The sequence below is a fragment of the Oryzias latipes genome, chromosome 22 (genome assembly GCF_053564925.1).
Source record: "Oryzias latipes strain Hd-rR chromosome 22, Olatipes_Hd-rR_3.1".
NCBI lineage: Eukaryota > Metazoa > Chordata > Actinopteri > Beloniformes > Adrianichthyidae > Oryzias > Oryzias latipes.
In genome coordinates, this window is record NC_136258.1 from 4876453 (window position 1) to 4942263 (window position 65811).

A 65811-nucleotide genomic window follows, 5' to 3' on the forward strand; every position below is an offset into this window, starting at 1 on the left:
AGAACTAGTATTAGTATTACTAAACTAAACAGACTAAAACAAACTGGACATTCCTGCCCTTACACCCTCTTTCACAGTAAGGAAAAACTACTAAAACAAACAGATTCTAGAAACAAACAAGAAGAGACCTCAGGGGTGTCCACAAAAAGGAGAGATCCTCTCCCAGGACGGACAGGTGAAGTACCAGATCTCTTAGAGAATAATTATCTTATCTAACTCTACAGCTACATGTTTAAATAATCCAGCAGATGGGCTTCATCCAGATGAGTTGGGGGACGGCTGGGAGCGTGAGATGAGACAGAGGCAGGGTCTACAACCAAGTGTAAGAGCAGGGTCGGGTCGGGTCGGGTCGGGTCAGGTCGAAGATGGGTTAAGATGAAGCCAGGATCTGGAGCAGCCTACTGGCAACTCATTGTTATTAAGTTTATTATATAGCAGTAATTGAGCACAGAGAGAGATGCAGAGCTTTATATGTGATTGAGTGAGAGTTTGACGTGAAATTTATAGCAGCTGTGAATGGAAATATTCAAGATGAATTTCCTTAATTGTCATTGCTACAAGTATAAGTACAGGTACAATGAAATTACTCTTTTCCTAGATGGAGGGAAAGCAAACAAACACATGACAGAAAACAGCGGTGGTAAAAAAGAAAAGTGCATTTGCACTCTGCTCTTGTGGTTGAAGAGTTTTGGTGTAGAAAAGAAACACAACAGAAAAAAAGCACAGTACAAAACAGTTAGATGTTTGGCTCCAAACTGTAAAATGTTGCAGCCTCCCCATGCCTGCGACCTTTTCCGGGGCTGCAGCCATGGGGAGGTGCTGCCCCCTCCAGACATGCACAGGAGGAGCTGGTATACAGAAGCCAAGAGTGGCATGAGCATTCTACATTCAACATACAAACTGCATTTCACTTTCTGTGGAAACAGATAGGACTTAACCCTTGTGCTATCCTAGGCACTTTAGCATTGGGAGTTGGGTCATCTAGACCCACTAGACAGAGCTCTGAACCTTTTTTCTTCAATGATTTGTGATCTTCACTGGTGTCCATGGATTACATGAAATCTTTCCACCTTTATCCACCTTTGTCATGGTAGGGAGAACACGTCAATGGAAGGGTGGGGTCATAGGATATAGATAGATAGATAGATAGATAGATAGATAGATAGATAGATAGATAGATAGATAGATAGATAGATAGATAGATAGATAGATAGATAGATAGATAGATAGATAGATAGATAGATAGATAGATAGATAGATAGATAGATAGATAGATAGATAGATAGATAGATAGATAGATGACTTTATTAATCCCACAATGGGGAAATTTCATTTCTGTGGCAGCAACAAGACATTCAGAAATAATCTATATAATATAACATCAATAAAGGACATCACAAATGACATTTATATGAGATCATTAAAAATATGACTAAAATTATTATGAAAAATTATTATCAAAAATGAGATTCTTATTAAATAGAGAAATAAATATTAAATAAATACAGCTGCAAAAGTGTAAAAAAACATGCGGTCTGCAATACATGTAAACTGTAAAAAAACATTACAAATTTTTTCAAAATACAGAAATAACTAATGAAGTTCACACCAAAAACAAAAACAAACAACTGTTCAGGAACAAAAAACAATTTAAAATTGAAAAACAACAACTACAACAAAAGTAAATGAATCAATGACTAAACAGAAAAACACCCCTGGGACCGTGGAGTGTCACTTTGACACGGTGTTGTACAGTCTGATGGCTGTGGGGAGGAATGACCTGCGGTAGCGCTCCTTCTTACACTGAGGGTGCAACAGTCTTGTGCTGAAGGAGCTGGTCAGCGCCTCTACAGTTTGGTGCAGGGGGTGGGAGGGGTTATCCATGATGGATGTCAGCTTAGCTAACATCCTCCTGTCCGCCACCTCCTCGATGGACTCAAGTGTGCAGCCCAGGACAGAGCCGGCCCTCCTAACCAGTTTGTTAAGCCTCTTCAAGTCTCTGCCTGCACTGCCCCCCGCCCAGCACACAACTCCATAAAGGACCACTGAGGCCACCACAGTGTCGTAAAAGGTCCTCAGCAGCTGTCTGCACTCGCCAAAGGACCTCAGTCTCCTCAGCAGGTGAAGGCGACTCTGGCCCCTCCTGTACAGAGCATCCGTGTTGTTGGACCAGTCCAGTCTGTTGTTCAGGTGAACACCCAGATATTTAAATGTGTCCACGACCTCAATGTCTGAACCCTGGATGTTCACCGGTGACTGTGATGGTGAGGACCTCTTGAAGTCCAGGATCAGCTGCTTTGTCTTGCTGGTGTTAAGCAGCAGGTGGTTAACTTCACACCAGCTAACAAAGTCGGAGATGACCCCCCTGTCCTCCTGCTCATCCCCCCCCCTGATACACAGCCCACAATGGCACTGTCATCTGAGAACTTCTGCAGATGACAGTGGTGGGAGTTGTTGGTGAAGTCTGATGTGTACAGGGTAAACAGGAATGGGGAGAGCACAGTCCCTTGAGGTGCCCCCGTGCTGCAGACCACCACATCAGACACACAGTCACGCAGCCTCACAAACTGTGGCCTGTCTGTGAGGTAGTTGATGGTCCAAGCAACCAGATGTTGGTCCACACCTGCAACCTCCAGCTTCCTCCTCAGCAGTGATGGCTGAATTGTGTTGAAAGCACTGGAGAAATCAAAAAACATGACTCTCACAGTGCTCCCAGGGGCCTCCAGGTGAGACAGGGCCCGATGCTGCAGGTAGATGATGGCGTCATCCACCCCGATGCCTGGTCGATATGCAAACTGCAGCGGGTCCAGTGCTGAGCTCACCTGAGTGCGGAGATGGCTGAGGATGATCCTCTCCATAGCCTTCATCAGGTGGGAAGTCAAGGCGACAGGTCTGAAGTGGTTCGGTTCCGTAGGACGAGGTACCTTTGGAACCGGAACCAGGCAGGAAGTCCTCCAGAGGACTGGTACCTTCTCCAGTCTGAGGCTCATATTAAATATGAACAGCATCACCACACAGAGCTGGTCTGCACACTCCCTGAGGAGCCTGGAGCTGAAGTTGTCAGGGCATGTTGCCTTCCTGGCCTTTGTTCTCCTTAACTCCATCCTAACCTGATTTAGGGTGAGGCAGAGGGGGGTTGGAGGATGGGTGGGCAGTGGCTGGTCTGGTGCTGTGAGTCGTTGGGGGGGTCCCTTTGCTTCTGTTGGAAGAAGGGGAGAGTGGACTGTTTGGTGCTGAGGTGGTAACAGCTGCAGCTGGGAGGAGACGCCTGAGCTGGAAAGGTGTGAAGAGGGGGCCGAGTGGGTGGAGACTGGGGGCTGGGCAGAATCAAATCTGTTGAAGAACAGGTTCAGTTCATTTGCCCAGGTTGGTCACCTGTGACCTGGCGACCATTTCCAGCCTCAGCATGTCCTGAGATGGGTTTCAGACCCCTCCACACATCACAGATGTTTTTCTGTTCCAGGCGCTGCTCCAGCTTCTTCCTGTAGCAGTCCTTGCACTTCCTGATCTTATATTTCAGGTCCCTCTGTACTCTGCGTAGCTCCTCCTTGTCCCCAGAGAGGATAGCACAAGGGTTAAGAAAGGTCAGAGCCCTCCGCTCAGAGGAGACAGATAAGATCCAATTCATTCTGGCATCAACAGATCAGCATTTATATCTGCTGGTTGTGTTCTTGACTGGTCTAAAAGTCCTTTGAGGTGATTTCTATGATGAGGTTGTGGGCAGTTTAAATCTAGTCTCCTCTCTATTCAGACAGAGAGTTGCTCCAAGTTGGCATCCGTTTTAGCACAAATTCAAGGATCTCCAGCACTGTAAAGTGTTTTCGATCGGCTTGTGAAAGTCTGTCGGTGTGAGTCTCTCCACAAAGCTCCAGCATAGTGCATATTTCCAATAGCGATGAATCTGATTATCAAAAGTCTGACATCTCCTACGTCCTCCACCGACTGTTGGGACAGACACACCAACCTCCACTTTCCCCGTGGACTGTTGGTGTGTCCAGCTGCATAAACTCCTTATGGGCAGGAGGGGTCTGCTTTACCGTTCCTTAGCGTGCAAAAATGTTGTGAATCGTTTTTAAAGATCAGCTTCTTGAATTTGTTTTCAGTGACAAATGCAGAAAACTGCACAAGAATGAAAAATGCAGGGGAAGACCACACAAAAAGAGAGAAGAGCACAGCAAGTACAGCATCATATTTTTGATACTATGCTATGGTGGTCAATATATCGGCAGAATCTGTGCTTGAAACAGGTTGATGCACTGATAGCTCCGCCCCCAGAGGCTGAAAATGCTGCACTTTGCCCCTCTGCATTCAGCACCAATTGGACATGATTGAAATCAGAAAGTGTTCTCATCTGTTGTGTTAGAGTAGAGCAGGGGTGTCAAACTCAAATTCACAGTGGGCCAAAATTAAGCAGTGAAGAAAAGTCACGGGCCAAAAACTCAACATTTATTGAAAAATTAACTGCAATTGATATGCAATACTTAACCTTTTCATAAGGTGTCTTTTTATGTTATATCAGTGGTTCTCAAACTTTTTCTCTTGTTCTCCCCTTTGGAGGAGGAAAAATGTTCATCCCCCCTCCCACCGGGAAAAAAAACTGTCAAAATAAGCCAAATGTGTTCTACTTTAATACCACAGACGTTCATGCTGCTAGAGACTAGAAAAAAAAAGAATCATTCATGTTGTAAGAACAATAACATTGAACCACTCTAAAAAGAGAATTTGGGCTGTAGTTGGAAAGATGCACTTTTTTACATTGATCTAACTTAATTATTTAGGTTGGTGAAAATAAATCATTTTTTGGAGTTCATTCAACTTAAAAAATAACACGTAGATGTCTGACATCGTTATTTCACTTTCAATCAACTTAATTAAATTAAGTTGGTGTAACTTTGGTGTGAAGTTGTCAATGCGTCATGATGTCATAATGTAAGGAACCCAAGTCATTTTGGGATACCATTTTCTTTGCCTATCTGGGCAGATTGCGGTTTAAGTGTGAGTTTTTGTCCATGGGTTTGGTTGTCTAACTGTTTTACTCTGTTTGATGTAGTAATTAAAAATGTTATGTTAAATTCTTTCTGCACCATGAGTTAGAGTTTGGTAGAGGATAATCACCAACCCCTTTGTGCGGTAAAACATCGAATGCCCCATATCAAGGAAATAGTTCACGACACGTGAGCTCCTACCTGGTAATGCAGGACAATGCTGGGTCAGTCATGTCTTTGATTTTAAAATTCCAAGGCCCATTGGTTGAAACTTTAGCAAAATGTGTCAATATAACCCTTTTGCAATCCTAGGCACATTAACATTGGGAGTAGGGTCATCTAGACCCACTAGACCAGGGGTCACCAACCCTGTGCCCGCGGGTGCACCCCTTGTGGCGCCCCTTTTTTTTTTTTTAATTGAAGCAAATATTCAACAATCACGGCATGTCTGTCAATGACAACAATATCAATTCTGAGATAAAGGTAAACAACAAAAAACATATGAAAACAAATATAATTTAAAAAAATAATAAAAATAAGGCTCTATTACAAAAGTTTAAATAGATCAAATAAATTACATAATGTCTGGGCATTCTTATGATTCATGTAATGTAAATATTTAGAAAAATAGGTTGAGACGATTGAGTAATCCATTAATGTGAGGTTTCACCTTTAAAAATTTCCAAGTATGAATAAAATGCTTTGAAATTACAATCAGTACATTCAATCAGAAAGTTCAGATTTTTATCAATTAATTCTAATCAAATTGAATAAACTTAATTCAATTAGGTGTTACCAATTGCAGTGATTCAATTAAGATACATCAACTTTTTTCTTTTTAGAGAGTGGAAAACAACCCTGATCTCTCAGACAGTCATTTTGAGCACTGTTGTCTGGGGAATATTTTAGAAAGAATCCTCGCAGAGAAGACATTTGCTCTTTGAGACATGGAATTATTGTGGTGCTGCAAGAATTATTTCTCTCTTTCTTTCCAAACATATCACCGAGAAAGGCCAGTTTCATCAGAAACTGATCATCATTAAACTTGTTGGCAATGTCATACATCCTCCTCCAAAAACACCCAGATTTCTTCATGAGGAGCCACCTGTGGAACACCACAGCTAAGTGCTTTGCTCCCATCACCTCACAAAGTGTGGAGAACAGCCGCGCTATTCAGGGGTTACAGCCACGTTAGCTCCGCACACAAGAACAAAAAGGTCTGTCCTTTATATTCGTGAACAGATCTGCCACCCACCTGTCTTCAAAGCTCATGTTGTCCATCTTTCGTTTGGCCATTTTTGTGGAGGGTGAAATTCATTTGTCCGTTGTGACTGGATGGAGCATGGCCGTCAATGACTGTCCACAGAAAAAAGGAGCGCTTCGATAGCGCACCAACACACTAGCAAAGCATTGTGGGATTTGTAGTGGTACAATATATATCACGGGGTAGCTCTAATGCACATTTGATTTGATCTTGCGGGCCATTTATAATTACAGTGCGGGCCAAACTTGGGTTTGACACATGTGGAGTAGAGGATGCAGAAGACAGGGGTAGATGGAGGAAGCTGTTTCGCTGTCGCGACTCTTGAAGGGACAGAAGAAGTTCTAATCTTGACTTTTTCCAGCATTTTTTGAAGTAAAGGAAAAACTGAGAACCAAAAATTGTTTATTTACATCTTCAAGCAAATTGTACAAACAGCAAATAATCTAGACTCAGATTATTCCAGCATCTTGGGAACAAATCAAAAGTTTTATTTAAAGTTTAAATAGATCTTCATCTTCATCACCGCTGACGTTAGCTAGGTCATTAAGATCCTGAAAGTTTGTCCTTAAGCTTTTAACTGTCTCCTTACAATCACTGAAAGATTTTTGTCATAACTGTACAACAACACAGCAGTTTTAGCTCATATTCATAAAAACATGCAGATTTAGGGAAATTCTGTTAGATTTAACAACCACTTAGTTCCTGGTGACCATGCCACAGTCAGGCCTTTAGGCTTCAACAACGTGCTCTGAGTTGGCGCAGATGACTCCAGCGTCTTCATAGTGGGCGCAGTTGTGCGTTCCCACGCCGGCATGTGTGCAGGTCAGCAGACTGGACTCTGTCCCTACACACTGAACATCGTCCAGAAGAATCCGCAGACCCCTCCCTTCACCAAACTCTGAATTCCTGGATGCTCTTAAAGCGTACCGAAATCCTAGCTGTCGACAAACCACCTCAGCATTTTTAATAGTCCACAAGTCATCGCAGACCGTCCCCCACTCCCCATTAATGTAGATCTCTACTCGTCCACGATCCTTGCCTTCTTGATCGTCATTGACCAACCTCACCGCTCCGTTGTGAAGCTCAGGAACCGCCGCTGTTCTGTGTTTTCCCTTCTTACGCTTGCCTTTCCTCTTCGTGCTTCTGGACGATCTGGTCGTGGTTGGTATCGGTGTGGTTGTAGTCAGAGATGTTCCAAGTTGATCAATGAGCTCTTGAAGCCAGTCAGAGGGCTCAGTGGGCTGTGGCTCAACCTTGTTATTTGGCAGGTCAACACCAATCAATGCTAACAAGTCAAAACACAGAAGCATTTTTGTAAGAAACCAACTAAATGAGACACATTTAAGAGGTTTTTTGGATAATCTCGGACTTGGACTTACTTTCTTGAGGTACAAATTTGATGAGATTGCTTTTAACTCTGACAGGAAGTGGGTCATAGTGACACTGTCTTGGTGGAGCGCGCCTGAAAGACAAAGAAATGAGAATACAAACATTTTTATCTATTGGAAGTCTCTGTCCTGTGTTTTATTATACACTTAACGAACAAAAAAAACAATGTGTGTTTCCAAAGTTTTTCCATAATCAAATATTTCAAGAAAAAGTATTGGTATCATGGTTGGCGATCCTGGCCTTGTAATTACTTGGTATAGGATCAATGCCCAAATTCCCAGGATGGCCCACCCTTACAGCCCACTACTGCTAGCCCACATGAAGCTCCACATTAGCACAATTGTTTGTTGGCTTTCATTTCTAAATTCTTTTGTGGAGTTTTTGCAAATAATTTTTTTTATAAGGTCCTGCTTGGGAATCTAATAATTAGGATAATTGTTCTGAATTTGTCAAATTTTCTCCACTTTTCCCTTTATTTTATTTTCTCAACACTCTTCTCCTCATCTGCTGATGCTCTCCTCACTTAGGTTTTTGCTCTTTTTTTAATGGCTTTAACCCGCTGCAGCAAAGAAGAATTTATATTTAAAGACATTTGCTTGATTTTAATAACTTTATGGAAATTCTTCCCGTAAATCAGAAACGCAAATTCCTGTTTGACATCAATTTCCTTAAAACTGACAAACAGACTCGTTATATGTCATATCGAGCCAAGGTCACCTGATTCATGGTCTGGGTCCATGTAAAAAAAAAAGGAAATCACACACGGGTGAGCAGACCTCCAACCACAATAATGATGGGGTGCTGCTAGGGGGTGGAGGGGCATAAATACCAGTCAACCTTCAAACTGAAGCTGCTGAACTCCTGCGCTTGATTGAACATGTGCATCAATGCATTTACTCCAGAGTTTAACATGTTCAAAACAAACAGGCGGGTCGCTCACCTGGATGGATCCACCACTTTATAAACGACTCCCGATCGGGCAGTGGCTCGCGGTACTCCAGTGGACATGAAGTACAACTCACCTGCACAAAAATACATTTATAAACCGGACAAAACAGACACAATAATGAATTTATTTGATTTCCCAATTTATGTATTTATTTGATGTTACTGAAAAGGACATTTTGACTTTAGTACACAAACTGAAAAACAAGACTTCAAAGGACAGTGATGGCATTGACATGAAAATAATAATAAAATTGGGAATATTTCCTGAGAGGAAGAAAAAAGCTAAAGTTATTCCTTTTTTTGAAAATGGAGACAGACATACTTTTAATAATTACAGACCAGTATCATTTCTTTCCTAATTCTCAAAAGTGTTGGAAAAGTTGTTTGTTAACAAATTAGACGGCTTCATTGAAAAAAAGAAATTGTAAAGTGAGAATCAGTTTGGGTTTCGTTCCAATAGGTCTACAGGTTTGGCTATAATGAAAATAGTTGAAGAAATTTCACCAGCAATTGACAAAAAGAAATACACAATTGGAGTTTTTATTGATTTAAAGAAGCCTTTTTAAATTATATGCATATGGGCTCAGAGGAATTGCTCTAAACTGACTCAACAGTTTTTTACAAAACAGACAACAATATGAGCAGTTTGGAGGTAATGAGTCTGATCCCATGAATATTATTTGTGGACTTCCACAAGGCTCAATTGTAGGACCTAAACTCTTTATTATATATATATATAAATGATAATTGTGATGTTTATATGTTGTTATGTTGTTATAGTTTGTTTATTGTGACAATGACACTAACATTTTCTGTTCTGGGGATAATCTGAAAACCTTAGCTGAAAGTATTGAAAAGGAAATGATAAAACTCAAAATGAGGTTTGATTACAATAAAATATTTTTGAATCAAACAAAAACAAAGTTTATGGTGTTTGGTGATGAAGAAAAAACAGAAGTGATTTTGTCCATTGACAACAGAAATATAGAAGAGGTGTCTGAATTTAATTTTTATTAGTTATGTTTAGTTCGTTTTTTATTAGTTTTTTTGAAAGCCAGAAACAGAGAATAACCAGAAGACTTAAAAAGCTTTTTATTTTTACCACAGGAGATGAAAGTCATAGGAGATTTAATTCCAAACAACGGTTTGCTCAAACAACACTACAGCAAAAGTGTTTGTCTATAGTAGGGGTAAAAATGTGGAATTCCCAGGAGAATGAGTTGAAAGGTTGTCAAAATATTATTCTATTTAAACAGTAAAGCTAAATAAATTAGATTGTACAAACTTGACTGTTGAGTTGAATGTTTGGAATGTATTTAGTGTGTTTATTTGAACTGTACATGGTGAAATTTGAGCACAGGTGAGAAATATAAAAATTATGCAAAGTTTAAAAGGGAGCAGACAATTCTAAGAAATGTATTATTCATTTCTGCTCCTTTCCAGTTGTGAAAATGTTCAATAATATAAAAACCAACATGTAAAAATATTTGACAATCAACAATGTTCATGAAAGGAACAAATAAATAAATGAAATGAAAAACTCAGGTCAATCTTTACCAGATTCATCTTCTCCAAAAGAGATGATATACGGGTAATAGTTGTTGATGAGTCCAGGGAACGCACATGTCAGCCCCATTCCCATGCAAATCTCATTATAGTTCCATGTTCCTGTGCTTGTGTCCTCCTTCAGGCTCATCAAACGTCTGCAACGCACAAAGTCCAGCATCTGTCCACTGTTTTTATGGTGCAGCAGTGATTAGACGTTTTTCATTTTATACTTTACTTAAGGATACAGTAGATTTTAGGGGTCTAACCATTCATTTTAACAACGATAGATTAGACTTGATTCAATATTTGTTGCCGTTTCAATTAACTTTCCATTTTGGTTCAATTTGGAACAATCCGATTTGATCTGATTCACTGAACTAAAAAAGATTCAGGACATCTTTAGCCCAAAGTTCAACCAGTGTGACTCAGAGATAAACACCTGGTACTGAACAGTGCAGGTTAAGTTTTTCAGATTCCTTCTATTTCTTGCAAGATAATCAAGTGTAAATTAAATATGTGTCCAAACAAACAAGTCAGCAATAATTATTTGTAAATCCGTTCACATTTTAGTTTCCTAAAGTTCAGCCCACTGTTGTTTTTCCACATCCAAAGAATCCAAAGGGAACATTCTTAGAACATTCTAGCACACTGGATGGTCACATGACTTTGCTAGATTCAAAGTGTTTCCACACATTGGACTGCAGTGATGGACTGATCTGTTTTAATGACATCACATGTGTTGTCTGCTGTGATGCACTTGGGTCATTTTTACGTTGTAGTAAAATAAACCGACAGTGTCTCAATCCAAATGGTATTTTCCAATTTCCATTCAAATATCAATTTCTCATTTTGAAACAATTCCAATCCAATCCAAAGTGGAGGAGGAGGATTTTGATGATTAATGGGATGTAACTTGCTGCTCACCTGAGGATGCAAACAATGGCAGCACACCTGGCTACAGAGCTGCAAGAAACACTTTGTTGGTGGTTAGAATCGATAAAAATTGTTTTATTTTTGTATTGTCTGAAAGTTTTCATAAAATAATGTTTAGATAGTACCATCCCAACATACCCAAACCACATAACCTGGATGAAAAACTAAGGCGTAGAAAAGGCTGTAAGTACACTCTCGAAAAAAGTACAGGAGAATATTTTCTTAAAAATAACATATAATTAGATTTTAGTCTTATTTATTTGGAGAACAATAATGATTTCTAGCTACAAGTAAGACTACAATGTCTGAGGATAGCAGTTAGCTCTCGTTTTTGCATTTATGATGAAGACTTTTCTCCTCTTTCCTCCCCAGGCTCCATTTTTTTTTTACCTCTTTTTTATTTTTAACAGTATGGCTTTGTTTTGAAGCAACACCTGCTGTCAGGTTACACATACCCACTCATGAAGTCTCCAAAAATGTACATGCCATTCAGGTTGGGGTATTCACAGCCACGGTATACATAACCCCCCGTCACTGACTTGCCCATCTTGTGGGGGTAAGCATAAATTGGCAGGACATCATCTGTAAAAAGAACAAAGGTTATTGTGACTTTGCATTAGCGCAGTGCTTCTCAAATAGTGGGGTGATGCGATCAATCAATCAATCAATCAATCAATCAAATAATCTTTATTTATACAGCGCTTTAGCATCTGCTAGATATCCAAAGTGCTGCACAAGTACAAATACACTAAAACCATAGGTAAAATTCAAAGAAGCACAGTAAAACGATATCAATAAAGGAAAACACTAAAAAAGCTGCCTGATTATCATTCTCTCTGGTGTTAAAATCCAATGTAAAAAGATGAGTTTTTAGCAGAGATTTAAAATCATTTAAGGATCTGGCAGACCTCACTGACAGGGGGAGACGATTCCAGAGTTTAGGAGCAGCCACAGAAAACGCTCTGTCCCCTTTGGTCACAAGTCGAGTCCTTGGAACCACTAAGAGCATCTGGTCTACAGATCACAGAGCTCTACGAGGACGATGGCTCTGCAGGAGCTCAGAAAGATGAGGAGGAGCCAGACCATTTAAACATTTAACAACCAAGAGTAAGATTTTAAAATCAATTCTAAAAGGAAACATGCAGCCAGTGCAGAGAGCGCAGTATTGGTGTGACGTGATCACGCTGTCTGGTCCCCGTTAGTAGTCGGGCAGCTGAATTCTGGACCAGCTGAGGAGAGACTGGTCCATCCCGGAATAAAGGATGGGGTGGATGAGAATGGTCCCAGTTGGACAGAAAAACTCCTATCGGATAAGTAGGACTTAAACCACTGAAGCGCTGTGCCTTTCACACCAGCGGAGTGCTCTAATCATGAGAGTAAAATATCGGGATTCACCGTGTCAAATGCAGCAGTAAGGTCAAGAAGGATTAAAACAGCAGAAGCTCCAGAATCGACAGTTAAAAACAAATCATTGTATACCCTGAGTAGAGACGTTTCCGTACTGTGACGTGCTCTAAAACCAGACTGGAATTTGACAAAGATGCCATAGAGCTCTAGATGGTCCTGTAGCTGAAGGTAAACCACCTTCTCTAAAATTTTTGACAAAAAGGCAGCTTGGATGTGGGCCTAAAGTTTGAGAGAACAGAAGGATCCAAGCTGCTCTTTTTAAGAAGCGGTTGCACCACAGCATGTTTAAAGGCAGCTGGAACACAACCTAAAAGAAGAGAAGTATTAATAAAACTGACTACCCAGGGACCGATAGAACTAAATACTTCCTTCAGCAGTCTGGGGGGAATACTGTCCCCTGGACAATAAGAGGGTCTCAGGTGCTGAACTATCTGAGAGAGTCACAGGCTCAAAATGATCTAAAACAGCAGAAAGTGCAGATACAATAACAGGATCAGGGGTGCAGGATACAGATAAAAGCCTGGCAGCACTTACTTTATCAATAAAATATCTTAAGAATCTTTCACAGAGTGCAGAAGAAGGAGTCATGGATGATGAGTCATAAGGATTTAAAAGAGAGTTCAGAGAGTTCAGACTAAAAGAGCCGGTCAAGTCCATGAAATCTTTTGTTAGTGGCTTGAACTCACAACACACATGATTATTAAAGTCGCCAACAATTAAAATATGGTCGTAATCTAAAATAATAGCTGACAAAAGATCTCCAAAGTCCTGCAGGAAGTCACTGTTAAATTTAGGTGGTCGGTAGACCACCACACAGAGGACTTGGGATCCACATCTGATCTCCACAAGCTGGACCTCAAAGCTGGAGAACCCGGAGAAGCGGTCAGCTGGGAGATGCCGACAAGAAAACCTGGACTGGAATACGACAGCGACTCCTCCGCCTCTGCCTGTACTTCTCGGGGAGCTGAAGAATCCACAATAACAATCCGGAGGTAAAATTTCAGAGAAAGGAGTAAGTTCACCAGGCCGAAGCCACGTCTCTGTCAGGAACATAAAATCCAGCTCTCGGGACGTAAATAAGTCGTTCAGGATAAACGTTTTGTTGGCTAGGGATCTAGCATTGATGAGAGCAGAGCGGACAATCAGCTGGTCTGTGGCCATAGACAAGGCCCGATTCAGCGGGCGAAGAATGCCAAAAACACTACGCCACCATCCTGGCGGCGAGACCGGCGGACAGGTGGAGCCGCCAACAGCAGGTTTGCTTGGTCAGACAGGAAGGATCCAGCGCAAAAACTTGCAATGACTTCCACACCATCAGATATTTCCTTTAGACAACCTCCGGAGAGCCTTGATCTTCACCAGAACACCACTTCGCCTTCCTCCTCTCCTTGACCATTGCCTTCGTGGAAGGTTGAACAGAGTGCGACGCAGGAACGCTGGTATGTCCAATAGCAGTGATTCCGACGTCTTTTCCTTGTAAGTCCATTTTGACATAGACTCATAATATTGTCCAGTGTTTAAGGGTGCTTGGCGATCGTAGACCAGAAGAGTAGATACATTATGGTAACTAATTAAAAATAGTAAAAACGCAATAAACAAACTAAACAAACTAAACCACAGGCGAGCTGCACACGCTGGTACCAGGGGGGGGGGGGGGGGGGGGGGGGGGGGCAGTAGTAGAGGTTTAGGCAAAGGTAATACGGGCAATTGCCCGGGGCGCGAATTCAACGGGGGGCAGCGGCTCAGTGCTTGGAAAAAAATTTGCGCCACTGTTGATTTCCTATTATCTGTTCTATCACAGAGTTTGTAACAGCCTGAAACTGTGAATGCACTCCCTGCAGCTGCTCCCGTCTCCTGTCACACACGGCTGCGTGTGTTAGAAGAAGAGGGGAGGGATGGTGGGCTTAGGCTGCCAGGTGGAACGGCGCACTTCAGCAGCCTCTGTTATGCAACACCAGAATCATCACGTGCCTCTAGATTCCTCAGCTCATGCTAATAATGTCATTTTTTATTAACTATTGTAGACATTTTGATGACGTGTCTTTATTTTCCATCAATGTATCTTTGTCAGTCTGTGGTTTAGTTGGTGTCAGTATTTGACAGAAAGACAGCAGTTAATGCAGGATAACAGCTGCACTTTATGAGATCATAAATAAACTATCCATCATTTAGAAATAAAATCAGCAAAATGTTTTTAACCTGTTTAATCAGATTAAAAACGCTAAATATGTTGGTGCTGCTGTGTTAATGTTTCAGATCCATTTACTTAATATTATTTATTGATTGAATCATTTTTCTCAGCATCAAAGGGTTCAGTTGGTCAAAATGTTTCTAGTTTAAATAAGGAATGACAGATTTTTATATTTTAAGCACTTTAAGTTTTTTTTCTGTTTTACACTATAACAGGGTTTCTGTGTGGCTAAATAAAGTTAATATTTGTTGAAAGTGGATTTATAATGCTTTTTTCCTTTTGTAAATGTTTAAAATACAATTTTAGGTATACTTACACAATTTCTATAGATACTAACTTATATATTGTCACCACGGCGAGTCTGTGTAGGGGGTGGGGGGGTAGGGGCACGTGAAAAGGTTTCTTTTTCCTAGGGGGGGGCTTGCAAAAAATAATTGAGAAGCACTCCATTAGGGGAACAGAATGTTTGAAACAAACCCTGATAATCAATCTGCTTTAAATAAGTATGAAAAAACTAATCAGATCGAATGAAGTGACCTGACTTCCTGGGTCTTCCCCAGGGCCTCCGACAAGTGGGACATGCCTGGGGCACCTCCCCAGGGAGGCGGCAAACTAGATGCCCGAGCCACCTCAACTGGCTCCTCTCGATGTGGAGGAGCGGCGGTTCTACTCCAAGCTCTATCCGGGTGACCGAGCTTCTCACCCTATCTCTAAGGGATCACCCAGCCACCCTACAGAGGAAGCTCATTTCAGCCGCTTGTATTCAGGACTTGGTTCTTTAAGCCATGACCCAGAGCTCATGACCATAGGTGAGTGTTGGAACGAAGATCGACCGGAAAATTGAAAGCTTTGCTTTCTGGTTCAGCTCTCTTTTCACCACAATGGATCGGTGCAGAGACTGCATAATGACATATTGCGCTAATCCGCCTGTCAATCTTAAGTCTGGATCTTCCCAGTAACTCCTTCACTTGGGGCAGAAGCATTTCACCCAGAGATGGCTGCAAAATTATTTTTTTTAAATCACTTGCCATGGCAATGGGGGTGCTCAAGGCCAAGCACGTTAGCACCATTCCATTTCCACTGGTCATTATCAGGATTTGCATATCTTGGTACTTAGATCCCCCCATGTTTCATCAGTATGTTCATGGCTAACTTTACACCTCTTCTAGATAAAAGACCTTGTAAGATGGAACCCACTTCCCCTCCCTCTGCTCATTAGAATATCAATAATGAAGATGAACAAGCTTCCAAGATCATTGTATCCCCTACAGAGGATCCCATTGTTGATGTCAAACAAAGCTTTAAAGCTACTCCAAAACCAGCTGAGGGAATTTATACAGCAGAAAAAGAAAACAAAGATTACATTTTCTCAATTACATCTTCCTATTTCCAAAGGAGGTATAGATGTACCTAACTTGAAATTGTATCACTTGGCATCCATCTCTTTTTGACAGAATGGGTGGGAAAGGATGCCACATCTGTCTGGCTGGGCTTAGAAAAATCGCAGACTCGCTGCTTGTTTCTTGGGGTTTTGTCCTTTAGAAACCTCAAATCTGCTAGAAGTTTGTGTGGTGACAACCCATCTATCCACCTATTTCCTTAACCCTTTGTATCCCTTTCGGGGTCACGTGGTTGCCAGAGCCTGTCCTGGCCACTATTGGGTGAAAAGGAGACCGGTTGCCAGTCCGTTGCAGGGCCACGTCATCACACACACATTCACATCTAGGGACCATGTTAGAATTTTCACTTCACCTTTCAAGCATTCCTTCTGGACGTAGGAGGAAGGCAGAGAAAACCCATGAATGCACAAAAACTTGCAAACTCCACACAGAAAGGACCCAGCTGGTCCATTCTATGTGGACCAGGGCCTTCTCACTGGGAGGCGAGAGCGCTAACAAATACACCACAGAGCAGCCCTGTGGAAACAACACAATATTCACAAACACAGTCAAAGCATGGCTATGGCTCAGTGGGTGGAGGGGAGATCTCTTGTCACTGCTTTGCTTTCTTGCATGACAAATGCGGGGTTACAATATTTGGCCTCAGACAAGGATCAACTATATGAGCAATTTATTTGCAGGCCACTCTTTGTTCTTGTTTGAAAAGCTTCAGGTTAAATGTAGCCTCCATTACGGTCACTTCTTTAGATAACTACAAGTTTAAGACTTTTATAAAAGAGAACCACCTTGACTTCTGATGTCACACCTTTACCATTAGAAAACCTACTGTTTGAACGTCCAGCTACAAAAATAATGATTTGTTTTTATAATGTTCTCAATTAGACCAATTAATTGACTGCATTAGATGCAGCAGAGAAATGGCAAACAGACTTGAGCACGACTATTTATGAAGATGTGTAGAATGTTATCAGGAACCAGACAAAACGAACATTTGTTTACAATCAGGACAGGCCGGTACAGTATCAAGTTATTCACAGACTGCTACTTTCTCCCAAAGGGAGGCATCAGATGAAATCTCAAGCATCACCCATGTGCTTAAAAAGTAAATCAGAAATTGGAACTTTCTCTGTTTGTTTCTGCCCTAAAGTTTTGGCTAACTGGGGGAATATTTTGGAGGACATGAAAAAAATGTTGGTGACGGCTTTGACTCTAAACCTGGTCTCTCTCACTCTGGGTTATAGGGACATTAATGTCAGCTTTATGTCTGGCAGATTGTATGGTATCCTGACGTAAGGCACACATACCTCAGACATGTACCGCAGACAGACCTCCCTCCAAAGCAGACTGGCATAGACTTGTCATTAAACATTTTCCTCTGGAATACTTGAGCTGTCTGCTCCACTCCACAAAGGATTGTTTCATGAACATACGGACCCATTACCCTCAATACAGCCTCTTTACTAAACAGCTTAATTATTGACTAACATTTAGTATACGTTTTTTTTCCCATCAAACTGGTAACTGTAAGAAGAAATGTATTTTGGATTGCACTTGTGCAAGCATTACTGTGGGACAGTGATGTGCTGAACTATGTTTGTGTTTGTTAAAGGGCAGGGATTAGTCTGTTTAGTTTAGTCTGTTTAGTTTAGTTTACCTATTGAAATCTATGACTTCAGGTTTATTACACAATTACCGGCATGAAGCCCATTGAGACTACTATTGTTGTAAATATCGGGCTATGTAATCAAATTGAGTAGAATTGAATGTCCAACAGTGTGACGCGCTGCCTCTGTGTACCGCCACACAAACGCCATCACACATGTCTGTTGTGGACAGACCCACACCAAAAGGAGTCCTTTTTAAATGTAACCTTGCCTGGTGTGTGTGTGTGTGGGGGGGGGGGGGGTTCTGAGCTTTTCAAATTTTTCCTTTCACTGTGGTAGAAAATGAAAAAACCTCACGGTTGAGAAAAGAATTACATTATTTTAAATTATCTTAAATTCTTTGCAAATTCAAGACAAATGCTAGTGCTGTGAGTTAGAGCTGGCATAAGTCAGGGTTAGCTTAGATTTATAATTTAAGAGCCTATATCAAGGAAAATTAACCTTTTGAGCTTTTAGTGTATTATAATGTTAATTTCTCACTCTAAGGGCCTGTTCACACCGGGACGAATTTCGCCGGCGATTTTCGCCGACGTTTAACGCCTCGTGACTAAACAAAGGGCACCAATGAGAGTGTGCACACCGACGCGAAAAAACGCCACGCGCCAAAGCGTCAAAAAAAAAAAAACGCCTCGGGTACGTTTTTTTTTTTCGACGCGTCGCGTCGAAATCTATTCGACCAATGGGAATGCCGCTTTTGCACACGTGTCTGGAGCTTCTGAAGTTACAGTAAAACACAACTTGGGGGCGCTCAAACACAAAACTGCCTTGCTGAGCACACATACCAGCGAAGAAGATAGACGCCAAGTAGCGTCTACACTGCCGCAAAGAAATAATGACGGACATTCTTAAATATCCCCTTACCAAGTACCAGTTGGAGCTACTGATGCTTGAAATATTCATGTTTTCTTTGTTTGATTCTGACAAGTGCGTAAATACTTGCTCTCTTCTTCTGAGTGAAAAGCGACTTTAAGAATCGTAAAGTTGCGCAGCGCCACCTTGTGTACAGGAGTATTTCTGTTTACATTAAGCGCCATCTAATGTCAGGGGATGAAATTGCATGTTCGCTCGGCTCACCGTCAGCGAAAATCGCCTGGGTGTGAACACAAAAAACGTGGCGAAAAACGCTGGCGAATAACGCCTGGCGAATATTCGTCCCGGTGTGTACGGGCCTTAAACAACCCAAAGCAGTGTTTTAATCCATTCAGGCATTTCTGAGAATTCCTCTAAAAACCTGCAATCTCTGCCCCAGCCCCTCCCAATCTACAAAGACAAGTGGGTTCTCCCATTGTGACGAAGATAAGTGAGGAACAGCCCAGTGACGTGCGGTCAGGTGAGGCAAGTGAGGCACAGCCTCACCTGACACGATCGTGATAAAATACAAAAAGGTAAATTAAGTCAATATTATTTTCCACTGATCTGTTTTAAATATACATTTTCAGTCAAATCAACATGTTTTCCACAGTTTCTGAAGTTTAAATTGCCGAATTTGAGTGTTTCGCGGTCACAAACAGAGCGGAAACTCCGGGTGAGGCTCTGAAGCGCTGTGCCTCATGTCTGAAAGTAGGGCTCAAGGCCCGTACACACCGGGACGAATATTCGCCAGGCGTTATTCGCCAGCGTTTTTCGCCACGTTTTTTGTGTTCACACCCAGGCGATTTTCTTTTTTTTCTTTTTTTTTTTTTAACTTGTCCTGTCCAACAGCTAGGCAAACAGATGAGAGCTGAGGGCCTCTTGTGTTGGACATATTTTATTTTAACAAGAGGGGTTATTCATCTTCAGACAAACCAGAGGTATGTCTGAATAAACCCCTTTTGTAATTGAGGCCAAACTTTATTAATTTCAATCATGTTTGAAAATCTTTGGTGTTGGACCGGACGGAAAAGGAAAGAGGGGAAGAAGAGAGAGGGACGTTAGAGAGAGGGGGGGTAGGAGGGTGATAATAAGAGGGGAAGGGGGGTAAGACCATGAAGCAGCATAGAGCAGACAGGTTTACTGGTTGTTTATCGTTACGGTACGGTTCAAATGTAGTACAAAAAGGGCGGGGCCTGTTCACACACACTCAAATATTATCAACACACCTGCTAGCCGCAAAAATGTCCACATGTCAACATGCACACAAAACAGATAGTGTTCACGAACGCATACCTATGCCTTTAAACCAACTAGTGTGAAATCTTTCATTCATTCAATCATGCAAACTATTAGTGCAAAGGTGAGCTAACACCTGTGCTCAGGTGAGTGTTTATGTTCTTCTAAAATGGATGGTGGAATGTGAAAAGAAGGAGGAGGAGCGCCCAGCCACCCCCACACCCATACCCCCGCCGCAGCAGCAGCGGCAGCCGGAATTCCCCCAACGCCACACGGGAACAGGCAGGGAACAACCGCCCCCCGGGCGACCAAGACCGCCACCCAGGCCAGGGCCAGCAGGACCGCCGCGAGGCCCCCAGAGCCAGAGAGCAGGGAGGCGCAGAGGGAAAGAGAGCGCCGCCCCAGCCCAGCCAGGAAAGCAGCCCCCCGCCGCGCCAGAAGAGCCCAACGCAGGGCCTTACCGGAGAGGGACGCCCACAGCCCCAGACGAGCACCCCACCACCACCCAGGAGTTCCGGGCATCCCCCCGCCCCGACCCCAGGTACGAGCCAGGACCCCCCAAGGGAGACCCGCTCCGCACTCCAGGCAGCCACCCACCCGGCCCACGGTTGGTCCAGGTAGGAGCAAGGCAGGGGCCCGCCGCCCCCGCCCAGGAGGGGGGAACCCCGGGGAAAAAAGGGCGGCCCACAAGGGATGTTATAAATATGGCCCGACCAGGCTCGGCCATGTTGGAAGTTTGGCGGGGCCCAGCGCCCAGGGGCAAGGACCAGGACCCACCCCCCAGGGACACGAACACCCCCGGCTCAGGTGTAATATGAACCCCCCCACCGTGCGGAGAGAGCACCGCCGGGCCCAGGGAGCCGGCACCCAAGGGACACGGCCGCCATCGCCAAGGGGCCCGCACCCCCCACCAGGGAAGGGGTAGGGGACAGATGGACCCAGGTCCCACCTTCCTTGTAAAATGTGTGTGCGTGTATGGGTGTTTGAGAGGGTGTTTGTGTGCATGTGTGTGTGTTTATGTTTGAATGTATATATTGAAGGGGGAGGGGCGATTTTCGATGACGATGAGTAGAGTGAACATGCAATTTCATTCCCTGACATTAGATGGCGCTTAATGTAAAACAGAAATACTCCTGTACACAAGGTGGCGCTGCGCAACTTTACGCTTCTTAAAGTCGCTTTTCACTCAGAAGAAGAGAGCAAGTATTTACACGCTTGTCAGAATCAAACAAAGAAAACATGAATATTTCAAGCACCAGTAGCTCCAACTGGTGCTTGGTTCGGGGATATTTTAGAATGTCCGTCATTATTGCTTCGCGGCTGTGTAGACGCTACTTGGCGTCTATCTTCTTCGCTGGTATGTGTGCTCAGCAAGGCAGTTTTGTGTTTGAGCGCCCCCAAGTTGTGTTTTACTGTAACTTCAGAAGCTCCAGACACGTGAGCAAAAGCGCCATTCTCATTGGTCGAGTAGATTTCGACACGACGCGTCGAAAAAAAAAAAACGAACCCGAGGCGTTTTTTTTTTTTTGACGCTTTAACGCGTGGCGTTTTTTCGCGTCGGTGTGCACACTCTCGTTGGTGCCCTTTGTTTAGTCACGAGGCGTTAAACTTTCGCCGACGAAATTCGTCCCGGTGTGAACAGGCCTTCAATGTTAACAGAGACTTGCGGTGGAAGCCCTGCTTATAGGCACATGGAAAAGGCTTTAGGTGAGGCTGGCCTCACCAGCAGGGGGCAGACGTGAGCTGACAGCTGCTTTGTAGCTACACTGGTGCCGTAGAAAGAGACAATGAGAGGGATAAACTCATAAAACAAAGGAAAATAAGGAAGACTTTTCCAACAGATCATAGAGATTTTTGTGGATAAGGGTTGACACATAGACTCAAAAATTAAGGCCAAACACGTTTTTCAATATTTGTTTTTTAAAAACAACATGGGAGTAAGTGGATAAAAATGTAAGTTAAATCATTTATTTTATTTTTATGATCGTTTTTAAAGACAACAATTGATAACTGATTAAAGCTCCAGAAATTAAAGTTGGAAAAATACCAGAAATTGTTACTAAGGCTTCGTGGGTTAATTGGTAAATTTAAATTGTCTCCAGGTGTGGATGAAAGTGTGCATGGATGTGTGATTGTGCCTCTGCTACAACAGACTGGTGACCTGTCCAGGACGTCCCCTGCCTTCGCCCACAAGTGGCTGGGGTAAACTCCGGCAGCCCCCTGCCCCCGAAACGGACAAAAAGGCTTTAGAAGATGAATGAATACATTCTTATGAGATTAAAAAAAGAAAAAAGTTTGGGATGGCTGAAACGTGTATTTACGACAAAACAAGCTTTTTAGACTTAAAAAGCTGCAACTTAAAGCACTCAACAAACTAAAACAAAGCAGTTTTAGTAAAAAAAAACAAAGTATTAAAAGGGAAATAGATCAAAAGATTCCACGAACCGATATCTCATCCTGTAATTGCACATTTATTATTATTATTCAGTTTTTTAAAAATTGTTCTTGAAAACCCAGTCCAATTTCGGATGAAAAAAATGTTAGTAAAAATATTTCTCACATCTGAGAAGATTAAACCGACAAATGTTTGAGATGTTGATAAAACGGTGACGGTGTAGTGAGGAATTCCTACCCAGGGAGCTGTTGGCACACAGCTTCTTATCGTAGCAGGAAAATCCCTCTTTTGCTCTCCAGCCGTAGTTCCGGCCTTTCTCAATGATGTCCACTTCCTCAAACTTGTTCTGGCCCACATCCCCACAGAAGATTCGTCCTTTGCCCTCTTTGGTTTTTGGGTCCCCGCGGTCCACTGAGCACCTCCACATATTGCGAACACCATAGGCATAGACCTCAGGTCTTGCTCCCTGCATGTGTACAAAAGGGTTGTCTGGAGGGATTTTGTACAACGGGCCTTTTTCGTTGTCATCAACATCAAGGCGAAGAACCTTTCCCAAGAGGGCTGACCTGGAAAACAGGAGGCAGAAAATGAACTGAATGAACATTTTGCTTTTTACATTAAAACTTTTTTATATTATTGAACATCCAAGTCCCCCTCTGTTTCTGATTAAGCCAGTTCTTCTCAATTATTTTTTGCCAGGCCCCCCCTAGGAAAAACAAAATGTTTCGTGCCCCCCCACCCAACGCACACCCGTGCGGTGACAATATATTAGGTTAGTATCTATAAAAAGTTAAGTAAGTATACCTAAAATTGTATCTTTTAACAATAAAAAAAGTAAAAAGCAATATAAATACACTTTCAACAAATATTAACTTTATTTAGCCACAGAAACCCTGTTATAGTCTAAAACAAAAAAGTAGCTTAAAGTGCCTGAAAAAATAAAAATCTATCATTTCTTATTTAAACTAGAAACATTTTGACCAACTGAACCATTTGATGCTGAGAAAAATAATTCAATTAATAAATAATATTAAATGTAAATTGATCTGAAACATTAATACAGCAGCACTAATAGATTTAACGTTTTTAGTCTAAAGAAATAGATAAAAACATTGTGCTGATTTTTTTTTTCTAAATGATAGATTGTTTATTTATGATGTCATAAAGTGCAGCTGTTTTCCTGCATTTCCTGCTGTCTTTATGTAAAATACTGACACCAACTAAACCACAGGCAGACAAAGATACATTGATGGAAAATAAAGACACGTCATCCAAATATCTACAATAGTTAATACAGAATGACATTATTAGCATGAGCTGAGGAATCTAGAGGCACGTGGTGATCCTGGTGTTGCGTAATCCTGGTGTTGCGTAATCCAGGCAGCGCTTGCAGGTCTCTGGGTGCGCCGTTCCACTTGGCAGCCTGAGCCCCCTACCCCTCCCCAGGTCAGATAAATATGGCGATTTGATTGGTTAGATTCTGGACCAGTCTGCAGGCTGTTTGTTGGCAGCTTTGTCATGTCAAACTGAAACTTAACTCAGCAAAATCAAAGATAGGACAAAAGCGAGAAGACACACAACGCATGTGAAAACTTTTTTGGCGCTGGCAGCGGCAGTCATTTCACGCTAAGTCGCGCTCAAAGTGGTCAGCCAAATCAAAGATAGGACAAAAGCGAGATTTGACAAAACGCATGCGAAAACATGTTTTGCAAACGCAAAAAAAGTTTTTGAGAGCAAAAAAAAATTTGAAAGTTAAAAAAAAATTGAGCAGAATAAAAAATGATTGAAAAGCAAATATTTAATATTTTCACATGCAACTTAAAAAGTTTTGTGTGCAACGTGGCGGCAGAAATATCACTCCATACAGCTGCAGTGACGGCAGTTCACAGTTTCAGGCTGTTACAAACTCTGTCGTATAACAGATAATAGGAAACCAATAGAGGCGCAAATTATTTTCCAAGCACTGAGTCGCTGTCACCACAACCCCCCCCCCCCCCCCCCCCCCCCCCCCGGTTAAATTTGCGCCCCGGACAATTGCCCATATTACCTGTGCCTAAAACTGCTATACCACCAGGGGAGGGGGCGCGCCTCACTTTTTGAGAAGTACTGAATTACACACGGGTGACCTTACTTGTTTTGAGAATTTCCATATTTCCCAAATGGGTCTCCTGCCATTCCACCGTCACCTGTGAAGATGTACAGATAACCATCATCTCCAAACAACACCTGCCCTCCGTTGTGGTTGGACGCTGGCTCATCAATCTCCAGAAGAACTCTTTGGTCACAAAAGAAGGCTATTTTTAGTTTTATCATCTTGAACAAAATTGCTGTTTAAAGTTGACCAGGAGCTGCAGCTCATACCTACCGCTCCGAGGTATGATCCACCATATTCATGTCATGCGATGACACCTTGAACTCGCTGATTCTTATTCTCTCATCGAACCCCACCTCTACAGAGTAATACACGTACAACTTCCCATTGTACTTGTATTTGGGGTGGAAGGTGATTCCCAGGAAACCTCTCTCGTCACCCTCCCAGGATGAGGTCAACACCGCCTTAGTGATGTTCAGAAATGGTTTCCCTAATCTGGAGCGGTCAGGAAGGTACGTCCACACCAGGCCCACCTGCTCTGCCACAAAGAATCGATGCGTGCCGTCGTTGGCGTGCACCATTGCGAGAGGATTTCTCAGCCCATTAGCCACTTCCTCCAGACACAAGTAGAGGCAGCCGTCTACGTCGGTCTGAACCCGCCCCAGGTCCTTCGTGAGCCTCTGGTTGCTGAGCAGGTGGGGATAGCAGTAGTCAGCATCATCCAGTTGCAGATGCTGGCAGAGACGAGTCTGGTTATCTTTGGAACTTATTATACTGGAGTCATTGGACAGGAGTGGGATGGCAAAGTGACACTTGCTCCAGATCTGGGAGCAGTAGTCGGGACAGAGTCCTGGGATGGTTCTAAGAGGAGTGCTCGGGTCCTCAGCGTCGAAAAGGTGAGCTGCATACGGTGAACACTCCTGAAATCACAAAAATGACATATAATGGGAAAAAGATGAGAAGGACAGAAAGTTAACAACAGTTAATCATTAAAGATTTGTCTTAGGCTACGTTCACACTGCAGGGCTTAATGCTCAATTCCGATTTTTTTTTTAAATCCGATTTTTTTGCAAGGCCGTTCACATTTCCAATTAAATGCGAACTTTTCTGATCTCCTGTGTGACCGTGAAATGACCCAGAAGTGACCCGCATGCGCAGAAGAGTACTCAACGGTGAACGACAGCACTGTTGTTTGCAGAAGTAGCTAACGTTAACAATGGATGTCAACAACAGTGTTGTCAACAGCAGAGCTCTTTTTACATTAATACATCTATTTTCACAAAGGAGCCAGCACAATTATAATCTCCTCATTTTAAGAAGGCATTGGAGCCAGGATCGTCTGTCCCCACTGTTGTGGAATGGGGATGTGTGTGCTGGGGCCGCGCACCCGTGTGTGTGTAAGAGAGAGGAGAGCCCGTGTAGCGGAAGATAATTGGGGGGGGGGGGGGGGGGGGCAGTGGGGGCGGGCATTCATGTTGTGTGTTATGGAGGAAGGAGAACTGTAATAAAAGAAGGTTTCCCCCAGAATAAATGCTATTGACTCTTTATTAACCCTCTCTGGAGAATCTAAGGGTCCGAACGGGGAAGTGAACCCCAAAGGAGGATCCGCCTTTGGTCCCCCGCGCTTCTGATCACAGTTGTAAAATGGGAAAGGTTCAACACCACGCTCTGCCATTTTGCCGTAAATGTTTTCAAAAACCGCCATGTTGCGATAAGAGCCCTGGAGTTTGGCCTGAATAGACGTGTCACCCCAAATATTAATCCAATCAGTGACCTTGCTTCCCTTCCACTGTCTGGTCTCAGCACCATCGTCCGCCATGGTTGATGTTTATGTTCTCGTTCCTGCCTACTTCAACGCAGAATTATGACGTTTGAAACGTATCAATGACGTGCGGGTCGGATGCATGTGGCCTGGCCGGTCAGACGGAGGTCACATTTGAAAAGATCGGATACGTATCAGATTCAGGACCACATACCCAAGTGGCCTGGGTTGCATTTGAAAAGATCGGATCTGTGTCGTTCAGACTGTCATGAAAAGATCAGATACAGGTCGCATAGGGGCAAAAAAATCGGAATTGGGTCGTTTCAGCCTGCAGTGTGAACGTAGCCTTAGAGTTCATAGTCACTGAGAAAGAAAAGACATTTTAACGGCTTTTAGAACTCTGAAAAAAATATAACGCCTTTCCCTTTTGGAGGGAAAAAAGAGAAAAAGGGAATCTATTAATAATTTTATGTTTAGAATCAACTGTCATTGGATAAATGTATCGTTGTTGTTTATAATAGCACAGCCAGCAATGGTTTGAGGCAACAAAGTGTAAAATGGTCTTTATCATCATCAAGGAGAAACTGCACTTGTGTATTAACTGAGATTCTTCATCCACTAAATCATCTTCAAATGGACACGCCATGCTGCTTCACCTCTCTGAAAACAAACTAACCTTCAACTAAACCTGCTCTAGACCAGGTTATGTTCAGAGCATGAGTTGCTATGGCAACTTGACATACCCTGAAACATACCTCTGTTTTTGGAACCGAAAGCTGAGGTTATCAACTTCCTTAGCATCAAACTTACCGTGGGAGCTAGCATAACCCACTTTCTGGAACACCCCCCCCCCCCCCCCCCAGGTGTCATCTCACCTATGCACAAATAGTATATCTGAAAGAATGAAATGCTTTACTTGTGTTGGTTTGAATACACAAGTATGTGCGTATGAACCAAAAGCAATGTGTGATTCTACCCCCCCCATTTCTATAATCCTCCAATTTCCTTAACACCCTTTTCTCCCTTTCATTTGTGCCTGCCCTCCTTTTTAAAACACCCCTCTATCTTCTTCCCTCTTTTTCTTTTCCTTCCGGTCCAACAAAAAAGTTTAGCCTAAATTACAAAAGGGGTTTACACAAATATACACCTTGTGTGTCAGAAGTTCCATAGACCCCTGCTGTAAAAGCAAAATATAAATATATAAACAGAGACAAGCCTCCAAACCTGTTCACCAAAGTCATTTGGAGTGATAAGACCATGATTAAACGTTTTGGCTACAACCATAAATGCTACAAATTATAGAGGAGTAAAGAAGGCCTGTGATGAAAAGAACACTGTGTGAAACAACGCTGTGAAACAAGAAGGCAGATTGCTGATGGTTTGGGGATGTGTGAGCTACAAAGGCACAGGAAACTGATGGCTAGATAAATGTAGCACGTTATAAGAAGGTACTCGGGGAAAATGTACACTCCTCAGCTCGGAGTGCATGGGAGGCACTTGGACATTTCTACATGTGGACGATCCAAAACAAAAGGCCAAGTCCACATGTCATTGGTTTTAATAAGAATGAGATGAAGGCTCTAGAGTGGCTGCCTCAGTCTCCATGACCTCAGCATTATCGAGCCACTCTGGGGAGATCTGAAACAGGCAGTTCAAGCAAGGCAGCCCAAGAATTTAAAGAAATGTAAGGGTTTTCTGCTACGAAGAACGGGCTGCTTAAAGATGAGAGAACTAAATAACTTCATCCACAATGACCACGACAGACTTCAAGCTGTCATTGTTGCAAAAGGAGGCAATACAAGGTATTAAGAACTGGGGGATGTCAACTTTTGAACAGGTTCATTTGGGAAGTTTGTGTTGTCCTTATGATTTTAAAAGGGTAAATGGAATGTTTTAACAATAAATGGCTTCACTCAGCCACTAACTATGAGTGGAAAAAAGGTTTTTGTGTTATTGTTAATATCTCAGAAAAATTACCAAGAAATCATAATTGCTTCCAGGGTAAGTAAACTTATGAGCACAACTATATACCTGTCCATTGCTGAATATTTGATGATCTTCCCTAAATTGTAGTCACTCTTCCTTCACAATTTTTCTTCTATCCTGGTCAGCACAGTTCTCAAAGGACTTGTACCCAGAGGGGCCTGAGTCTGGATTTGATGTCCTCAGGGACAATCATAAACTCTGGGAGATCATGCTGTTCGGTCATGGAAAAGAACCACAGGGAGCCAACATTTGAGGAAGAAACACTATCATTTTCTAAAATGTACAATTTACTCACGTCCTATTTAGTGTCTTTTCTATAGCATGTAATTGGGTCATAAACGCCATATTTGTCCTCAACAGTAAGCTTTGCTGCTTCTGTCAAATCCATGATTAACAGTGGATGCTATTTCCATCTAAACCTCGTCTGTTTTTTTCATTGTAAAATCCACTTATGATCATTTTCCGCCAACCCTGACCAATATGCTCATTCGTACCTCATTGTTTATAAAGCCCTGCCTGTTGGCTCACTGAGCAACTGGCTCTGACATAAACACTGTGCTGGAATGGTTTGGATTTAAAAGAAAACCTCATTCCCACCTTATTCTTTACTCTGCAGCAAAAGGTTGGCATGAAAATGTTGATAGAAACTGTGAGGAAAATGTTAAGTCTGATCCAACTAGAATTTCCTCTTTTTTGGTCTCCACTATCTTCATGGGACTGTTAATTCCATGAAGCGGCAGTTCAACACTGAATTACTCCCAGGGAGAGACTCTCCCCACCCCACCCCCCAATAAGGCAACAACAGAATTTTGTTTGTACATGTCAACTGCCATGTTCTAATGCAATCTGCATTGTTTAATGCAAATCTGCACTGCATAATAAATGTTACCAGAACATAACATATTACAAACTATATAAAAATCTACAAAAACATGTAATGGTAAATAATGTTTTATTACTAAAGAGTTGTAGTAAAGGCTAAATATTTGTATTTAAATGGTTCGATAGATTTATGAAAATTCCATTGCCTAATTATAGAACACAACATGCAAAAATAAATCAACTTTATACATGCAGGCTCACAATTAACCCACTTTAACTGTTAAAATCTCCAGTTAACTTGTTAAAGAACATTTTGAAAACCTTAAGGCTGCCCCAAATGATTGTTAAAGTAATGACGAATCAAAGGTTTGTTGTCCCATTAGTATCCTATGGCAGCAGCAGCATGCTGCACAACCATTACACCTTAGTGTTGCAACAGACACATGAGTCATGTGCTAAGGGTTAGGACTAACGTTACATACAGCTTTCAATGCATGTAAAGGTAGAGCAACAGTTTCAGAAGAAACTGAAAGCTTAGAAAATAAACAACGACATCAGTTGCAACATTTAGGCCTACTTCAGTTTTGATCATCTACCAAAAATAAAAAAAGCTCTGGTCGTTGACGTCATTGTGGGAGGTAGCACTAGAAAGGCTGCATCTATGAGGACAAACCCTTTTCTTTATCTTGTTCTTCTTCAGATGGCTTTGATCGTTAATTTTGAACACCTCTCTCCCCACTGAAGATTCGACTAAACCAGTTGTCACTTCAGTGACCACAATGTTATGTGGTTCCCTATTTTTGTTTGGTCATTTCATACAAAAATTCACAAAAAAACAAAAACATGAATTTATACACCTGTAATAAACTGTGTTATAGAATTTTACGTTATGACTGACTTTTAAAATGTTTTTTCAAGAAGAAAAAATGTGCATGAACATTTTGCTCTACGGGTTTACCGAGCGTTCTACGATCTTAAGATTTTGTGCAGGACGCCTGTTGTTCAGGTTTGCCCATTCATCCGCAGACAGCCCCTATCCACCAGTAAGGCCTTTTGTGACAAAGCCATTAACTATGGATTTGACTTGTTCTGACAAAAAAAGAAAAAAATACAACGTTTTGCATGCAGAAACATCAATATCTGAATGGCCAGGTTTAGGTGATCATAAGTAGGGAATTGCTGGAGAAGTTCTTGGTCACAGCAGTAAAGGATAAGTTAAGGAGTAAAAGACAAGTTTAAGGACACCACTAAGACAACTGAGACTTTCACTGGACTGATGGAGTGAGAAGCTAAACTTTTAAAACAACATCAAATATCAGTTATTCTTAAAATCAATCCTATTCAGGTATACTGATAACTAACAAGAGGACATACACCCTGATAACAGGACTGACAGCCTTCATTACACTTCCGGTTGGGTGGACGCTGGCATGATTGTTGCCGCTGCTCACCGGTAACTCCTCGTCACCTAACTTAAATTTTCTGGATTTTTGGACTGCAAGTTTTGAGGCAAGATATCACGCATGTTAAAGTGACACTTGGATTGTGTTGTCGTGCCCTGACAAACAAAATAACAAACTTAATTCAAGTCCGACTGCCTCCTCCTAACCGCGGCCTCCTCCCCCTCTCGGAGCCCCCTGTCTGACACTTCAGCGTCTGGCCTCCTACAACCACCTACAACCACCAGATATGTGGTCAACCAACCTGCTCATCTGGTCAGCTCTCACCTGGATTCTTCTCTGGCTCTCCCATCATCCAGTGGCTGGGATTATCCGGTATTCCTCATTTGAACTCCTTCGGCTTCGCCTCCACATCCCCGCTCCCCCGCCCCCGCTGAACACCTGCACGGATCCTCCGCTCCCACCGCGCCGGAGATACATTCACCGTGGTTCACGTCGGCACTTCAACAAGGACTCATCTGAACCCATCCGCTCCTTCTGGTCATCCACTCGTCGTCATCATCAAAACTCTGGACGCACCGTGGACCACAGCGTTCTGGCTAACCTGGTTAGACCGGCAGCCACGGATGGTGCCGCCGCTCATCTCAACACCGCTACAGTCAACTTCGGTCTCATTAACATCCGCTCACTTTCGAGCAAGAGTCATCTGATGCAGGACTTAATTTCTAACCGTAAGTTTGACTTTCTCTGTTTAACGGAAACCTGGCAGCATCCAAATGACTTCTCACAACTTAACGATTCCACCCCTCCCGGCTTTGTTTACATCTGCAAACCACGTTGCACTGGTCGCGGGGGAGGTCTCGCGATATTACACCACGAGAAGTGGAAAGTCCTGCCGGTTGAGATTCCGTCCTTCAGCTCCATGGAATGCATTGCCTGCATGCTTCCTGGCCCCACCCCAACTGTTCTGGCTGTGGTTTATCGCCCTCCCAAGACAAACTCTGACTTTTTAAATGAACTTGGAACTCTTCTCTCCCACCTCTCATCCCTCTCACCCAATGTCATAATGATGGGTGATTTTAATGTTCACTTTGATAACAGGCTTCTTCCTCTCACCAGAGACTTCAGCTCATGTTTAGACAGCCTTAACTTCACCCAGCACGTCAGTTCTCCTACCCACTCTAAAGGACATATCTTAGATTTAGTTTGCTGCTCTGGATTAACCCCAACTAACTGCTCTGCTGATGAAATTCTTGTAACCGATCATTTTCTTGTGTCATTTAACATCTCCATCACTCTATCTGTCACTAAACCCTCCCGTCTCATGTCTTTTCGTAATGTTAAAAATATCAATGTGAACGCACTTTCCTCACTCATACGTGATATTCCGATCCCTAACACATCAAACCCTGATCAACTCGTCTCCTCCTACAACAACCTTCTTTCGGACTCTCTCAACCATCTCGCTCCTGTCAAAACTCGCCCTGTCTCCTTTTCCAAATCTGCTCCCTGGTTCACCCCAGAGCTCCGTTACATGAAAGCCAAAGGTCGCCAGCTTGAGCGACTCTATAAAAGAACTGGCTTAACCGTTCACAAAGAAACCTATACATCACATATCACTCAGTATAAGGACCTGGTTTCTACCACAAAAACAAACTATTTTTCTGAACTCATCTCCACAAACAAAGGCAACTCAAAAACTCTCTTCTCTCTGATGAACACTATTTTCAACCCCCCTGACTCTCTCCCTCCCCATTTCTTTTCCATTGAAACCTGTAACTCCCTCATGTCGTTCTTTAACAAGAAAATTCAAGTCATCCATCAACAGCTTAGCTCTTCTCTCCTCCCTCCCATCCCTGACTCTTTCTCTCTCAATCACATGTTTTCCTCCTTTCAACTGCCTGACCACGAGGAAATTTCCTCTCTCATCCTTAAATCCAAACCGACCACCTGTTCTCTTGATCCCCTCCCAACATCTTTAGTTATAGCCTGCCTCCCCTCTCTCCTTCCGCTCATTGCTGCCATTATTCACTCCTCACTCTCATCTGGTACTGTCCCATCACTTTTTAAAACGGCAGCTGTTAAACCCATCCTGAAAAAACCCGGTTCAGATCCCAACGTATTCAATAATCTCCGTCCAATTTCCAACCTTCCCTTCATTTCCAAAATTCTAGAGAAAATAGTCGCCTCTCAACTCTATGATCATCTGAAACATAATAATCTTCTGGAACCTTTTCAGTCTGGCTTCCGCCCCTCCCACAGCACTGAGACTGCTCTGCTCAAGATCACCAATGATCTTCTCATTGCAGCTGATTCTGGCCTCCTCACCATCCTCATCCTCCTTGACCTGAGTGCAGCCTTTGATACCATTTCACATTCCATCCTCCTCCAAAGGCTCTCCTCCCTTGGTATCACGTCCATCCCCCTCCGTTGGTTTCAATCCTACCTCGCTGACCGCACCCAATTCATTCATCTTAAATCATTTAAATCTCAGCCTTCCTCTGTCTCTTCTGGTGTCCCCCAAGGTTCTGTCCTTGGTCCTCTTCTTTTCATTACTTATCTTCTTCCCCTTGGCAATATCTTCCGTAAATTTAATGTTAATTTTCACTGTTTTGCGGATGACACCCAGCTCTATGTATCCAGTAAACCTGACTCCTCTCTTCCACCCTCCTCTCTCCACTCCTGTCTATCTGAAATAAAAAACTGGTTCACCTTAAACCTTCTCAAACTCAATAGCGATAAAACTGAGCTACTTCTAGTAGGTTCCAAATCCACCCTCTCCAAAGCCACAAGTCTAACTCTTTCCATTGATTCATCCTCTGTCTCCCCCTCCCCTCAGGTAAAGAGTCTGGGTGTCATCCTAGATAGCACCTTATCTTTTCAGTCCCACATCAATAACATTACTCGGTCAGCCCATTTCCATCTACGCAACATTAATCGTCTACGCCCCTCCCTCACTGTCCCCTCTGCTTCTATCCTGGTTCACAGTCTGGTCACTTCCCGTTTAGATTATTGTAATTCTCTCCTCTTTGGTCTCCCACAAAAAACCCTCAATAAGCTTCAACTGGTCCAGAACTCAGCTGCCCGCATCATCTCCAGAACCCCCTCCTTCAGTCACATCACTCCAATTCTCCACCAGCTGCACTGGCTCCCCATAACCTCCAGGATCCAATTCAAACTCCTCCTGTTCACCTTTAAGGCCCTCCATAACCTGGCTCCTCCTTATCTCTCCGACCTCCTTCATCTCAAAACCCCCTCTCGTTATCTTCGATCCTCCTCCTCTGTTCAGCTCTCTGTCCCTCCCGCCCGACTCGTCACAATGGGAAGCAGAGCCTTCAGCTGCTCTGCTCCCAAACTCTGGAATTCCCTCCCTCCTGACCTCCGTAACATAGACTCTCTGCCTACTTTCAGGTCTAAACTCAAAACCTATCTGTTCATTTCTGCCTTCCCATCCTGATTCACTTTTTATTTTTTCTACTATTTTTATTGTGCTTTTAATGTCTATTTTTAACCTCTGTTTTGTAAAGTGTCCTTGGGTTTCTTGAAAGGCGCTTTAAATAAAATGGATTATTATTATTATTATTATTTTCTCCCCTCAGTCTACGTGAACTGCAAATATTACAGCATAGAGGACTTCAAAACTCAGTCAATCTTTCACTTTAACAGTAGAAACAACTCTGGAGACAGCATGGTCCATCTGCACAATATGAACCATTCATTTAAAATCATAACCATACCAGAAACCTGGTTCAACCTTGACAAGGACACAGACTTTGATTGGAAATCTATGAACTTAACTATGCAAACAAAGAAAACTGAAACGTATATCAATAATAAAAATAACAACAACTCTGGATTCATGTGATAGTATTTTCTGATGATAATCCAAAAGGACTCCGCCTTTATTACTAGATATTATCAAGACCTATGGATTTACTAAATCATCTGCACTTGGACCGGTAAAGGATAAAGAACTATCTGGACTATAGCTATCTAAAAAAAGAAAAAGGTAAAACATAATAAGGATGGGGTTAAATAAATTTGTTTTTCCCCAACTACCTTTCAAGCTATTAATGAATCTCTAAATAATTCTACAAATTGGATTCAGTATCTTATGTGTGCTGTATAAGTTCAAAGGCAGACAGACAGACAGACAGAAGGAAAAATGCATAGAAAACAAGGATACATGTGTTCTTCCAGCAGAAAGCAGCTGTAATCTTCACTACATACAACTTTGATAGATTAAATCAATTGGTTCTTTATTAGATCAAAAAAACACTGCAAAGTTTAAAAAAAAATCAAAAGGAAACATTGAGTTTAAAACAGCCTTATGTCAAAAATATCTTAAGATTTTTTTTCCAAAAACAAAGACTTCAGACAAACACAGAGAAACTCAAAAATTCAGCTGTGAGAAATCGTTTGGACTATTCCTTCTATCATCATTAATGGGAAATCAGCATCATGAACCATGAGTACGTTTTTTAAAAGAACACAATCAGTAAATATGGAACATAAACAATATTCAACAAATGTTCTGTGAATAATGACTGTGGAACTGGGATGCAGCAGTGATCTGTGTGGATAGAAATCCACCCGACATCACCTTTATTTTATAGTTTGTTCTACACTTGGAAGAACAGTTTATCATTTAAAGGTCTTCTTTAGAAGGATCATCTTAGCTCCACTCCCACATCTATTTTACTTGTCTCTTTTTCCTGTTTTGTTGTAGTAGTCTGACGTCAGAGTCCTTATCAGCTGCCTATACGCTCATAAATGCCTCACAATGAAACTTTTGAACACAGTTTTCTGTTTCTGTGCCTCCTGCTCTGTTTATGTAAGAGTGCCGCGTTGACAGAGCTGTCAGCCTCTCTGTGCGTGATGGACAGACCCGCGACCTTTGTCCGTGCGTGCATACCTGGCAGAGCAGCTCCATAACATACCCCGCACAGCTGGCGTATCCATGGTAATCAAAGTTGTCCACGATCCGGTTAAACTTCGCCATGAGCTCCTGGTCCTTCTGATAGTCACAGCAGCCGAAATCCTTGTACATCACGCAGAACTGCAGCTCCCGCAGCGGGCGGAAAGGCGGCTTGAAATCCAAACACTGCGGGTGCGGAGCCACAGGTGTGACGCACAGCGCCAGAGCGCACAGGATGCCGGCTGCGGAGAACCGCGCAGGCAGCGGGGGTCTGCCGGAACACCGAGGCATGACGGCGGGCTGTGGACGGCGCAGATCCCCGCAGGCAGAGTTCGGTTCCCCGAGTGGACTTCGCTCTGATCGCCGTCAGACGCGCCGACGTGCTGACGTGTAGCGGCCCCCTGCCAGCCTGAACCGGGCCGGAGGTCATCCTGCGGGGTCTGTCTGTGCGGGATTGGGCCCGTGCGCCTGACCACGCCCCCCGACAGCTCCAGGGCTGCAGCCAAAGCAGAACCAAGCCAGAGTCCCGCTTTATCAACGTGCACGGACCTCCAGCAGGGGGCGCGCTCCTACAGCAGCTGACGGTGATGCCATATTTGGATTTGGAAGTTTTTTTTATTTCAAGCAGTAAAAACAACAAAAAGTACTAAAGAAGACAAAAGACATATAAATTCATGCATAGATATTTCAAACGTTGGGTGATTAGTCATTATTTGATGGGAAATTAAAAATGTAAAAGTAAAAAAGACACAAATGATCCCATCATGACTCTTCATCAGAAGTTGATATGACTGTAGGCATTTTTATAGAAGACATGGCACATTGAATCCATTAAATATGAAGTTTGTCAATAACAGTTTGATTATATATACAGTCAGGACCATAAATATTTGGACAGAGACGCATTCTTTCTAATTTAGTTTCTGTACATTACCACAGTGAATTTCTAATAAAACAACTCAGATGCCAGCGAAGTGCAGACTTTCAGCTTTATTCCATGGGTTGAACAAAAAGATTGCATAAAAATGGGAGAAACTAAAGTATTTTTTATACACAATGCCTTCATTTCATGGGCTCATAAGTAATTGGACAATTGACTTCAATTATCTCAATTATCTTGACCACACAAATAAATTATTCATACAATCAAAATTACTCAAATTTTACAATCTAGTAGAGTATTGTACCGCTCAAATAATATTTAAGGCCGAAAACAATTTATTACCGATGAATATCCAAAGGTTGTTTATTAAAAGAGAGGAAAAATGCAATTTTAAGGGAAAAGAAAATTTGTCATACATAAAGCACGTACAAATAAAAAGAGATTCTGTGTTTCAATTAGTGGAGTGAAGTTGTGGAACAGAATCAGTGAATGCTTGAAACAATGTCCAAACATAAAAGAATTTAAGTATAAATACAGAAATATGATCATTGACAAATATGTGAAATTACAAAAAAATACAGAACATCAGCATTTGTAAATCTGCATACTTTGAGAATACGTTTTGTTATTCATTTGCATGTTTTTTGGAAATGAGAATTACATGTGCGGCTGTAACCGAATATACACTTGGGTAGGACACTGGACTTTGATGGAGGGAGTACTGGGTTTAGTTGGGAAAGTAAGGACTTAAGGTAAAGGGGGGTGGGAGTTTATAAGATTTTTCTTCTTCTCACTACCTTTTGGACTTGTGTTTATATAATTTTGTCTTGTCTTGTTTTATATAATTTTCTTGTTTTAAATAGTTTTTGTCTTGTGTTTGTCTTATTTTGTTATTTTACACTTGTTTTCACTTGTCCAAAATAAAAAGGTCACTACTACTACTACTTCCATGCTATTGCATGGGCAGGTGTGGACAATTCCCTTGTTATGTCATCATGAGTGAAGCAGATAAAAGGCCTGGAGTTGATTAGAGGACTCGTGCTTGCATTTGGAAGATTTTGCCGTGAACAGACAACATGAGGTCAAAGGAGCTCTCCATGCAGGTGAAAGGAGCCATCATTAGGCTGAGAAATCAGAAAAAAACATGCCAGAAATTGCTACAGTATTAGGAGTGGCAACATCAACAGTGTGGTCCATCCTGAGAAAGAAAGAAAGCACTGGTGAACTCAGCAACCCAAAAAGACCTGGACGTCCACGGAAGACGACAGTGGTGGATGATGGCAGAACCATTTCCATGGTGAAGAGGAACCCGTTCACAACAGCCAACCAAGTGAACAACACTCTCCAGGAGGTAGGCGGATCAATGTCCAAGTCTACCATCAAAAGAAGACTGCATGAAAGTAGATCCAGAGGGTACACTGCAAGATGCAAGACGCTCATACGCCTCAAGAATAGGAAGGCATCTAAAATAAGCCAGCACAGTTCTGGAAAAACATTCTTTGGACAGATGAAACCAAAATCAACCTCTACCAGAATGATGGCAAGAGAAAAGTCTGGAGAAGCTCCTGATCCAAAGCACACTACATCATCAGTAAAACACGGTGGAGGCAGTGTGATGGTCTGGGGCTGGGCAGCATTTCACTTATTGAAGACTAAACTTCAGACAGAAAGGCCCACAAACAAACAGCAACTGAAAGCCGCTGCAGTAAAGGCCTGGCAGAGCATTCAGAAGGAGAAAACCCAGCATCTGGTGATGTCCATGAGTTCAAGACTTCAGGCTGTCATTGACAACAAAGGATTTTCAACCAAATATTAGTAATGACCATTTTGTTTTCAGTTATTTCATTTGTCCAATTACTTACCAGCCCATGAAACGTCACAACTCAGGTGGATTTCAAATGAAGTCCTGCCGCAAATGATGTCCTAGAAAATCACAGGTTTTTTCACTTTAGCTAAAAATGACATAATTATAATTAATAGACCACTGGGAACGCTTTGAAAATAAATTAAAAGCTGATCGGAGTGGAACTTTAAAGAAAAAGGCTTTTTTGATGTTTGCAGTACTGATTCTTTTCAGAATTTGTATCTCAGAGTTTATGAGGATGTATGATGGAAGGTTTTCATGGAGACCTAAGGAATGCCCTCCACAACAACAATAGTGTTGCTGCTTTTTCCACTGTCTGTGTTGAACATTTTGAAATGTTTGTTTTGAGTATTTTTCTGTTTTCTATTAATTCTGTTCTGGATTTTTATGTGTTAACACGTCAGATTTCTGTAATACCCTCACCTTGTAACCGCTGAGAGGTGTTCGAGGCTGAATGATTTTTTTATTATTATGTGTTTTTCTTAATTAATTATCTGCTCATTTGATATAAAAACAATCGATCAACTGTTTTCTAAATGCAAATATGACAGTCGTTCTGGGGAGGATTTTTACTGTTGGTGTTGCACAAAACACAAAAAACGTTTGGTGTACTCTCAAGACATACATTTGTATAGTTTTTAATGATTTGTTCATACTTGGTACATTTATTTTCACAAGATGTTTTTTATTTTTACTTTATAAAACTACTTTGCAATACATTTCATAAGAAGATCTGCTTACATTTTACTTCACTTAAATTTATGAAAAACAAAAATGTGTTGCTGGCATTTAGTCTAGTTATATCAGAATCCCTGGTATTTGATTTTGTTTTTTTTTTAATTTTATTCATTTCTTTTTATTGTTCATCTTAATGCTTAACATTGTTGCTGTGTTTTCATTCTTCTCTCCTCCGGTTTCCGCCTGCAGAGGACTCTGTTTTCCTCTTCGCTCCTCCATCACAGCCGTGCGTGTGCGCGCGCGTTCATAATCCACGGGCGCTGCAGCTGCTCGTGCACGCGCGGCGCTGGTGATGGATCTGCAGGAATGCTGCTGAGTTTCTCCTGAACTTTTCCCGGTCGGAGGCGGACATGGAGGCGGCGGGCGCGAGCCGGCTGTCGGACGAGGATCTGCTGCTGCGGGGGAAGGAAGACCTGATCCAGATGCTGAAGAGTCTGGAGAACCGCAACGTGGACCTGATGCTGGAGCACGGACAGCTGATGAAAGACGTGAACCGGAGCCTGCAGGTCCACCTCCACGAGATCCGGAGCCTCAAGGAGGTCAACCAGAGGCTGCAGGAGGACAACCAGGAGCTGCGGGAGCTCTGCTGCTTCCTGGACGACGACCGGCAGAAGGGGCGGAAGATGTGCCGGGAGTGGCAGCGCTTCGGCCGCTACACGGCCGGCGTCCTGTGGAGGGACGTGGGGCTGTACCAGCAGAAGCTGACGGAGCTGGAGGCCGGCCAGGAGGCGCTGAGGGCGGAGAACGCGGAGCTGAAGGAGATCGTCCTCATGCTGGACGAGGAGCGCGGCGGAGCCGGATCCCGGAGCTCCATCGACAGCCAGTCCAGCCTGAGCGGCCCGGTGCCCCCGCGGGACGGCGGGGACGGCAGCAGCGCGTCCAGCACCGGGAGCGGGGGGAGTCCCGACCACCACCCCAGCCTGCTGAAGCCATGCGAGGGGGGCAGCGCTCCTCTGAGGTGGTCCACGGATGACCTTTCTGTGGGAGGTGAGTCTGATGCAGATCACCAAGTTACAACAAAATCACCCGAGGGGGCAGTAATGAGGTCACCCCCACCCCCACCCCCCAGCCAGCAAGGGGCATGTTAGAGCAGGGGAGAAGGGAAGTCTGAACCTCTGCAAACACACCTTTAGGAAGGCTGTCATTATTGGATCATGTCTGATCTTTGATGAACAGGTTTACTGGAAAATACCCCCCCCCGTTCTCCAAAAGCCCACCTTGAAACATTGATTGTGCAGCCAGCCATCCATTTTCTTAACCCACTGTGTCCCTTTCAGGGTCACCTGAGCCTGTCCCGGCTACTGTTGGGTGAAAGTGGGGTACACCCTGGCCTGGTTGCCAGACCAAACAGACGACCAAAGACACACTCACCCAGGGACAATAGCCGAGGTTACATGTAAAAAAAAATATCTTGATCGGATCAATGGTCGTATTAAAATTCAACCGTGCACATGGGATCAGAAAACCTTTTTCCCGTTTAGAACAGACGTTCACATGGGTCTCACCTTCGGTCGTAAAAAATCATTTGGGCATGTGCAGTAGTGTTGAAAATACCGGAAAAGGAAATGAGTCCCACAGTAAACAAACCTTGCTGTCATACATTTATGCAGCAGCTCGGTAATATACTGTATACTTATATAGCACTTTTCTACTTCCCTCGAAGGCCCAAAGCGCTTTACAGTCATAGTCCCATTCACCCATGCACACACACATTCACACACTCCGCTGCGGAACACTGGCGCCAACCTTCCACCAGAGGCAAGTTGGGGTTCAGAGTTCTGACCAAGGACACTTCGACACATGGGTGGTCAAGGCGGGAATCAAACGTGCAATATTCTGAACAGAGGTCGACCGCCCTTCCACTTCACCACGGCTGCCCGTAACCACAAAAATCACTGCACACCGTCCAGCCACTTATACAGCCAACAGCATGGAAACACAAGCGTTGTATTGCTATGATGACGAGGCATCATGGGAAAGTCTTGCCTTAAGGAAGGTTCATAGGAGTCAGTGGGGCTGTGGGGGGTGGGGGTGTTGGTGTGAAGCATGATAGTAACAGTCAGTTTGTGTTTGTTAGTGGAATGGCCATTAGTGTGAAACGCTGCATCTGCAGCAGCGGTTTCCATGGAAACGCCCAGATGCAGATTAAGAGATTGAAATGTGATCGTAGATGAAAGTACCACGTATGAAACACAAATTTCTATAAATGTTTGAGCCATCAAACTTTGTGCAACACAACAGCAACAGAGCCATGGTACAGAAGTAGAGTGGTCTACCCCTGATCGGAAGGGTTTGGTTCCCGCCTTGCTCACCCATGTGTTGATGTGTCCTTGGGCAAGACACTGAACCCACATTGCTCCTGGTGGTTATAGGTTGGCACCAGTGTTTGGTAGTGACCGCCATTAGTGTGTGGCTGTGTGTCAATGGAACTGTTAGAGTGAAGCGTTATATAAGTGTATTCTATATACCATTTTCCCAAGATAATCAGACCCAAGTTTTGAGCCCAAACACATGTTATTTATTTATTTAACCATTAAATAAATAAGGAGATGTGGTAGTTGAATTGCACTTTGCGGAGAATTCCAGTCCATACGTATCTGATACTGAAGAGCTGTCCTTCCATTCTTTGTCCTTACAACTCTAGGAACAGGACTGTAAGGTCTACCAGAGGTCTACTCACACTCTAGTATGAAGGGAGCAGCTCAATGAGTCCTTTATATATAAATCTGCACCACGTGTGTGACCTGATGGGTCAAAAGCAGCTTCACCATGATGAGTGTGTAAACCACAGTTTGTTATGAAACAAAGACACAATGTTAAGAAAAACTGAATCCAACATGCACAGAGCCTGGACGGGGCATGTGATTATAGAACATCCCTATTATCCAGCTCAGAAGGAAATGTTAAAGCATCAAGTCTCTTCCTTGGAAAGAAAAACGTAACCTGTTTCTGAAATAAATACTGCAACTTTAGTTGCAGTATTTTTTGACAAAATAATCTCCATGAGGCTTAAAGAGCAAATGTTTGAAAGCATTAACACCGTCCTTAATGGAGCCATCAGGAGCATCAATGGGGTTGATGTTCTTCTGCTTGTCTATACTGTTAGATAATAACATTGCTTTAGTTTAGCTTTGCATCTGTCAGAAAAAAAACTGACAAACAGCCATAAAATTCATTTCGTAATTTGTTGGTGGCGTCAATGATTTCAGTTGCAAAATAAAACACAATAACGTCATCAGTATAAAAATGACAAGTTTCACGGGTAATCCCCCCCCCCCCCCCACATCATTTGTATAAATTGCAAACAGGAGTGGGCCTGGAATAGACCCTTGTGGCACACCCCCAGTAAGTGGCGGAGCATCAAAACACTGATCTGATGTAATATCAATGAATAATCTAAGGTTAATGTTTTATCTTTGGTAAATGTTCAGAGTTAGAAAAGAAGAATGATTGTGATTCTGATGTATTCATTGTGAATTCTCTTCCTAGCTGAAAGCCCCCTTCCCTGCAGCTGACAGTCAGATCTGAGTTTGGGGGGGGCGCAGAGAGGGGTGGAAGTGTGAGCTTTACACAGAAATTGTCAGCCTGGGACATAGACCTTTGCTGTTTCTGACAAAGCTGCAGGGTTTAAGGGGCTTGTGATAAGTCAGAAAATTATTTTGTGGAAAAGCCAAATTGTTGGACTCCCAGCATTCCTCTGAAAGCGTCCCTGCACCCGTTTACCTTCCCGTCACATGTCCCTGGGGAGAACCACAGGGACATCAGCTGTGCTGAAAAGCTGCCTGCTCGGGATTTCCCACATTCCAGCGCACTTAAAGGCCCTTTGGGAAAAAACATGACCTGATGGGGAATAATTTACGAGGCTTTGTCTGGAACAGCATCACTGGAAACCAACGAACATGCTGAGATGAGTCTAAATAATTAGGCCAAGTGGGTAATGAAGACCTTTTTAGCAGAAAAAAAGGTTGGCGTTTTGGGTCCGGGTTTGCATGCTCAGCATTCTGTGTGAGACCCACAGTCGTTTTGTCTGCCTGCTGGCTTCCTGTCTGACCTTCTCACAGCTCCAGTGAGACAAACGGGTCAAATGAAATACTTAAAGTGTGATACTGTGTCATGTTACACGTGTAAATGTCTGGCACTGATGTGATGCTCTTGAGAATAGAAAGTAAAGTTTAATCTCCATGAAGGCAGCTGGGAGAATTCTGAATTTCTTTATTTAAACTCTTGTGTTTCTCGTGATCAGAAAGTAAAACTCAAAACAACACCAGTTAAATCAAATAGAAGAATTCTCATAATCTATATTTAATTTGATGCAAAACTGCACACAATCCATCCATACTGTACTGGAAGGTAGGGGTTTGGCGAATCCACAGGTTAGGCGCACTGACTGTATAGGAGAACTGGACTGAGTGAGTGTGATGTCACCCATAGACAATAGTTTACTTTCAGCTTCTACCAAATTAAGTCAATTCAGTCGCCATTCTTTCATTAAACCGCCATGTTAGTTTATTCGGACTAATAGAATGACTGAGTAACAGCTGTTTATTTCTTTATAGAGGTCTATGGAATTTTTGGCTTCTTGGCACCAGTGGGTACTTCCTGTTTGGAACGCCAGGTGAAGGGTTCACTCAGGACTGACCTTCTACCAGACATGCTTGCTGTTTCATTTTTCATGCTCCTCAAATCTCAAATGTGGTCCACTTCCAGGAAAACCACTGCTCTTGTTCTAAAGGGGGCAGGGCTCTCCCATGGCTGACACCATTCTAGATGGGGTGTGCGAATGTGTGTGCTCTCTGCACCCCAACCATCTGTCCGACAGCATTGTGTGGCTGACAATGGGGGGCCGGCCTTCAAAAAGCGGCTGTGCAGAGCTTCCCATCATCCCCCACAACCTTCTTTGTCTCATTTTCTGTGGGACTCGGCGGGGTTGGTGCTCTTCAGGAACCATCCCAGCTGAAGTCTAGGTTTGAGGCTTCATGAGTGTTCTAGCAAACAGAAGCTGTGAACCCCCCCCCCCCCCCCCACACACACACACACACAGGGAAAGGCAACCTAAACTGGGTATCTGGGAAGGGGAGTTGGCATCAGAGCTGACTGTTCAGCAGGACAGTGTGTGATTTTGTACCGATTCGTTTGCATTTTAGTGGCTCAGAATGTGCAACCCTAACTTCTGTTCTTTTTAATTGTCATCTCTCATTTCCACTTCAGTTGCTTCAGTTTGTGGCCAAAATATTTAAAGAGTATGGACATATCTATTCAAGTTAAATCTTTTATATTATAATGTAAAACATTTGCAATAAATACCGTCTAAAGGTCAAAGTCAGAGTTTGGTTTTGCTCTGCAATTTTTCCTCTTAATTTCGTCATAGCAGGGACAGATGAAGAAGAGTTCTTTCCTTTAGTATGACCAGACAGTCTGATAAACCTGGCCTGAGCTCAAATCCATCTCTGACATTTCAGCTCATTTAACATCTTTGTGACTGCGTTCAGAGAAATCTTTACAAGGTGCCTTTGGGTGGCCACGTAGAAACAATGATCAGATGCTTCGTGGAGAGTGTTATCCCTTGTGACAAACTGAGAGGAAAAGATCTTTTTAGATGATGTGTCATCTGGAACAAGTAAATTCAGAGGCCACTCATGGTTGATTACAAAAAGTTTTGCTGTAGATTAAAATATTGTGGACATTTGGCCCACTCCCTTTACAGACCAGTTACTAAGGTAAAGTTTGGGTCCCCTACCAGCAGCTTGGAACAGTTTTGCGCTTCCTCTAGTTCTTCTCCAAGTTCCTGATGTTTGATGGATGTTTGATCCCATAAGAGAGAATGTAGGAGGACACCAGAGAAAAAAAGCGAGTTTAGTTTAGCCAAAAAGTCTAATTTCCAAGAAAGCACAAGAGAACTGCACCATTAGGAAGGCAATCAGAAAGTGTGAGGAAGGTCCGCGGGTCTCATCTGACCCACTAGTCTCCACAGAGCTGAAGCTAACAAAAGGGACTCACATGATTTTCTTTCAGGAGACGAGGAGACCAGACAGACAGGCGGGAAGCAGATGTGGATCTGGACTGAGCGCTTGTAATTTAAGGAGGTTCTCTGCTTTCCTTCTGTCAGCATTGACCCACTCTGTGTGTGCACGTGTGTGTACATGTAAGGTCAGCAGAGGCTGCAGTAAGGACTTTAGATCTCCTGATGTTACTGTTTGGGAAAACGTGCAAATATGTGGTTCTCTCTGAAGGATCCAGACTTTCATTTTTACTTCTGTTAGAAGTCCTGGAGCTAGCTGTGTGATAGACTTCCAAAGATCTCAAGAAAAGAACTCAAACGGGATAAAACCAGACTGAACCAGAAAATGAAGAAAACAAAAGGATGATCAAATCAAAAAACAGCTTTGAGGATTAGAACTAAAGGCTGGTGTGGCAGAGCAGACAGTAGGAATACTGGTTCAGATCCTAGCTAGGACCTTCCTGTGAGGATGTTTCACGTTCTAGCTGTGCCAGCAGGTGACCATGGCCCTTTCTGCTCAGGGCTTCTTTATTCTCAGTCCAGTCCATTTGTTATTCTGGTTTTTAGGTATTTATAATTCTCAATGACTGAACTCACCGGCATGTTTGGTGGAGGGTCTCATCTGAAGTCACGAACCAACTATTTTAGTGTTTAAAAGAAGACAGGATTTCTAGCTCTCTGGGTCAGTTGAGTTTTCTATATTAAAGAAAGTTTTTTTTTATCAGATCCCATAGAAAAAATAGTCTAAAAGTGAGACCGTATACTGGAAAGGGTCTACTATCCATGTATTGTAGATTTAAATGTTCCAATATTGTCTGAGGAAGTATTCAGCTAGTATACTCCTTACAACACAGGTGTATAGTGTACTTGCTATATTTCTATTTATACTCAATCATATTTAATAAAATACATTTCAAGGGTACTACTTTTGATCCCCTAACCATAACATGGTACTTTGAACTGCAGTGCAGTGTTTCCTCTATAGGTAAAAAACTGTTTCTTTTTGTATGCAGAGGTGTACATCAGGGAGCTGCAGGACAGGGTGAGGCTGCTGGAGGAGGAAAACCAGCAGCTGCTGTCACAGGTGAGCACCGCTCTTCATCACTCTTAATTGGCATGTTTCACAGTCTGCACATCTGCTGCAGGTGTGTGCCTGTCAGAAAAGAAGAGTCTCCTCTATAAAGTTCAGCTCTTTTCCATCAACAAATTGTCCTTAGGTGTGTATGTGTGGTCTTGCAACAGACTGTTAGCCTGTTCAAAGTGTACCTCACCTTTGCCCAACAGTAGCCAAAAGGAACTCAACAAGTTAACAAGATGGATGGATGGATATTTGTAATGATCCAACCACAAGGGAGTGCAATCCAACGCTGTCATGTGCCAGTCCTAGGAGGTATTCCAGGAAGCATGTTTAAACTAGCCTGACTTTAACCCTGAACTCTGGCTGAAATCCACCTGAACTTGCTTTACTCTGGGTATGTTGGTTCCAACATACCCAGACCGGATATGAGTTGGTGTAATTACGCTCGACTTGGTAACCCTGGGTTAATGCACGTGCACAGCAGGTACATAAAGACATTCTCAATGGATCGCCAATTACCGGAGTCCCCATGGAAACGCGTGGTGAAAAAAAGAAAGAAAGCGCTATGCTCCAGTGAGACGGAGTCTGAGATTAATGACGGCGTATGAAGATTATGCGTCCATCAAAAAGTAACACAGCGGCATCAGCAAAAGAGTTTCTGCTTGGAGAAAAAGAACGGACAAAGTAAACGCAGGAATTTCTGATCTTATTTCCAATTACATTGTGATGGATATATATACAACTTATAAAACTTAAATAAATGAATTAAATTGGTAACAAGTAATCGAGTTAAATCTTTCCAACCTATTTTCTTAAGTCTATCCAACTTAAAAAATATTTTTAGAACTCAAATTTACATATTTAACTAACTAAATGTCATATTACTCCAATTCAATTAAAGTTTTTCCATCTTAATTTATTGTAATTCTTGAACTCTCATATGTGAAAATTTGAGCCTGCAGATTTTCTCATTATTATAACATTAAGGTGTATGAAACAAAGTGGATTTGCAGCATGTAACCATATACCATATCTCTGAATTTATCATTACAACAGTATACAGTAGGGGTGGTATATAAACTCATCATCCTCTCCCTCCCTCTCACTCATGGTGCAGAAAGAATTAAACATAACTGGACAAATAACTCGGCAAAACACAGTAAAACAGCTTAACAACTAAACACATTTGGTCAAAAAGCCACACTTAAACTCAAATCCGTCCAGACAGGCAAAGGGAATGGTATCCCACAATCCCCTGCGGTGCTGCTCTAACAGCAACACCAAAATTACACCTACCTAATTGAATTCATTTAAATGAAAGTAAAATAAATGTCTGATAACTACTTGTTATTTTTAAGCTGACTTAACTAAAAAGATTTGATTTATCTTAACTGAAGCAAATAATTAAGTTAGATCAAAGTAATAAAGGTTTATCTGTCCAACATCCATAAGTGGTCTTATCCCTCTCTCATGGTGAAAAAAGTATTATCTGAGCTCTTCATCCACTAAATCTCTATGCTCTATTATGCCCCAAGCAGAGAAACACCCGCAGGGGACTTTAACTTTTTTAATGTCAGGGTCGTTCGTTCTTAGTTTAATAAAGAACAACATATAGTTTTGACCAGCTCCTTCTGTTCCCTGAGCAAACAAGTTGAAACAAGATGAATCTTTATTGGGGGGGGGGGTTCAAGACTCATCTGAGTAACCTTCAGGAAATTAGAGCTGAGCCTGGGTAAATGAAAACTGCAGTTCAGTCAGCTTTTGTTGATGTGGCAACTGGCAGCTGGCCCCGCCCACTTCTACTATCACGCAGTTACACTAAAGGTATTGACCCCAGTCCAGTCCAGAATTCGCCTCCTCCCTGAGGAAACATTATGTTACTGGTTTTCTGACAGAAGTTTTTTTTTTCTGCAATCATTAAACTCCTACACATTTTTTGGGTGGGGGGTCTGATGAAGAAGAAATCTGACCATCTTATTGATCTGCTGCTGCTGACTCAGCAGGTCTGCTGTTCTCACCCTCTTCCTTTTGCCTTTATTCTAACACTGCATAAACTAATGCTCCAAAATCAGGGTCTATACAATTACAGTGAATACAAATATTAGTATTTTAAATGAGTTCTGTGACTAAACTGGCCTCTGAAAGGTGGAAAACACCCAATCCGATGAAAATTGTGTTTTGGGTGTTTTAAACATATTCTTGTAGCATTTTTCTCAGGATTGAGGACAAATTAGGAGCACATTAAAATATGCTGTTTGAAAAAGATCTTATTTGTTACACAGAAAATACGCTGGGCGGGCCACAAGCTCCATTTGGATGAATCCACTGTCAGACAAATAGATCCACGAACGTCTTTGTTTCCCTCGTCTGAGCTGGATCAAAACTGTACAGCTGGATGGCTCTGATATTAATCATATCTTTGTTTCACCGCTAATGTTTGGTTGGAGGTGTGAGGGGCTGTAAACTAGAGTGTAAACAGAGAGTTTTTAACTACGAGTAGGAGTAGGCGGGGGCGAGGTTGCTCTGCTCCAACCGTCTGAATTTCTGATGAACTCTTGCCGCTCTACAGAAACTATGTCCTAGAAAACAACAGAAGTTTTTAGATTTTGGCTAAAATTTAGCTAAAACCACCGTAAACATAATTAAGAGACCACGGGGAATGCTTTTACAATAAAATGAAAAGATGATCAGAGTGGGATTTAAAAACTAAATTCAAAATCCAGTCTGATTACGGATGTTTATGGCAGTAAAACTCCTCACTGCCCTCTTTATACACTTTTCTCAGACAGACATGAACATTTTCACCCTTTTCTCCTGTTTAACCCTTGTGTTATCTTAGATGACCCCCCCCACCCTTACATTGACGTGTTCTCCCTACCATGACAAAGGTGGATAAAGGTGGAAAGATTTCATGTAATCCATGGACACCAGTGAAGATCACAAATCATTGAAGAAAAAAGGTTCAGCGCACTGTCTAGTGGGTCTAGATGACCCAACTCCCAACGTTAAAGTGTCTAGGATAGCACAAGGGTAACATTCTCAAACCTTCATAGGTCCAGGATCTTAGAATGAAAACAAAGATTTCTGATCTGAAGAGCTCCGCGTTTCTGTACAGGAGACACGGCACGGACTGAGGAGATTGATTGAAAAGGTCTCCAGCCAATCAGGACACAGAACAGGGTGCACTGTTTAAAAAAAGCAGCATAATCGCTTTAAAACAACTAGCCAAACCGGGAAAGATGAACTGTGACATAGAAAGGGAACACTGTCTTCAGTTCAGTTTGCCAGAGATTTTAGAGGGTTTCAGGTTGGAGCACAGACTCCAAAAGGGATAAAACAGCAGCAGATGAATGAATAAAAAAATCCATACATTTTTTAAGGAGTTCTTAAGGAGGGGAACAGGATTTTCCTGTAGAACCAAATAAGAGTAGGTATTTAAGGATCTCATGGGGGGCTCATGCCAGACAAAGTATGAGCCTTGAAGACGGTTGATTTCCGTCGTCAAGCTGACTCCTGCTGTGTTTTCTGCCCCCAACCCCTACGTCTCCCCTGTTCCTCCAGAAAGCTGTGCGGATCCAAAGTGCAAAACTGTCTCCCACCGGGACCTGCCTCCCCCCAGGACAGAAACCTGAAGCTGTTGTTCATGCAATGAAGGTGATCTCACATTCTACTCCCAGAATAGACTTTATGGAGGCGTTGGAGTCCCAATAGTTCTCACACACCTGGGCGTGTTTTGTGCCCTGCTTTTGACCCCTCCATGGGGAGCAGTGAGTATAACTCAACCCTGGATTTGAACCTACAGCCTTCCAGTCTCAGAGACACAGGCAAACATTCAGCTTTGAAAACAAAATCCAGAGTTTTTTGTAACTAGTCTGATTCTGCATTTGTCAGATGAGAAACAGAACTAAGTTTCTGGCTTGCTGTGGGCCTCGTAAGTCAGTGGTCAGCCAGCAGGAGGTCGGAACACAGGGTCAACGTTCTGAAGAACATTATTTCTGGACGTTCGTGGTGGAGACACTGTGCTGGTATGGGCCAGCATCTCCTTTTCTTGGCCATCCCCACTGGTCTACTGCTGCCCATCAAACAAATGGAGGTTCCCTTCCAAATGTGGCTGCTTAGAGAGAAACCTGCTCTCTACCACTGCAGGAAACCTTACAGGGAAGCACAGACCATCTTATTTCCCTGCTCAGTGTACATTCTCAAACATGTCTGTTTTATAAAAGTATCCGGTTCTTAGACAAAACAATGGAACAGTTCACGGAAAATCTACCCCAGTTATCTAATGGTTATCCACTGAAGTGACCGGGATCCAGTTTGTTTGGTCTTCAGACCAACTTCAAACTGGGGCTCATAAGGTTCTCCTAACTTTTGTGTGTGTGTGTGTGTGTGTGTTTGTGTAAGTGTAGGTGCTGGAGGTTCAGGAGAAGATGGACTTGCAGGGCTCCATGGAATGTGATGAAAACCTCAGTGAGAAGGAGAAGGCCATCGTCAGGGAGATGTGTAACGTAAGTATTGGCTGTCTTACCTTTTAAACTCTCCATCTTTTATTCACTAGACTGGCCACATTTTGAGAGGGTTTGAAGGCCAACTCTTGAGCTGTATTCACACTGAATGCAATTTATGTTTGGTTTAATTGGTTTCTGTTTGCATCTTCATAGATCAGATGCAAATTCAGAGGAGACAAATTTGTTTGAGGCGTGTACGGTTCAGTGCTACAGACATGGATGGTGTTGAAGGAGTGGCTTTGATTTAATTTGAGACACTGGCAAACACGTCATGATGTCTGGGTTCACAAGTTCTTTCAGAAATGCTAGCAGGAGGCTTTGGAGGTACTGCAATACTGCAGGAGGGGGTATGTCTCTCTGTGGCCAGGTTTGATAACTTGCTGTCCCACATTAGTGCCTGAAAGTAAAAATAAGAGCCTTCACCTCACAGCACAAAGGCCTAAGTTCAAATTCTGATTGACCATTTTATGGAGTTTGCATGGTCTCCTCGTGCATGCATGGGTTTTCCCCAGGCACACTTCCCACCACAGTCCATAAAAACATGCTTCATAGGTTGATTGGTTACTCTAAAGTTGTCCTTAAGTACACATATGCATGGGTGTGTGATTGTGTGGACCTGCAGCAGGCTGGTGACTTGTCCTGGGTGTACCCCACCCTCACCCTACAGTGGTCAGGTTAGGCTGTGGCAACACAGTGACTCCAAAAGGGATAAAGCAGATTAAGAACATGGATGGATAGGTGGAAATATTTCCAAAAATTCTGGTTCTTGAACTCTGGAAAATTTGGGTCAACATTTTTGGAGTGCATCAAATCAAACGTTGGCATTAACTTAGCTTTGAAACTGCACACCCCCACCATGAGAATTGCATTTGGTGTGAATGCAGCATTAGTACAAGGCCAGTACTCAATCAGATGAATTGCAGGATTGAATATTGGTTTTGGTGAGTCCTTTGCCATATCTCCTCACAGGTGGTTTGGAGAAAGCTGGGTGATGCCACTGGATCAAAGGTATCTGTCCGCCAGTTCACAGGACTGCATCAGTAGAAACGGAGATGTCACGGGGGTTTGTCCCCATCCTCAAAGCAAAACCTTTACTCCATTAGATGAACATTGACTCTGACTCCTCCCATGTGCAGTCTGCCATGCATGCTGGGTATTTAGAGTAGCCAGACCTCTGCCTGCTGGTTAATTCAGGTGTTTTTCTGATGGGTTGTACACGTTCTGTAAGACTATTAGACTGTTGAGCTGAAGCACAAATATGTGACAAGTCATGTGATTCAAAAATGTCCAGCAAATGCTCACCTGTCACAGAAAAAACTGGTCCACCCCAACGACAAAACACTAGGAGAGAAGCAGGGCAAGTCAGGAGAGCTCTGACCTGTGCTTTAGTTAAAGAACCCCCTCACCATGGCTCTGCAGTCCACCTAAAGGACAGTGGAAGTTCTGTTTAATATTCTATACAAAGAGGACAGTTGGTTGAAAGAGGAGCCATGGAAGACATCTAAGTCTAAATGAAGAAACCTCTCAACAGAGGGGGCGGGCTCTGAAACATTTCCTGTCCTGTTTTAACGTCTCTTTCAAGCAGACTGGGGTCCCATTCACAACCCCTCATACACCGACAACAGACCACCAACGAGAACCCCAGAACCGCGAAAAGAACCCCATCAAGTACCAGGACATTACAACCATTCTGAAGATCACTGGATTGTTGACATTTGCATCTGCTCACATGACATCTAGTTCTTGAACTATTGGGATCACTTTGAAACAGTCGTAGTTTCAAAGTCTGAGTTCTCCATCAGTTGTTAGAGGAAAATAACTGGATGAGCAGACGAACAGTTTCTGGATCCGCTTTCAAAGTCCAGCTGACCTGGAGAACAGAATCCTGTTCTCTCTTGGTACAGTTGAGCACATCTCTTCAGTGATGGTTTGGTGAAGTTCCTCAGTCTTCTAAGCTCATCCTGCTGGTGCTTTATCAGAGAACATAATCAACCCAACTCTGGTCATTTTACCGGACAGTAAAATTCCCAGAAAAGATGTCTCCATGTGAGCATCAGTAAAGTTCTCAGATGAGCATCACCTGCCTCAGCAGGAGTCTCACTGCCCTCTTTTGCTGCATGTTTGCTTCATATTTAGTATCTGTGTCTGAGTTTTATGGAGTTATAAAAAATCTTTCACATAAACTGAGGTATACTCAACACCATTGCAGCTGAGAAACATTGTGTTTTTGCGTAGCTCAGGATGTTTTGCAGCAGTAAAGTATGTAAGAGAGTTTTAGATGCAACAAGAATTAAAGTTTATTTTGCAAACCTAAGTGATTGTGTGAATGTGGGATGATGAGCTTCACCTGTCAGAAACTGGTGGTGAACGGCCCATAATGGCAGAAACATATCCATTTAATAAACAAACTTAAAAATAATTTTAAAAAACTAAGGCCACAACCAAAAGGTGACAAAACCGATGACCCGACAATGTAGAACAGAAAATCAAACCCTTCTGAATTAGAGATATTTGCCCCTCTAAACATCTCTTATGATTGTGAAAATTAATCTTCAAAAATGCTTTGATCCAAGTTATGCAATGGATCAACTAATACATCTACAAATTTTTTATAAAAAATCAACAGAAAACCCATATAAGTATAGACGTTTTTAGACAAAATCAAAAAACGTGTGTTGTTTTCTAGGACATAGTTTCTGCAGAGTGGCAGTAGTTCATCAGAATTTCACCTCTGAGTTGTGTGTGGGACTGTTGGCACGGAATAAACCTGCGCTCATTTCCAATCATCCCTTTGTTTACTCACTCTCCCGCTATCTTACAGTCCTTCACAAACCCAAGCTAAATGATGAGCAATATCAGAGCTATCCAGCCGTACAGTTCTGATCCAGATTTTAGCTCAGACGAGGAAAACAAAGACGTTCATGAACCAATTTGTCTGCAAGTGGATGTAGTTTGTTAGCAAAAACTACAAAACTGCCCCAGGTGGAGGAGTTTAAATATCTTGGGGTCTTGTTCACGAGTGAGGGAAGACCGGAGCGTGAGATTGAGAGGCGGATTGGAGCAGCGTCCGTAGTTATGCGGTCGCTGTATCGGTCCGTTGTGGTGAAGAGAGAGCTGAGCCAAAAAGCAAAGCTCTCAATTTGCCGGTCGATCTTCGTCCTAATACTCACCTATGGTCATGAGCTCTGGGTCATGACCGAAAGAACGAGGTCCTGCATACAAGCGGCTAAAATTAGCTTCCTCTGTAGGGTGGCTGGGCGCTCCCGTAACCCTTGTGCTGTCTTAGGCACTTTAACGTTGGGAGTTGGGTCATCTAGACCCACTAGACAGTGCTCTGAACCTTTTTTCTTCAATGATTTGTGATCTTCACTGGTGTCCATGGATTACATGAAATCTTTCCACCTTTATCCACCTTTGTCATGGTTGGGAGAACACCTCAATGTAAGGGGGGGTCATCTAAGATAGAACAAGGACACGGTGAGAAGCTTGGTCAGTTGAGGGGTTGGAATGGCTGCCAAAAGCAACCACAAAATATATAGAATTTTCTAGGCTACCACCAGACCCTTACACCCTTCATCTAGTGCTGCACCGACATTCCTGAATCATAGGAAAAACTAAAGCAGGGGTCGGGAACCTTTTTTGCCGAGAGAGCCATAAACGCCACATATTTTTAAATGTAATTTCGAAAGAGCCATACATTTATGTAGTGTCCCTTTCCCACACTGAGGCACGGAGACTTAACCTCTTTTAAGGTTCTTTATTCTGGTTACTGCAGACCACAACAAACGCCGTACAATTAATTCAGCAACTCCTCAATCTCTCCCGCTGAGACGAGAGAGCGCTTCTCCCAACTTCATATTCCCCTGCTCCCGCTCCAGCCCTCCCATTTCCCTTATTCGGCCCATAGCTGAACCCCATTGGTCCAGATTACCTAACAACTGGCTGAGCGACAGAACTGAGGGCCAATCAGATCTCTGCTTGATGCGTTCAAGGAACTCCAGAACTTATAACGCGGCCCAACAGCTACGTTAAACTCAGTCCGCGACAATATGTTTAAAACTAAATATACACGTGAATGTGTGCATTTGATTTAATTTCAACATTTTTAAAGTACAATAAGTCTGTGGATTCTTTTGAATAACATTGTTATAGTGTTGCTGATAAATGATGAGTATTTGTTTCTCGTGGTGGTTTTGCTGATGGTCTAGTCTGGTTGATACGTGGTGAGTTTCTGCTTCATGCAGGCGTTGAGACTTTAAACGTGATCGTAGGTCTGAATGTTCTGTAGATGTGACAAAGACTGCTCACATGCAGACCTGTAGTCAAACACACACTCACACGCTGCAGTGAGTGACGGGCAGTGGGTTTTACGTTTTTACAATCCCTGCGCGATTCACCTGCTGCCTGTCCCCACAACACCTCACCCCCACCCTCTGCTTTCTTCCTCACACATCCCGTCCCCGCAACTGTGCGCTCTTTCTCAGAGAAAAAGCGCGCAGTTTTAGGCACGGCAATTCACAGGTTTCCAGTTGGTACAAACTCTGTGAAATAATAGATAATAGTAAACGGATAATGCTGGCGCTGATTTTTCTCCCGATACTACTGCCTCTGGCATCGCATCGCGCCCGAGAAGGACTGGTCTAATGAAAAAAAAAGTATAATTAAAGATTTGTCTGCGAGCCACATGTGACCATCAAAAGAGCCATAAATGGCTCGCGAGCCATAGGTTCCCGACCCCTGAGCTAAAGGGTTAAGATCTTTGAAAATGAAAGTAGGCGGTTGTTCCCTGCCGGTTCCCGTGTGGCGTTGGGGGGATTCCGGCTGCCGCTGCTGCTGCGGTGGGGGTCTTGGGGTGGGGATGGCTGGGCACTCTCCCTCCTTCTTTTCACGTTCCACCATCCATTTTAGAAGAACATAAACACTCACCTGAGCACTGGTGTTAGCTCACCTTTGCACTAACAGTTTGCATGACTGAATGACTGACTGAAATATTTCACACTAGTTGGTTTTAAGGCATAAGTATGCGTGTGAACACTATCTGTTTTGTGTACATGTCGACAGGTGGACATTTTTGCAACTAACAGGTGTGTTGATAACATTTGAGTGTGTGTGTGGACAGGCTCCGCCCTTTTTTTTTTTTTTACTACATTTGAACCTTACCATAATGATTAAAAACCAGTAAACTTGTTGCTTTATGCTGCTTCATGGTCTTATCCCCCTTCCCCTCCTATTATCACCCCCTACCCCCCCTCTCTCTAACGTCCCTCTCTCTTCTTCCCCTCTTTCCTTTTCCGTCCGGTCCAACACCAAAGATTTTCAAACATGATTGAAATTAATAAAGTTTGGCCTCAATTACAAAAGGGGTTTATTCAGTCATACCTTTGGTTTGTCTGAAGATGAATAACCCCTCTTGTTAAAATAAAATATGTCCAACACAAGAGGCCCTCAGTTCTCATCTGTCTGCCCAGCTGTTGGACAGGACAAGTTAAAAAAAAAAACAAAAAAGGAAATGAAAGTAACTGAACTGTACTAATCATTGTAAACATAACGGAGGAGAAATGAATAATTGTGGTTTGGCTGGAATCCTATGACACCAAGATGTACATTTATAGGAACAGAGCTGTAATTACAAGAAGCCTGGAGAAAGATTTGCACCGTTTTAACATTTCATATCAAGCTTCATCTCACTCTAGGTGGCAGACAAGCGGTGGCAAACAGTACAAAAACAGAAGAAGAATCCCCTCTCCGCCGCTATCTGCGTCTCCAGTGTGAACCGGCCAAATGCAAGTTCTTGAAGCCGCGTATAGAGTGCTCTTGAGTGTGGCATACGCGGCACGTGTGAACACAGCTTTTACACTGCCGCGCCTGACCCTCAGATGTCAGATTTTACCTATACCATTGAGTCAACATTGAAACTGGCCACTCCTGATGCACAATTCTTCTGCGTCTACTCTTGTTTAAGTGTCTACTTTCAATGAAAATTCTATGTAAATACCCGAAGACCCAAATTTTGGGCTTCTCTGTCCAGAACGTTAGCATTCACAGGTCGCTACACAAGTGGCAAAATTCAAATAAGTCCAATCATGAACTCTACGTACAAGTTGGGTGTTCATTGATCAGGCTGAAAGTTCAACCAGTTGAAAATCTTGATACTAACATGCAACAATGCTGAACTTTCACTAATCAGGGACCTAGAGTTGATAGTGACATATGGTGATCCTCACTTTAAACCACGGAAGTGCCAGCTGGTCGTGACAATCAACATGGATGAGAAATTAACAATAGGGGTTTGTGCTCATCCAGAAATACACGGTACTAGGAAACAAATATACTGGAACAAGGCAGTGAGGGAGAAAGCCTGTCGCAGTGTGTCGGAGGAGGTTGAAATGCCACGTAAGTAAAGTTCACAAGTTAAGTTATATGACATAAAATGCTGCTGACATCACCAAAAAACCTTTGTTATTTTAGTGGATCAGTGCAAGACAAGGTGGAAGAGCCTTAGAAAGAAGGCTCCTCCACAACAAACGTAGAGGTTGACAGGAAAAGTGGGTCAGCAGGAGGTCCATCTGGTGCTGCTGCTTCTGCCCCTTCCCTTCCCTTAGATCAGTTGCCATCTTCTGGCCCATCCACTGCTCTGGACTCATCCACCACCTGGCTCTCCATTCCCTCTTCCATCAACTGTTGCAGCTAGACCTATGTGTGGCAGAAATAATCAGGTTGTGTAAATTATAATTACTTCTGTCTTTAATGTCTGACCACCACAGCTAATGATAATTCTTCATTCATGTCCAATAGGATCAAAACGGAAGAGGAACCAGGCCCACACTGTAAAAAAAAAATCTGTTGTTTTTACAGAAAAAACTGGCAGCTGGGGTTGCCAGAATAAACATGTAAAGAATACATTGATTACGTGAACTATTTTGCAGGGATACTGTTAATATCACATAATTTAATGTTTTAATTTACAGAAACAAGAGAGAGATTGATCAGGAGATCCTCTGTGCACTGCAGGCTGGGCCCTCCCACCTGCACCCCCATCCGTCAGACACAGAACGACATTTCAGTCATTTCTAACCATTAATTGACAGTCTCCTGCTGAAAAGGGGAGACATTAAACCTGAGGTTCCATCAGCTCCTCATTCGCCTATGGACCTCCAATCATACGCAGAGGGTACAGCCACGAACTCCTTCACTATAGCCTGTCCCAGATGGCGGTTGCCACTTGGGGGATGATTGGGGCAACTGTAGACACACCAACATGGAAGCTGCTGGCTATGGTCTGATACGAGTCTCCAGTAGCCAGATAGCTGAAGAAGAGCAAAATCTGGAATCAATGTCTAATTCAGTAAATTGTCATTGTATTAATTCAATTTCCAATGATTATATGCATGAGAGCACATGCAGTAAGTACATATGGCCGTCATCACAAAGATGGCTCGTCAGATTCATCAACAGATGAATTTAAAAGAGGGTAACACATGATGTCCACTTGGACAAAAAACATGTGTCCAGTCACTGCAGTGAGTGGACACATGTTTTTAGAGGACGCTGGAATCCCCGGAGCAAACCCACGCATGCATGAGGAGAACATGCAAACTCCACACAGAAAGGTCCCCCATCGGTGTTCTGTTTCAGGTCCCCCAGCCTGAACTTGAGCTGGGGGCCTTCTTGCTGTGAGGCAGGGGTGCTAACCACTGCGCCACCGTGCAGCCCCGCTTCTTTTGCATGTAACCATCGATATAAAGCCTGAGATCTCTTTGTGAATTCTCACCACAGACAGATGGACAGGCGCTCCGCCGGTGGAATGGAGCACCTGCAGTTGGTGTCCTCATGAGTAATCTGTGCACCGATGTGGGACATCATGACGTCATCTGTCATACAGCAAGGACACAAGACACAAAACAAACTGTTGCAGTAAACTGAGGGACCTGTTTGGTTTTGCTGATCTGCTCCACTGGCACTTACCACACCAGGTGGGAGCAATTGAGATAACAAGCAAAGCAGCTGATTGTGGTCAGTAGGAGCATATAAAAGTGCTTAGAAACATTAGACCAGAAAGATAAGCAGAAGCTTTGTATGGTTCTGTGAGAAAACAGCTTCCCTGTGCAGATACAGCTGGTATGAGTCAGACATTTATTTTGGCTGTAGTAGTAAAGAATTGTTTAATTGACTAGAATAATCTGCTCTGTGTATTTATACTTTGAAAATTGTATTAATTGTGGTAATTGTCATCACCAGATTTTCACTTGTGTTTGAAGGTTTTTCACCTGGTTGTTCACATGACTTCAAAAATAAAAGACAATCTGAGTGGAATCCTGCTTCATCTTTTTAAAAGCAAGATAGAACCCCATTCAAGTGCAGGGGATGCAAACAATTCTGCAGCACTTCAAACTGTTTCCGCTTCATACCAAACTGACTGTGAGATTTATACCACTTTGATATTATCTTATTATTCTTCCAATAGTCTGTGGCGGCAAAGCTAGAACACAGTAGAGTGACAGAAGAAACCATTTTTTTATAAACTTGAATTTTATTTTTTTCAATGGAGCCATAGTAAAATTTAAATTTGTGTATAAAATATGGAAGAGACGGTTCTCATTTCTGAGTAATGTAATATTTTTGATGTTTGAGAATAGTCCAAATTATTCATAAATGGAGAATGTAAGATTAATCCAATTTATGTTTATCCTGAAATATGTACAAACAAGTGTTCTAAAGATTATCATTCTCCTGAGTACTAATTCTTTTATTTTGCTTCAATTTCTTTCTTTTTTTTGTAATGAAGAAATGACTTCTGAATTTATCTATTTTTTTCTCACAGCCCCTATAGTGTTATATTCATTTTCCTCAGATTTTTGTTGTGAGATGTTCAATAAAATTTAAAAATACCAGCTGAACCCCGTGTGAACGCAGCTTTTGGCTTTAGCTCTGGAGCTGAAGACAGCATTGTAGATCCATACAAAAGGCATTTGCAAATATACAATCACAAATATGTGATCTGTAGTTTCTCCACTTACCTTCTCTGGGTAATTGGAAAGCTCCTGCACCAATTCCTGCTGGGACGTGATATTTAAAAAAAAAATATATATATATATTTTACCCCCCCCCCCCTTTGTTTTATACGACAGGTTTAGGGCCAGTTTATATATATAGATAGATAGCTATATAGATATATAGATATAGATATATATATATATAGATAGATAGATAAAACTCAGCAATTTACGAGAGTCAGATTAACAAGGAAAGATCCCCCAAAGTTTTCAGTTTGTCGGAGCCTAGCTTGAAGATGAAACATGTGGAGCCTTTTGTGAACCTTTTTTCCGGATAGGTTTAAAAAAACAGATTCTGAACATTTTGGTTACTCAAAATCAGATATTTTCAGTGGAGCTGTCTTTCCGGGGTTCGGTGTCAGTAAAGCAGAGTTTCATTTGTAAAATGAGGAGCTCAGAGACACATTTGGGTGTAGAGGACCACTGCAGCCTTTATTCTCTTCATTCACAAGTTCATCTGTCACCTCACCTGAACCTGTCATCCGAACATCCATGCGGAAGTAAACGGCGTTACATACGCCACCTCATCCAGATGAAACGTCCCGGTTCAGCATAAAACAATAGAGGAATGAAAAGTCTGTTATATTAGCATTAGAACATTGAAAATGCCCTCGGACGGAAGCGTCACACAGACGTAGTGATCTGGTCTTTATTGGAGGAAGAAAGGATTGAAGTGGAAAGCTGCAGGGTTTCGCAGAACTTCATCGGCTGCAGAGATCCTGCAAACCACCCATCAATAAATAAAACATTAATAAATCGTAAATCAAACATTTGGAACGTTATCAATAAACATTCAGTTTAGGGAGCCGGTTTAGCTCGTGCTGGTTTGCGGCGCCTTCCGTCCGTGAAACCAGGGTTCGACTCCGGGCTGCTCCCTGTTCCCTTCTCTACCTTTGTGCTGGTTCCAAGCTCGGTTTGAGAAGGTTGCGTCAGGAAGGGCATCCGGCGTAAAACATTGCCAAGTTTACCCTGCGACTTGTTCGCTGTGGCGACCCCTGATGGGAGAAGCCGAAAGAGGAATCAATAAACATTCAGTTTACCTGTTCCATTGAGTTTAGTCGGTCTGCTCTGCTGCTGCGTGGCGTTCACCTGCTGCTGCACTGTATGCTCACTTCCACTTTAGTCTTGTAAATTTACGCGTTTTTTTTTTCGCTTTTTACTTTTTATTTATTATTTTTTTATTTTTGGTAGCCCTAAAACTCCGTAGTTTTAAACCAAGTGAAAATCTAGGTTTTCACTGCTCTCTAAATCAGACAGTTTAATCACCTTAGAGAATCCCAACACAATGGAGTTGGAATGAGGCCTTGTGGAGCATCTGTCAGGCCTGTCAGTCATTCATCCCCCCCCCCCCCCCCCCCTATTTAAGCCCCCTCCCCAAGTAAAATCCCTTTTGTATCTAAATCTTTAATTCGTCTTTTGCCAAAGTCAGTGAAAACATTTCTGCACTGGTTGTCATGACCGTGGCGTGAACCTTTTTAAGAATCCAAAAATCTCTCATTGGTTTCAACAGCAGGAGACTAAAGTCTCTTATGTCAAACCACTTTTCCAGGAAAGCTGTTGTAGAGAATGGCGCCCCCTGCTGGCCTAATTGAGCCAATACAGAACGTTTGAACAGAATATCTACAGTATCTGTCTTTGCTAAGTTTATTTGTATTTTTGTAACCCTTGTGCTATCCTAGGTACTTTAACTTTGGGAGTTGGGTCATCTGGACCCACTATACCACATGTGTCAAACTCCATGCCCGAGGGCGAAATGTGGCCCGCCATGTCTTTTCATGTGGCCCGCGAGTAGGGCTGTGACAATGACCTCATCACCACATCACCGCACTTTTTTAATTTTTTTGTTGAAAGTTCAGCATGGTGCGTGATTGGAACTATAATAAACACATTAAACACGTTCATCTTTGCTGATAATTTACTTTTTCTGCATGTCCTGTGTTCACTTTCCTTTCTTTCAGACTGTTCTCTCCTTCTCTCCCACTGCGCCTGTCACTGGCTCTCGTAGGCACACGCTCTCACTGCCTCTGCTGCACGTGACACGCAGCTCCCTTTACACACACAGGTGCGCGCTTTCAGAAGCACACATCCTCATTCTACAACAGAAGTTTCTGTCTCGAATTACGACAAATTTACTGCATTCTAATTATTAATTTCCATTTGTATTCATTTCCGTAACAAGCTGCGTGCGTTCTTAAGTGCGCGACACGGCCGCCCGCCGGAGGATTTTGTGTTTGGGGGGGGTTTATAACTGTTCTCCTTCACTCTGTAACACCAAACATGAAGGAGAGCTGTTAAATTTCGATGAATATCACTACATGTTTTGTTTGGAAACTATTTTGTGCAACGTTACGTGTCTGTATAAACAAAGGCGGAGCCTCGTTCCCCGCGTTCTTCATGGGTGTCAGGTTCACAGCTACCGGAAAGGTGACAAAGTGTCTGCAGTCTGTTTATTACTGGGCAATAAATAATATTCTGAGAAGATGTCTGTATCAGAGAGTACAGGTGAAATTCACGTGTAGCTAGACAGCGGTCCACTGCAGAGGAATCAACACGCACCCCCAACACACGTGCGCGCTCCCTCTTCACAGTCCTACACACGACGCAGCGCGCTCACACAGTCACAGTCAATCTGCAACACCTATATAGTTAGTTCATTAGTTAGATAGGTAGTAGTTAGTTGTTACTTTCATTTGTTAATAAAGAATAGTAAGTCGTAATTGTATTTATTTCTGATGCGGCCGCCGGGGGATTTTGTGTTTTCTTTTCTTTTTTTTTTTTGGGGGGGGGGGGGGGGTTGCGGGGGCATGCAGTTAACCGCGACACCGCGCCCCCTGGTTGTTCATCAACGCGGTGATCAAAAATCCGACACCGTCACAGCTCTCCCGTAAGAGCATAAAAGTTTTTAATTTCTTAAAATTAAAATTGGTGTGTATTTATTCATATCTAGGGGGAATTGGACTTGAAATATGGGATTGGACAACTAAACATTAAGACTTAAACACTGTCCATATAAACTATTCTGACAGAATCAAATGTAAAAGGATTTATGCTAAAGTAACAAGCAAACATATGTTTCTATGAAACTGTAATTGTCACTTCAAAACCTTATAATAAATAAATAAGTTATTTAACATTAAGGAGTAGTTACATTTATTTTTCATTACATTTAGTTACATGTATAAGTTACATCTGGCCCTTTGAGGACAGACACTATGCTGATGTGGCCCTCAGTGAAAATGAGTTTGACAACCCTGCACTAGACAGTGCTCTGACCCTTTTTTCTTCAATGATTTGTGATCTTCACTGGTGTCCATGGATTACATGAAATCTTTCCACCTTTATCCACCTTTGTCATGGTAGGGAGAACACGTCAATGTAAGGGTGGGGTCATCTGGACCCAACAAGATAGCACAAGGGTTAAACCAAAAAACAATGTTAAATCTCACATCGTCCAAGAACCCCGTCTGATGCTGTGACAGCTTTTATCTTTACAACATCTCACACTGTCACCTTTATGGGGCTTCAACGTGTGAAATAATTACCAGTGAAACCAAAACATCAAAGACCAACCAGTTTAAACTGAACTGAACTCACAATAAGTAAGTGAAGTAAGTAAATCTTTAATTATATGGCCCTAGCAGAGAACGACTTTTGTAGTTCTTCACAATGTTAAAAACAATAGACAATCTGAGAACACAGAATGGCACAGGGAGTCTAAAGCAGGTAAGACCCAAATAAAACCCACTCAGGCATATAAGTAAAAAGTTCAAATGAACACAAGCAAAAGTCAGCTAAAAGCTGTCCTAAATAAAAACGTCTTAACTTGACTGAGTCAATCTGGCGTAGAGACAGTGGGAGGTCACTCAAAAGTCAGGAAGCGACTGAAAGGCGAAGTCTCCCCTAGTTTTAAAACAAGTTTTTGGAACACATAAAACATTCTTATCAGTGGACCTCAGGGAATGTGTAGGAGTGTGTTAAAAGGTTAGAAATATAGTTTGGGGTTTGTCTGTGCAAGTCTCTTAAAAACTAAAATTAAAATCTTAATTAAAAGCCAATGTAGCGATAAAAGCAGAGGGGTGGCATGAGTGCACTTAATGGTTCCAGTTAAAAGCCTTGCTGCAGTTTTGGACCAATTGGAGATGTTTAAGATACTTTTTGTTACAACAGTTAAATTTTTTTTTTTTTTATTTAACCTTTATTTAACCAGGAAAGTCCCATTGAGATTAAAAACCTCTTTTGCAAGGGAGTCCTGGCCAAGAGGCAGCAAAAAGTTACAAACACAGACAACAAATAAAATTACATTCAATTATAAAAACAGTTGCATTTAAAGGAGTTGACCTCAAGTGCTCTCAGTCTGGTTTTAAAATGATTTAAAAAGATAAGATCAGGGAGCTTCCAGTTTTTTTGCAGTGTGTTCCATGACGTGGGAGCAGCGTGAGAAAAAGATCTTTTTCCCAGTTCTGTGCGGACAAATGGAACATTGAGCAACAGTTGATCATTTGAACGCAATGAATATGAATCAACATTTCTCCTCTGTAGTAAATCTCCAATGTAGGAGGGAAGCAGTCCAAGCATGGCCTTGTAAATAAAAATGTACCAGTGTCCTTGCCTTCTTGTGGACAGAGATGACCACCCCACACGAGAGTACAGTTCAGTGATGTGTTAATGCTCTACAATTGGTGATGAACCTCAGAGCAGCATGATACACAGAGTCTAGTCTATAAAGACAATGATTTGAAGCATTCATGTACAAAAGGTCCCCGTAGTCTAAAACAGAAATGTTGCTGTCACAAGCCTTTTTTTTACTTTGAAAGAGAAGCAAAGCTTATTTCTAAAAAGAAAACCCAATTTCAGTTTTAGTTTCTTCACAACATTTTCAATGTGGGGCTTGAATGTCAAGGAGTCATCAAGTAAGACCCCAAGGTATTTGTACTCATGTACTTGCTCTATAGCATCTCCGTGAAGAGTGAGAATCTTAGGGAGATCTTCTGGCACCTTTTTGGCATTAGAAAAGAACATGAATTTGGACTTTTCAGCATTTAGGACAACTGCATTAGTCTAAATGAGAAGAGATAAAAGCATGGATGATCAGCTCAAGACCAGATTTGGATAAAATTGTCTTCAATTTAGCCACATTCCTAAGGTGATGAAAACAGTTTTTGACTAGGAGCTTTGAATGAGAATCTAGAGGCATAGATTTGTCAAACCAGACACTAAGATTCCTGAGAACGGACCTGACAGAGTAGCTCATTGATCCGAGGTGTCTCGGAGGGTATTTTATCATCAGGGGCAAAAGATATTGTCTGTCTTTTTAGGGTTCGGAAGTAAATGGTTGTCATTTAACAACACTTTGATGTCGGCCAAGCAGTCTAGCAGATAAGAAAGATTTTTGTAATTATTTTTATCAAAGAAGCAATAAAACTGAATGTCATCAGCGTAGAGATGATAAGAAATGTGGGAAAATTTGCTGATGAGTCTCCTGAAGGGGGGTCATATAGGGAATGAACAAAATGGGTCCCAGAACAGAACCTTGGGGGAAACTAGACAGGATTTTTGCTTGTGAGAATAAAGAGTCCATACAGACCTAATAGGATCTACCACTGAAATCGGAGACAAACCAGCTTAGGACTGGCCCAGATAAAGCACAATCGTTATGAAGATGTTCAATCATAATATCAGAGTTTACAGTATCAAATGCAGATTTCAGGTCTAAAAGAGTGACAACAGTGTCCTGACCTGAATCTGCCGCCATGAGCACATCATTTGAAGCGTTTAAAAGAGCTCTTTCAGTTGAGGGGTTCTCACACCAGCTGAGCTTTGATTTCTGGTTTGGAGCTGCAGCTGCTTGAGGCTCAATTGCTTTTTGGATTTGTTCTGTTTTTAGTGTTTTTCTTCTGTTTTTGCTTCATGAATGTTCATGTCATTGGAAGCTCATTACTTTGGTCCTCTGTCCTCTCTTCTCAGTTGTGTTGTGTCATGTTGACAGTGTTTTACGTTTGTGCTGCCTTTCTTGTACATTTAAAGCTTCTTGTTTCAGAAAAGCCTAAAGATTACGCTGTGAGACTGAAACCAGACGTCTCTTTTGGGAGGTAAAAGTGGTTATTAAAGCCATGGCTTGCTATCTAATGAGCAGCTAGGGAACGGAGGTTTTACCAAAATGAGATGTTTGGGCTTTTAAGTGACAGAGGGGGAGCTGCTGCAAGTTCAAGGACTGTATTATCTGACGCATCATATCGCTGTGAACATGGAAAACCATAAACCTGCCTGATCTGTTATCGGCAGAAACCAGATCAGATATTTACAGATGGGATATGATCAGATGAGGGAGCAGCAGGTTCAGCACCGTTCCTCAGGCCCCACACCCACCACCCGCGGGTCACAATGTCAGGGGGAAGTGGTCCTGCTACCGATACTTTACCAAGAACATGTCTTTGTTTTGAAGAAGAGATGATGACACAAAAATAAAAGTAACTGAACCAAAACTGTAGGCCAGAGTAATC

At 42.6% G+C, this 65811-nt stretch overlaps 2 protein-coding genes and 1 long non-coding RNA gene across 4 annotated transcripts; 1 reads left to right on the plus strand and 2 right to left on the minus strand.

Annotated features, from left to right (window-relative positions):
- Window positions 1-6634: 6634 nt before the first annotated feature.
- On the minus strand, window positions 6635-35628 carry hhipl1 (HHIP-like 1). Its single transcript, XM_023951493.1, has 9 exons — window positions 35190-35628; window positions 24578-25224; window positions 24344-24487; window positions 22450-22778; window positions 11523-11649; window positions 10144-10289; window positions 8579-8660; window positions 7629-7711; window positions 6635-7534 (listed from the first exon to the last, which is right to left on the minus strand). Exons 1-9 carry the CDS (start codon window positions 35481-35483, stop codon window positions 6978-6980), a joined length of 2409 nt encoding a protein of 802 aa, XP_023807261.1. The 5' UTR covers window positions 35484-35628; the 3' UTR covers window positions 6635-6977.
- A 2937-nt stretch (window positions 35629-38565) lies between these two features.
- LOC101155247 (coiled-coil domain-containing protein 85C-A) lies at window positions 38566-58332 on the plus strand. Of its 2 annotated transcripts, XM_078940676.1 has the most exons (6): window positions 38566-39664; window positions 45689-45759; window positions 49315-49407; window positions 50160-50258; window positions 51228-51266; window positions 58035-58332. In XM_078940676.1, the coding sequence occupies exons 1-6, from the start codon at window positions 39028-39030 to the stop codon at window positions 58179-58181; spliced, it is 1086 nt and encodes a 361-aa protein (XP_078796802.1). In that variant the 5' UTR covers window positions 38566-39027; the 3' UTR covers window positions 58182-58332. The 2 variants fall into 2 exon arrangements, with proteins under 2 accessions (XP_078796802.1, XP_023807696.1); XM_023951928.1 differs by lacking the exon at window positions 58035-58332 and having other exon boundaries at window positions 51228-52572.
- On the minus strand, window positions 57427-59342 carry LOC144989020 (uncharacterized). The gene is made up of 3 exons (XR_013653160.1): window positions 59276-59342; window positions 58030-58129; window positions 57427-57565 (listed from the first exon to the last, which is right to left on the minus strand). It is a non-coding gene; the product is annotated as an uncharacterized LOC144989020 (long non-coding RNA).
- Window positions 59343-65811: the final 6469 nt, after the last annotated feature.

Coding starts and splice junctions, on each gene's coding strand:
- LOC101155247 (XM_078940676.1), top strand. CDS start 39,028: ATGGAGGCGGCGGGCGCGAGCCGGCTGTCGGACGAGGATCTGCTGCTG. Junction 45,760..49,314: donor ACCAGCAGCTGCTGTCACAG/GTGAGCACCGCT, acceptor CTGTTCCTCCAG/AAAGCTGTGCGGATCCAAAG. Junction 49,408..50,159: donor CTGTTGTTCATGCAATGAAG/GTGATCTCACAT, acceptor GTGTAAGTGTAG/GTGCTGGAGGTTCAGGAGAA.
- hhipl1 (XM_023951493.1), bottom strand. CDS start 35,483: ATGCCTCGGTGTTCCGGCAGACCCCCGCTGCCTGCGCGGTTCTCCGCA. Junction 22,779..24,343: donor TATGGAAATTCTCAAAACAA/GTAAGGTCACCC, acceptor CCTGTTTTCCAG/GTCAGCCCTCTTGGGAAAGG. Junction 10,290..11,522: donor TTTGGAGACTTCATGAGTGG/GTATGTGTAACC, acceptor TGTGCGTTGCAG/ACGTTTGATGAGCCTGAAGG.